A 72089-nucleotide genomic window follows, 5' to 3' on the forward strand; every position below is an offset into this window, starting at 1 on the left:
TGGGCTGTGCTGGAGTCCTGCTGACTTTAGAGGGACTCTGTGATGGCTGAGGGAAGAACGGCCATACTGTGGGTGGGGAGAGAGGACTCCCCTTAGCCCCGGGGCTGTGGCAGGGAGAGAGGCAGGATCTGCATTAATTACGCCTCGGTTTTTTGTTTCTATTGGTGGCACACATCCGCACATCACCTTGATATTGGTGCTGCACATGACAAAATTCATTCTGCACCTGGATGGAAAAAATGAGCAGGAAATGTGTCATGGAAAGCAAAAAACTTAAGATGCTGAATTCACTCCCCTTGTGCCCCGAAAATTTGAGGCACTACATTCCCACTTCTGCTTGGGATTGCTTGTTCTCAGGGCCAGTCACAGCACCAGTCATGGTGAATATGGTTCTCTGAGTTGGGGAAAAGAGGAGGGAATTTCTCAGGTGCCCTATACTACTAGAATCATGCAATGTCACTGAACACTGGCACCATTTTCCACAGGCGGTGGTGATTTTGGCTGATATCTCACACCTGAGAACAACAGAGGCAGACCTGCTGCTGGTGTCCCAAAGCTGCCTGGCTCCATATGCTGGTAGCCAGTGTAATGCAATGGTTCCTGCTGAAGTTACCGCTGAGGGTGTGGGAAAATGTCCTACCGTGGCAGAAGAAAAAAGGTTGCTATCCCTAGAAACCTTCAGCAGAGCACCTTCTTGAAAGTTTCATCAAGATCTCCCCAGAGGCTTCACGGGATATCCCACTGCACATAAACAATCTGCTCCTTGTGCCCCACCTACTCAAGAGAGGAGTAAAGAGCAGATAGCAATTCTACCTCCCCTGGTTGTACCACTACCTCTTCTAACACAAGTAAATTAATAAGTCCAAAGATGTCTCTTGCTACTGTCAGGGGCCATCCCTGATACTGAAAATTAAACTACACATTTACCCGAGAATCGAGATTCCTTCCCCTGCAGTGGGCTTCTCTGGCCTTCTGGTTTGCCTGCTGCAGCTCCTTGGCTTTCTCGTGGCACTGCTGCTGGTCCCTGTCATAGCCCTTCTCCTGCATCCCCTGAGCAATCCGCTTGTAGTTGTCCACCTTTCTATAGCTGGATCGGAGCTTTGTCTGTAGAGCCTCTTCTCCACACAAGCCCAGGAGATCTAACATCTCCTGTCTACTCCAGGCAAGAGCAGGTCTGCAGCTTACGGTCACCTGGACAGTTGCACTGAACAACGGATGGCTACTAGGCATGCTCACCAAGCCAGGAAAACGGATTTCAAAAATTCACAAGGCTTTAAAGGGGGGGCAGAATTCCCTGGGCAGTGGAGTTCACAATGGTGACCAGATTTGTCAGTTTGGAGCACTGTGGGACAGCTGCTGGAGGACAGCAAGGGCTGATGTAAGTAAAGCTGTGTCTAAACTGCATCAGCCTAAGTACATCAACCTTGGCTCTATGCCACTCGAGGAGGTGGTGTTAAATGGACATAACAGGACACATATGTCAGCAAGAGCCAAATGTAAGTGAAGACACATGCACAATTAGGTTGCTGCCTAACTCTGTAGAGTAGACCAGGCCGAACACAGTGAAGAGGGCCTGAAGGAACAATAAACATCCATTTATAAGCGGAAACAGAACAGCAGATGGCACCCAATTGAAGCCAGCATTATAATCTGCTCCAGGGGCTCTCTGTAATTCACTGATAGGCCAGATATGCATGCCGTGAGCAGGGTTACGGACAGGAGCAAACCCAAACAGTGAAATGCATATTCTTTCTGGGCTGCCCTCTGGGGAAAGAGACTTAAATTTTTCTCTATCAGAATATTTGAGAGGTAACATGAGCTTTGTTCTCCCGTCATATATCTGGGTGGGATCAAATGGGGTCTTGGAAGGGACTGTTGTCATGCAAATGTAAATGTGTTTCTCTTGGAGAAGCTGAGCTTTCCCAGCTCTGTGACTCATCACTTTCTCCCACACTTCTGCTGCTGCTGCTGGCTTGTCTGCACCTGCACTTTCCAAACTACGCAGTGGGTTTTGTCTTGTATCATGACTGAGAAAGGAAAGTTTACAAGACAGACAGAGATCATGTGATTTCCAGAATTGCTTCTTTTCCTGTACATTTCATGTCATAGGTGCTGACTCTGTTGGGTGTTCCGGGGCTGGAGCACTCATGGGGAAAAATTAGTGGGTGCTCTGCACCCACCGGCAGCCAAGCTCCCCCCACCCCCGCCTCCACCTCCTCCCCTGAGCGCGCTGTGTTCCCATTCCTCTGCCGACCTCCCAGTGCTTGCTGCCACCAAACAGCTGTTTGTGGCATAGCAAGCTCTGGGAGGGAGGGAGAGGAACGGGAATGTGGTGCGCTCAGGGGAGGAGGCAGGGAAGAGGTGGGGCCAGGCTGGGGATTTGGGGAAGGAGTCAGAATAGGGGCAGGGAGGGGATAGAGTCACCTGTTTGACAGAGTGACTTTTTTGGCACTTTTGACCAATCTCTGCTCAGCACTGAGGTTACGTTAACAGATTCAAAGAGGATAATGCCAGCAGGGGCCACCGTGATCTCCCAGTCTGACCTACTATATAACACAGGCCACAGGACTTCCCTGAAGCTCAACTCGCAGACTTCAGGGATTGCTGCTGCTGGACGTGGACACTCACAGAAACAAGACAGTCAGAACCCCTGTTTTTAGCAAGGTCACTTTCAGGCTATCACATCATCTGCTGTTTCCTTATTGCCTCTTTATTATTATAGTAAATTCTAGTATCTAGTCAGCCCAAAGCATGCACCCTTTGGAGACTAGGAGTTGTAATAAATGGAATCACAACCTGCTAATCCTCTCTCCTGCCCTCCCCAGCTCCACTAGATGGCAGCAATTGTGTATCTTTTCCACTTCTTTTTATTGCTCCCATCGCAATATAACACAGGAATGCAGGGGCAAGATTAGAAAGGCAGAGGCACAAAATGAGCTCAAACTAGCTATGGGAATAAAGGGAAACAAGACGACTTTTTATCAATACATTAGAAGCAAGAGGAAGACCAAGGACAGGGTAGGCCCACTGCTCAGTGAGGAAGGAGAAACAGTAACAGGAAACTTGGAAATGGCAGAGATGCTTAATGACTTCTTTGTTTCGGTCTTCACTGAGAAGTCTGAAGGAATGTCTAACAAAGTGAATGCTCATGGGAAGGGGGTAGGTTTAGAAAATAAAATTAAAAAAGAGCAAGTTAAAAATCACTTAGAAAAGTTAGATGCCTTCAAGTCACCAGGGCCTGATGAAATGCATCCTAGAATACTCAAGGAGTTAATAGAGGAGGTATCTGAGCCTCTAGCTATTATCTTTGGAAAGTCATGGGAGACGGGAGAGATTCCAGAAGACTGGAAAAGGGAAAATATAGTGCCCATCTATAAATAGGGAAATAAAAACAACCCAGGAAACTACAGACCAGTTAGTTTAACTTCTGTGCCAGGGAAGATAATGGAGCAAGTAATTAAAGAAATCATCTGCAAACACTTGGAAGGTGGTAAGGTGGTAGGGAATAGCCAGCATGGATTTGTAAAAAACAAATCGTGTCAAACCAATCTGATAGCTTTCTTTGATAGGATGATGAGTCTTGTGGATAAAGGAGAAGCGGTGGATGTGGTATATCTAGACTTTAGTAAGGCATTTGATATGGTCTCGCATGATATTCTTATAGATAAACTAGGAAAGTACAATTTAGATGGGGCTACTATAAGATGGGTGCATAACTGGCTGGATAACCGTACTCAGAGAGTAGTTATTAATGGCTCCTAATCCTGCTGGAAAGGTATAACAAGTGGGGTTCTGCAGGGGTCTGTTTTGGGACCGGCTCTGTTCAATATCTTCTTCAACGACTTAGATGTTGGCATAGAAAGTACGCTTATTAAATTTGCAGACGATACCAAACTGGGAGGGATTGCAACTGCTTTGGAGGACAGGGTCAAAATTCAAAATGATCTGGACAAATTGGAGAAATGGTCTGAGGTAAACCGGATGAAGTTCAATAAAGACAAATGCAAAGTGCTCCACTTAGGAAGGAACAATCAGTTTCACACATACAGAATGGGGAGAGACTGTCTAGGAAGGAGTATGGCAGAAAGAGATCTAGGGGTCATAGTGGACCACAAGCTAAATATGAGTCAACAGTGTGATACTGTTGCAAAAAAAGCAAACGTGATTCTGGGATGCATTAACAGGTGTGTTGTAAACAAGACACGAGAAGTCATTCTTCCGCTCTACTCTGCGCTGGTTAGGCCTCAGCTGGAGTATTGTGTCCAGTTCTGGGCACCGTATTTCAAGAAAGATGTGGAGAAATTGGAGAGGATCCAGAGAAGAGCAACAAGAATGATTAAAAGTCTTGAGAACATGACCTATGAAGGAAGGCTGAAAGAATTGGGTTTATTTAGTTTGGAAAAGAGAAGACTGAGAGGGGACATGATAGCAGTTTTCAGGTATCTAAAAGGGTGTCATCAGGAGGAGGGAGAAAACTTGTTCACCTTAGCCTCTAATGATAGAACAAGAGGCAATGGGCTTAAACTGCAGCAAGGGAGATTTAAGTTGGACATTAGGAAAAAGTTCCTGTCAGGGTGGTTGACCCACTGGAATAAATTGCCTAGGGAAGTTGTGGAATCTCCATCTCTGGAGATATTTAAGAGTAGGTTAGATAAATGTCTATCAGGGATGGTCTAGACGGTATTTGGTCCTGCCATGAGGGCAGGGGACTGGACTCGATGACCTCTCAGGGTCCCTTCCAGTCCTAGAGTCTATGAATCTATGAATTGCACTTTTGTAAGACACACACTAAATCAGGGGTAGGCAACCTATAGCACACGTGCCGAAGGTGGCACATGAGCTGATTTTCAGTTGCTCTCACACTGCCTGGGTCCTGGCCACCAGTTCGGGGGGCTCTGCATTTTAATTTAATTTTAAATGAAGCTTCTTAAACATTTTTAAAACCTTATTTACTTTACATACAGAAGTTTTGTTACATTCTAACATTTCTGTAAGTCTATAATATATATGACTGGCATGCAAAACCTTAAATTAGAGTGAATAAATGAAGACTCTGCACACCGCTTCTGAAAGGTTGCCGACTCCTGCACTAAGCTTTAAGGCAGCCTTTAAGCTGTCTTTTGGGCTGTAGAGTGTCCTTCCCCTCCTGGTAAATAGTTGTCTTTATCACAATTTCTAATCAAAGGGCTCGCTCTTATACTCTGCTACTTCTGGAATCTACCCTACAATGATGTCCTGGGGCCACAGCTCCCCACAATTTCCAGTTCCTCCTCCTTTGACCATATTAATCAAGCTGTGACACTCTGGGGACCTTTCCCAGACCTTGTCTATGTCGCTTGAAAGCTTGTCTCTCTCACCAGCAGAAGCTGGTCCAATAGCAGATATTACCTCACCCACCTCGTCTTTCATATTAATCAAGTGTTTTGTAGAGTGTTTAACATTACTAACTTCTATGGATGTTTGTTGTAATAAAGATTAGTTGACTTTGTACTCTTAAGTGTTGTAATAATAATAATAATTAATAATTAATAATAATAATGTGAGTGTATCATCCAATCTGGCCTTTCACTGTCTTGTCTGTCCTGAGTGTTTACAATTCTCCCCTGTCAGGAGACTGATGACTAGGCTGGGGTTTTCTGTTCTCAGCTGTAACCTGATCTGCAAAGTCACAGCTAAAGAGAAAATCTGAAAGAAATTTCCACACACAAGTTAGTCAGGCCCATGTGGTGACAGACATGTGTCATGATGTTTGATTCACTAGCTCCCTGGATTCTCCCTTTTGGGATGGGGGGGAAATCACAAATTAGTATAGTAATAATACCTACCTCTTATAGAGTCCTTGTCAACAGTAAATCTTAAAGCACTTTATAAAGGAGGTCAGTATCATTACCCCTATTTTACAGATGGAAAAACTGAGGCACAGAGCACACAGGTGACTTGCTAAGGTCACTCAGCAGCAATAGAACCCAGATCTCCTGCACGCAGGCCAGTTTCCTATCCACAAGGCCACACCGCCAAGGGAATTGTTCCTAAAGAGGTACAACTGCTGTGGGTCTTTTTTTCTTCCCCCAGAGGATGTCATATGGCTGATGAAACTGAAAGGCTGACACACACTTGCCTTAAGCACTATATTCTTCTTCCCCATACATCTTACTGCCTTGGCAAAGCTATTGAATAAAGCCATGATGTGCATATGGCTCTGAGCATCTCACTAAGCCTCTGTTGAGAGCCTCTGCCTCTAACTTATATCTAGAAGGTGCACTAGTGCTTGCAGTGCAATTGAGGGGAGTTAGGGTATGTCTACACTATGGGAGTATTCCAATTTTACATAAACCAGTTTTGTAAAACAGATTGTATAAAGTCGAGTGCATGCGGCCACACTAAGCACATTAATTCGGCGGTGTGCATCCATGTACAGAGGCTAGCATAGATTTCTGGAGCGTTGCTCTGTGGGTAGCTATCCCGTAGCTATCCCATAGTTCCCGCAGTCTCCGCCGCCCATTGGAATTCTGGGTTGAGATCCCAATGCATGATGGGGCAAAAACAGTGTCGCAGGTGATTCTGGGTAAATGTCATCACTCAGTCCTTCCTCTGTGAAAGCAACGGTAGACAATCATTTCACGCCCTTTTTCCCTGGATTGCCCTGGCAGATGCCATAGCATGGCAACCATGGAGCCCGTTTTGCCTTTTGTCACTGTCACCATATGTGTACTGGATGCTGCTGACAGAGGCGGTACTGCAGCGCTACATAGCAGCATTAATTTGCCTTTGCAAGGTAGCAGAGATGGTTACCATTCCTATTGCACTGTCTGCTATTGTAAATTGGCAATGAGATGACAGTTATCAATCATTTTGTACCATTTGCAATGGGAAATTGGTGATGATGGTTATCAATCATTTTGTACCGTCTGCTGCTGTCATGGGTGCTCCTGGCTGGCCTCGCTGAGGTCAGCTGGGGGCGCATGGACAAAAATGGGAATGACTCCCAGCGTCATTCCCTTCTTTATGTTTTGTCTGAAAATAGAGTCAGTCCTGCCTAGAATATGGGGCAAGTCTACTAGAGAGCACAGCCGCTCCGGGTCAAAGCCCTAGAGATCCCACAGAAATGATGAGCTGCATACCATTCTATGGAGTGCCCCTGCAACAACTCCACCTGTTGCTTCCCTCTTCCCACACCGCTCCTGGGTTACTGTGGCAGTGTCCCCCCATTTGTGTGATGAAGTAATAAAGAATGCAGGAATAAGAAACACTGACTTTTTAGAGAGATAAAATGAGGGGGAGGCAGCCTCCAGCTGCTATGATAGTCCAGGCAGGACATTAAAGGGTAGGGGGGAGAGGAGCACAGCCTCCCACTGCTATGATAGTCCAGGGAATACAGAATCTTTTCTTTAGACATGAAAGGGGGTGGGGGGGCTGATGAAGCTCAGGCTCCAGCTGCTATGATGAGGATGGTTGCCCAGCATTTTGCACCATCTGCCAGGAATGACAGAGAGTCATTCCCATTTTTACCCAGGCGCCCCCAGCCAACCTCACTGAGGCCAGCCAGGAGCACTCACGGGATGATGACAGCTTTCCACCATTTTGTACCATCTGTCATCAGGGAAGGGAAGGGAGGGGATGCTGCCGTTCAGCACCGCAGCAGCGCATCTACCAGCAGCATGCAGTAGACATACGGTGACATTGAAAAATGGCAAGAAACGATTTTTTTTGCTTTTCTTTCACGGAGGGGAGGGGTGGTAAATTGACGAGATATACCCTGAACCACCCGGGACAATGTTTTTTGACCCTACAGGCATTGGGAGCTCAGCCAAGAATGCAAATACTTTTCGGAGACTGCGGGGACTGTGGGATAGCTGGAGTCCTCAGTCCCCCCTCCCTCCCTCCATGAGCGTCCATTTGATACTTTGGCTTTCCGTTACGCTTATCACGCAGAACTCTGCTGAGTCCCTGCTGTGGCCTCAGTCTATCATAGCCTGGAGATTTTTTCAAATGCTTTGTCATTTCGTCTTCCGTAACGGAGCTTTGATAGAACAGATTTGTCTCCCCATACAGCGATCAAATCCAGTATCTCCTGTACGGTCCATGCTGGAGCTCATTTTGGATTTGGGACTGCATGGCCATCCGTGCTGATCAGAGCTCCACGCTGGGCAAACAGGAAATGAAATTCAAAAGTTCGCGGGGCTTTTCCTGTCTACCTGGTCAGTGCATCTGAGTTCAGATCACTTTCCAGAGCGGTCACAGTGGTGCACTGTGGGATACCGCCCGGAGGCCAATACCATCGATTTGCGGCCACACTAACCCTAATCTGACATGGCAATACCGATTTCAGCGCAACTCCGCTCTTCGGGGAGGAATACAGAAACAGGTTTAAAGAGCCCTTTATATCGATATAATGGGCCTCGTTGTGTGGATGGGTGCAGGGTTAAATAGGTTTAACGCTGCTAAATTCGGTATAAACACGTAGAGTAGACTAGGCCTCAGTTTCATGGCTTCTCAACTCTCTTGTGAGCCAAAGATAAATCCTTTCAGGTGGCCACTGTAGCTCATCTGACTAACCTGGGGGGTCAGAAGTCACTTGGAAATACAATGTTATTCATAATTACACTACATCACCCCCACTGATAATTAAACGGAGCCCCTACAGTAGCTGTAATAGGGTTATCTGCCAAGCTATTCTGGGAACAGACGAAACTAGAGCTGGTCTCAAGGCACAAAATTCAGATCCAGCTCCCAGCAGCCCTATATAAGCTTGCAGGCTGTGTCTGTAGAAAGCCCCTCCCAGGTGGGGAAGGTAGGCAAATGGTAACAGTGAGTCAGCAAAACCCACTAACCCTTTCCCTTCACTGAGGACCCAAACCTGTTAGCTGGGCGAGTGGTTTCAGATTAACATTGTCAGCCTGTCACTAGGCTGTTTCACAGGCCTTCCTCAGCAGTTCTTAATAGACGCTCCCTCAGCATCCCACGGGATTTGTATCTCTATGAATGATATGGGGTGGAATTGTGCTCACCCACACAGAGCTTAAGTATATGTGAAATGTACAGATGACCTACAGGAGTTTGAAGCCCTCTAGCCCTTTAAGTAGTGAACAGAGAAGGTGCACAGCTGGGCTGTGTCTGCAATGTACACCACCTTCACTGGGATGGGAACCAGTTGATCAGCACAGTTCACTGCCACTGCCCTTTCCCATCCCCAGCCTGTCCCCTGTCCCAGAGCCCCTCCCTACTGCCATAGAAAGATATCGTGGCAATGCTCCATGGTACACAGGGGCACAGGTTCCCCTCCTTTGGGGCCTCCTGCCAGGGTTTGTTTGTCACACAAGCAGTGCAGGAAGCCATTCAATTGCTTTGGCAAACACAACCCTGGTTTACTCTAAAAATCCCCCCCCCACATGCCCCTCACCAAAAAACTCCTGTCTCAATGCTGTGCTCTAGTTCCAGAACCATGAATTACCGAGATGGTTCCAAAAAGTCTGTCACAGCAGAACATGAGGGGCTCCACCTCCAGCCAAACAGCAGCCATGGAACACACACGATGCATCGTCTTCTAGCAATCAGTGATTCTATTCTGTGCAAGTCACAAGAGGAAATGAGAAGAAAGGATCTCTCAGAAAAGCTGAGATGATTAAACCTGTTTAAATCCTAGGAACCGATGTTATCTCCCTTTTAAAGTCCTGGTGCCAGTGATCTCATGAGGTGACTTTAATGGGAGCAGAACCTCTGTGCCTGGTGCAGGGAGGGGCTGACCATCCTCTGTTCCCATTGACTGGGGCGAATTGAGGGGAGGAATTCCTCATCCACTGCACACCTATATCCCACGCAAGCATCATAAGCCCCGCAACTAGTGTATCAGGGGAGTGGAGGCAGTTCATTGTCGGGGGAGTCTGGAGTGCTGAGAGCTACAGAGATTCTATGCTGCTATAGACCATGGTGCAGCCCACTGGCAGCTCCGAGTTGCTCTAATTTAGCTCTAAGGTACAGAACGTCCTGGCTGCTTTAAAATTTATCAGCAAGACAAGATGGGGGAGGTAATATCTTTTTGTGGGACTTTCTTCAGATCTGGGAAACTAATTCAGAGTGTCACAGCTAAGCACAAGAGGGAACACGTTGTTTAGCACAGTCAGTTAATACATATTGCAAGGGGCCATTCCAGGGGAAGTGGCCTGTTAATACTCCAGTCATAGGAAGGGAAGGGGGGAAGGGCAGCTGAAGGGGGTTGTTTAGTGGATTGTGAATTGTAATAAGCCATAAATCCAGTGTCTCTACTATTCAGTCCATAATTTTAAGTGTCTAGCAAAGTTATGAATATAAACTCCCAGGCTCATCATTTGAACGTGTTGTGCAGGTTTCCTTTGAGGATGAGGACTGGGAGGTCAGATACAGCGTGACCACTTTGTGAACAGTTTTCACCCACAGATGATAGGGTGTTTTTGTCTTTTATCATTTTTCTATGCGAGTTCATCTGAGTGCATAGCGAGTATCTCATTTCAGCCACTTAGTTGCTATTGGGGCATTTAGTGCACTGGATGAGGTACACCACATCTTGTGACAGGCATGTATAGGATCCAGGGATCTTGAAAGGTGGATTGTGGGGAGTGTTGATCATTGTAGAAGCAGAGATATGTTTCCAGGTTTTGCATCTTTTGTTGTGGCAGGGCCTGGTGCTGCTTTGAGTAGGTGTGTCCTGGTGTGTGGGGAGCTTGTTTCTGATGATGAGCTTGGAGAAGTTGGGGGGGTTGTTTGAAGACTAGAAGAGAGGTTCAGGAAAGATTTCTTTCAGGATGGGGTCCTCATCAAGTATGGGTTATAATTTTTTGATGATACCCTGTATGGGTTTCATTGTGGGGTGGTAGGTGACAACTAGGGGTGTATGGTCAGAGGCGGGGGGGGGGTTATATCTCTATTGAAGTATGTTTTCTCAGGTTTTTTGTGTGGCCTGTTCCATGATGTGATCTTCTTCTCTGGTGGAGTGTCCTTTGGTGCTTGCACTGGCCCCTACACAGTCCAGAAATAACGGTAAAGCAGGGCAGTTAAAGCCACTCTTGTCCTCTATTCTCCTGGAAGCACAGCACAGATGGGTTTATATATGTCACAGGATTATGTCTAGAAAGTCCATAGGATTGAGATCTTTATCAGATCAGGGCAGATTCACCTCCAAACTCTGCAGTCCAATATGTGGCGAATAAGTCTAAGCGTGCATTTTTCTTCATTTAAGTTTTATTTGAATATTTTATGGCTCCATTGCAAAATGAGAAGAGAAATTTACAATGAAGAAATATTAGTTAAAATAAATATATTTCATATGCAGCTATATATTACAGAACACATTGTATATACATACACAGACAGGACTTACATTACATTGTGTTCCAATACACGCCAGTTTCCAATTTACATGTATTTATTTAGTAAACATAAAACCCTTCTCTGAATGTGACTATCAGATAGAGTAGAAGCAACTAATTATCAATATTTATTTGGAAGAAATCTTTCCAGTGCTGTGGAATGTATTTTTAGACCAACTATAATCAGGTTGTCCAAGGGTTTTGTGTGTTTTTATTTATTTTCTCTGTAATTCTTGTTGATTTAAATATCAATAAACATGGGCTCACTATAACCCTATCTCCAAGAAACTATAAATATAATGTATTTCTCGCCCCTGGAAATAAATCCGTAAATCATAGCACAGAAGGATGACTACTGTGACTGGCTTGATATACCCAGCACAATTCAGAGCCCAGCCCTGTATGTTTTGACAAATGTCTATATTTCTTTGTGTGGCAAGAAGTTTGAGGCTGGATGAGCTGGGTGCAACATGCAGACTGTGTTGTCTTCCAACCTGTGCAAAATGGCAGTGAATTTTAATTGCTTTCCTGAGTGGCTTATAAGCCAATTAAATGTTTAGCTGGACTAAAAATTGCACATTTCTCTAATACCGGGACCATCTTGAACTTTAGAAACTCTGTTTTCAAACAGAGGAGTCAGCTGTCTTGGAAGAGTAGCCAGATTATTGACTTTTGTTAGAATGCTCTTCCTAATCTTTTAATAGCTGAAATTGACTTTTATGATTTTGAAGTTCTCACAATTCATTCAAAGCAATGAAGAGTCTATTGGGGATTACATCATTTGGTCAGTGGGAATCGAAGTCGTGCTCAGTATCGTACAAGACAAAAATTATATTAATACTCCCCCTCCCCTATTTCCTGTCCCTGTGAGGCTCACAAAGTAAAGGCACCATTCTGCAAAACCTTACAACCCAAAGAGGTGCTTACTACTCACCCCTGTAGTAGGTAATTGCATGATTGGGTCCTAGAACACAGACATAGATCAGGACCAATTACCTCCACCAAAGTTCCCCTCCCATCTACTCTTGACAATTAGCAATATGGGAAGGACACGGTGGTTGTGAGCCCCTGAAACCTGTTTGCAATCCCCAAAGAAAGATAAGGGTTTTTTTTCCCCTTCATCTAATTGTTTAATGTTGGGCTGCGAAAGGTATTTTGTCTTTACAGGCCTCAGAGAAGAACAGGTCTTTAGGAGGAGGTTAAAAAGGGAAAGGAAGGGCCAGCTGCCCTTGCATTGGCCATGGAGGAAGGCGTGAAGATGTGCCTGGAGAAATAAACTCAGAAGGCTGTGAGTGGAGCTGTGCGAATAATGGATTTTCTGGTTCGTTGGCCATTCTGGAAAATTAAAAACACCAAACCGCTTGGGTTGAACTGAAACTGTTCAAAATTTTTGGAAAAACAAAAAAATTTGGGAAAAAAATATAGTGGCAGGTCAAACAAAATGTTTGTTTCACTGCTGACCACGTCTGACTGTTTTCCACATTTTCAAAACAGTCATTTTGAGCTGAAAAATCAAAATGTTTCATCTTTTTTGAAAGGAAACATTTTGATTTTCTCTGAGTCCTTCTTAAGGGATTTTGTTTCCTTTTCTCACCAATTTGACCAAACCAACACAAATTCACAAAATGTTTTTGTGTCCCTGAAGAGGCGGGGCACATTGGCCGACTGACATGGAAAGGACATGGGCCATGTTAACAGATCAGAACCAAGGCATAGGCCAGGGCAGAGCTGCACAGGGAAAGGTTAATTAAGAGTTCAAGCTGAGATGGCAAAGGGAGAGCAACTTTTTTGGTATGATGTTGTGCCACCTGTAGACTAGTTAATGAACAATCTCTGTAACTCAGCTGATGTTTGTTGGTCCTTGAAAGGTCACTTAAACAGATTACATGGTAATTCTAAAGTTGTTTGACTTGTTTTTTAAAAACCACATATTTGCTGTGTCACCTTACTTGGAACAGGTCTATTGGAACTACTTGTAGAGTGAGGTACCATTCACCAGGAGTAAGGAAGTAGAATCTGGCCTTTAAAAGCTAGTTTATTGAAAAAATGAGTTTTCCGACTCAGCAAAGAGCACAGATGAGAGTTTATAGTTCTGTGGTGTGACACCTTTTAAAATTTCATTTGGATTTAGGGGACTTTCCCCCAAACATCTCACAGGGCAGCTTGATTACAAGTTTTTCATACACACAAAAACCAACCAACTTGCTTCTCTTGTTCCGCTGATAATTAATCATGAGTACACTGAACTGCCAACAAAACAGAGGTGAAAGGCCATGTTTGAGGAAGCTGTCACTGCTGCAGAATGGCTGTCTATGAGAGTTGAAGGGTGTCTGATATAGCAGTTCTTTTCTGCAAGGCTAATTTGTTTACACTTGTCAGAGAGCACCAGAATGGCAGTGACCTATATTAACACAATAGCAAATGAAGCCTTGAACCAAATCCAGCTCTGAGATTATGACCAGCCTATACGTGGGCAAAAAGAAGGGCTATTATTTTCCCATACTGTGCTTCTTGTCTATTCACATCTGAAAGCAGTTCACACTGACCCAGAGGATTAGCGGAAACAGCTATTTTAATTGTCCGCTGCACATGAGATTTCCACAGCAAAAATTCCCACATTAAAGAAATTAGAGCTTTACAGCAGGGGAAATTTTCAGTAAACTGAGTTATACGGATGGAAAGCCAAACTTAGCTCTGAAGCCAGTTATAAAAACAAAGATACTAATTACACTATGTCCACAATCCATTGCAATGGGCTACTAGGGACTGAGGTAAGTTCTGTGCTATTAGTATGGCTTTCCATTTAGGCAACTGAATGAGACACAAAAGCTAAGTGCCACATCCTGCTTCCCCTCTGTGGGCGCACAAGGCCCCAACTGCTGTGGAAATGCTGGCTGAGCAGGATGCTAGTTGGCAACCATGTGCCAGAAGGGTTCTGCAGCTCTCTGCATGCCGCAGAACATGCTACATAGTGGCTCTCTGTGCAGGACTGTGGAAAGGAGCATTGTGGGAAGAGTGGGGAAATGGCAGGGGCTTACTGACCCAATCACCTACCAAAGCAAGATGTGGCTCTGTCCAGTGCTTCTCTCCCTAGCAGCCATAGCCCAGCTAAGCAAGAATCTAGCTGCAGGTTTCAGGGAGGATTCTACCCCACTAACCATGTGCATTCCTCCTTTCAGTTGGACTTTGTGCAGTGAACCACAGTTTGGGTTTATGTGATCTTCTTGTCATGAACACTCTGGCACATGTTCTCCCATGGCCTACGGGCTGTTTTCAGCAGACAAATACTGTTTGCTATTTCTCGTAACTTTCAAGTAGCTGTGATCTCAGATGTTGCCTGATGATGATGATGGAGCCTTTGTGACCCAGGCAAGGAGGGTGGCTTCTGACTTTCCAATATTAGACCTGAGTAAAAGAAAGGAAATGTTTGTGAAACTGAAATAAAACAGTGTGTGTGTGTGAGTGTGTGTGTGTGTGTGAATGCACTCTCAGTACAGAGCGAGGAGATAAACCTACCTGGGGAGAGGGCTCTAAGCAGCAGCCAAAGATTTAACAAGATCCTATGGCGTGAAGCTGAAGCTAGACAAATTCAGACTAGAAATAAGATGTAAATTATTCCAAGTGAGGGTAACCAACCATTGGACTGAGTAGGCATTGGCCATCACTTGAAATCTTTAAATCAAGGCTGGATATCTTTTTAGAAGATATGCACTAGTTCTTCCAGAAGTTATGGGCTTGAATGCAGGAATCATGGTGAAACTATCTGGCCAATGTTAAGGAGGAAGTCAGATTAGATGACCATAAAGGTTCCTAATGGCCTTACAATCTATGAATCTGTGAATTCTGTTGAAATGCATTGGACTAGGGGAGATTTATGGAGGGACCAAATGGAAAAACATTAAGTATTTGTTTAAAAAGAATAGGGATTGTCACTCCTAAGCACGGCTGGTTGGACTGTCCGACCAGGCCCTGTGCTCTGTGATCACTCTGCTGTCTCCAAACAGGAAGAGAAAATTAGACAAGGAGCCAAGAGTTCTGGGTTCTATTCCCAGCTCTTCCACTGACCTGCTGTAACTTGACCAAACCACTTAAGCACTCTGTACTGCAGCAGCGCTATCTGCAAAATGATACTTAAAGACACTCACAGATCTACAGGTGGAAAATGCTATACAAGAGTTAGTAATGCAGATTTGTATTAGAAATCTAAAAAAGTGGCATTACAGTCACAGCAATTATTACATTATCTAGCTATAAATCTATTTACACACACCTATATGCATATGTACTCACACACACTCACCTTTACTAATAGCAGAAGCAGCAGCCACAGATGTCATATTTTCCAGTCTTTATTTCTATCGCTTCAAAAAATGAATTGGGTCCTCTTTCAACTCCCACACAATTATCATAAACCACCTCCAACATAGCATTTCTGTCTGTCCCACTGAGAGATCCCTTGATGTCCAAGAGTATATTCAGATGTTCTTTCCTTTGCAAAAGTACCAGGAATCAGATCAGTAAAACAGAGGAGACAAATATGTTTGTTTGATAAGACCCAGTTACACAGGGCCAAGACCAGAGTCTTGGAAACTGTTAAACTCCAACTGCTGATAAACTGGTTTCTAACACCAATGGCCACCTAGCATGTTATACCTGTATTTAAAATTATGATCTCACCTTGCCAAAGCTGCTCCTGACCCAGTTCTCTGCTAAGAGCAGAGCAGGACTGTTTGATTGTTTGGCAGGTTGGTTTTTATGGTGACTCCACATTTTATTTTTAAGAGCATGTTTTTTACCCTTTCTGCAAAGAGATGGTGACCTCCTGGTCACCTGGAAGATGTTTTTTTCCCTTGTGCGGTAGTTGCTTGGCTGAATGGGACTGTCACTTATCACCCAAGTCAGATGTGAGGTAAGCAGGTGTGATGACATTGAAGTCAATGACATTGAACCAGCTCTAACTTTGGCACTGAGACTACAATCAGAATGGGTATTTTTCCAAGTATTGTCTGTGCATATAAGTTAACTTGGAAAAAGACAGTTACTAGAACAGGACATCAGAAAAATGTTGGAAGGAATTGAAGGGAAAAAAAACAGAACAGTTTGATAAACTGAGATTAGCTACCATTTCATTTTAGGAACTAAAATTAGCTACCATTTCATTTTAGTTCCTACTGTCAGTTTCCTGTGTGAAATGTAAGTGCTGAATGCATGCTAGATAATGTAGAATTAATGACACATAAAAACACTAAGTTTACAGAATGTTAAGGTTGCCAAGTTAAACATTCAAAAGTTAAGAAGTGACTGAATTAAGGTTGTTCGTGCAATGCTAATTTGCCCTCCCTCCCGTGCTGTGCATAATGATGTAGTCTTTAATTACATGATCACATACAACTTCTTTCCTCTGGACCCCTGCCTCCTTCAGTGCACAGAATGGGAAATTTCAACCCAAATGGTCAATGTTTGATAGTTATAAGCAACCGAAAACAGGATCTAATAATGGAGGTGTCAGGGAGCCTTAATTATAGATATTGGTACCAGCTTTGACTATAATAATCCCAAAGCACAGCCAAGAAGGTGCACAGGTAGTGTATTGGAAAACAAATATTGTTACAGGATTTATGGCTGTAAATAATCAGCTAAGCAGCCTGAATAACTATAATCCATGCAGTGCCTTACCTTATATCTGGAAACTTGTGGAGAAGAAGCACAAGCTGTATTTTCATTGCTTCGATGTCAGTAAGAAGAATGAATTCTAGGATACCTTCAATAGGGTCATCCGGTGAAGCAGTTCTAGGGCCCTAGGGATATAAGAACATATGCATTCAACTGGAGTGGCAGAGGAAGCAGAGTGCAATGTGAAGATCTGGCTTTAGGATCAGATTTGGGTTACCTACCTGTGGACAGGAAAGAGCTATGAGCATTGCAGGGATTGTGTGGTATTTCTCACCCCTGATGAAGGAATAAAGTGGAATCTAACCATGCAACTGCATTAGCAACCCCTACTGGCCAATACATGCAACTGCATTATGGCTGGCTTTAAAAAAGCCCACCAAAAGAGTGAGGCTATTTGATTGGGAAAATGTATCAGGAAGTCAAGAATTACAGTATTTTTAATTATAATACATTACTAAGCCCTCACCCATCTCTCTACATGTGCTTTACAAACCTTCATGTTAATCTTGATCCTTCTGCGATAAGTAAAAGAGATACAGCAATCCCTTTACTCACCCCTGAAATGCAGTAACTTCTGTAGTGGAACACAGAAGCGTCCAACAATCTGTCACAGCAGAAAGTGAGAAGGATACCGTATCCCACTGAAACTATACTACAGCAGACCTTTGAGTAGAGTGTAGGTTCTATAGGACTCTGCATTGCCCAGCTGGCAAGAGCTGCATGGTAGAGCAGCATGGACAACATCACCTATTCTACTGAGGCAATTGCCCCATGAAGTGCAACAGGCCTAGCTGGTGTAATTAAAGCCCCCCAATTTTGAGTCTCTCACTGTTTCCTGTTGCAAGGGAAAGAGTAGAAAGCTTGGGGTCCCCCTACATTCCAAAGCTACAAACTAACAATATTTTGCACCACTGATAGCAGATTTGAACTGCCAACATGACGTCTTGAAGCACGACTGATGTTTATGTATAGAGAGCTGGGTATCAGTTTGTTAAGTGCTCCTGTTTCATTCAGAAATGTGCCGCTCATTGTCAAGGTTCTTGTACTCGGTGGTGGAAAGAGTAAACATAACACTGCAAAGCCAAATCAAAGACTTACGAAGCATTCTTCAAAGAGCGTTCGAATTGCCCGGTGATCCACTTCAATTTTGTTGGCAATTTTCCTCCGCTTTGCAGAAGATGACTTCCCTGAAGCAGTTAGGAGAGCCTGAACATACTCAGTGACAATGATGTGATGGACAGTCTGGATGAGGGTCTGTTCCAGACAAAGAAACAAAGATTAGCCTCTTTGTGCTGAGTGTGGCTATGAGTAGAGGCCAGATTCTGGCTAGAAAGACACTGGCCACTTTGATTTCACTCAGAAGCTGACCCCAATCTTCCCCTTCGGAACCCTTTTAAAGAGTCTAGCAGTGCTAATCTAACACATGGATGTACTAAGGTTGGCACAATCTGCTTAGAGACTATGGGTAATGAGGGCCATGTAAGTACTTAAAGGGAGTGAGAGAGATCTAGCCCTCAGTAAAAGACAGTTCATTGGACAAAACTACAGTTTATTAGCAATTTAAATCAGGTCAGTTTTAGGCTGCAGTCAAAGCATATAGGAAATCTCTAGCCCCGCTCTCAAACAAACTTGGCAACACAGAGTCAGTTCTAAAGAGCAAACAGAATAGCTCCAAAATTCTATGTTGCAATGCGTTTTCTAGCTTTGAACTGAAATTAGTGGTGGTGAAAGGTGCCATGTTTACAGACGTGGAATTTGAAGTCTTGTTTTCAACCATAGGACACACATAGCATAGGCAGCAGCAATGCAAACTTCCCCCATAATGAAAGAGAGGCTAGCCTAGTGTTTAAGGAACTAGCTTTCTACATGGGAGACCCAAATTCAAATCCCTGCTGTGCCACAGACTTTCTGTGAGACCTCAGGGAAGTTGTTTAGTTTCTCTTGGCCTTTGTTCTTCACCAGTAAAATAAGGATAATAGCAAGTCTCTACTTCATAGGGATGTTCTGAGGATAAATGCATTAAAGATTATGAGGGTTCAGATACTACTGTAATGGGGGCCTTATAAGTGCTTAGCTAGACAGATTGCTACAGCCATGACCGTGAGGGGCACCTTTTAAGGTAGTCCAACCTCCTCTCCCCCCCATTTCCATGCCCATTCATTTCCTGGCTTCTCTGCTAAGATCACAAGAGTTGCAATCTTAATAGTGGTTTTTGTGATGTTGACACTTGTCTGTTAGGAACTGGACTGAGACCATCAGGTCTTCTTCTAAACCATTTGGAGCTAAATGGGAGTTTGGGTTAACTTTGAAATACTTAACAATCCCAACATCCAATGGTGTGGTTTGTGGTGGTTTTTCTTAGTAATATCTTGCTTATTTCTTACCTCATAGGTCTCTGTATTTTTCATCTCAAACCTTGAAAATCTTGACCGTAAACAGTCTAGAAATTCGTCAAAATCACTATTATCTTTTCTGAAGTGATCCTTCAATGCTCCCTGAGGAATAGGAAATAACTGAGGTCAATGCTGAGCCATTTAGAAACATCACAGAGGCATCATTTCTCTTTGCCCCATCCCCTTTTAGAGGTGGAGTCATTCAAGTGCTGCAGCATCTTCTTTTCATTCCTTTGTTTCAACTGATAAGCAAAACAATGAAAGCAAGAAACAATTAAAACCCAAAATGGACTAAATTAACATGTTGAGCCCCAACACTGGAAGACTCAGGCTGTGGAAGAGACAAGGTGGGTGAGATAATATCTTTTATTGAACCAACTTCTGTTGGTGAGAGCAACAAGCTTTTGAGCTTACACAGAGCTCTTCTTCAGGTCTGGGAAACGTACTCAGAGTGTCACAGCTAAATACAAGATGGAACAGATTGTTTAGCATAAAGAGTTAACACATATTTCAAGGGGCCATTTAAGGTAAAGTGACCCATTAACACCCCTCCAATCATAGAGAGGAATGGGTGAGAAGGAAGTGGGGGGTTGAGAATGGGTTATAGATTTTTTTGTAATAAGCCATAAATCCAGGTCTCTATTCAGTCCTTGCTTTTTAGTGTCTAGCAAAATTATGAATTTAAGCTCCCAGAGTCATCTTTTGAAAGTGTTGTGCAGGTTTCCTTTGAGGATGAGGACTGATAGGCCAAATATAGCATAATTGCTTTGTGAAAAGTGTTCACCGACAGATGAAAGGCTGTTTTTGTCTTTTATCATTTTCCTGGGTGAATGCATGCAAGACTGTAGTAACTGTCTGCTTTCACCCACATAGTTGCTACTGGAGCATTTAGTGCACTGAATGAAGTACACCACCTGCTGCGATAGGCATGTGTAGGATACATGGATCCTGAAAGATGTGTTGTAGGGTGTGTTGATCATTACAGCAATGGAGATATGTCTGCAGGTTTTGTATCTCTTGTTCTGACAGGGTCTGGTTCTGCTTTAAGTTGGTGTGTCCTGGTCTGTGGGGAGCTGCAGAATACCTGAGTAAGCGCCAAAGCTTGTTTCTCTCACCAACAGAAGTTGGTCCAATAAAAGATATTACCTCACTCACACTTGTCTCTCTAATATCCTGGGACCAACACGGCTACAACAACATTGTGTGCAATAATGGAAGATACCTAATTTTGCCATCTGAAATGGAAACTCCGCAACAAAGAAAACGAAAGCAAAACTTACCACAACATCTACTTCCTGAACAAATACAAGAAACAAAACATTATCCCCAGAGGTCTCATCATCTAACACACTCTGACCACTACATACAATTCCAAATATGCTGAACAGCTCAGCAGATGGACTTCAGAAAAACTGAGGAACCACTTACTGCACCTCACATGCTCCAGGAGGAACCACCTCAAACAAGAAATCATCACATACTCACACACTAAAGGAAAAAAAAATAAGGAAAATTACCTGGAAATCATGCAAGAAATTCAAAGCCACTATCAATAAAACCTGATGACAACCATCTAACACAGAAACAAAAAGTGGAACCAACTACAACTACTCCACAACATCACCATCTCCAGGAGAAACCTAAGCACTAGAACCCATGGAAACTACATGACATCCAAACATCAATTTATCAAGACTACCCCTAAATGGAGCTGAATTATATGTACTCTCTCAGGGACTAAACTTCCGCCTCACCACAGAATCTAATTGTGACTTTGCACTCAATATGATTTTATGAAAGTATGCTGATGAGTGTGAATATAATGTAACTAAAATATGCTTCACGCAAAAGGTATCCTGTAAGGTATCATTACAAAGCTTATAATCCCCCACAAGTGCAACCCAGGGGCTTTCTAAATGCATCCCAAGATACACAAACAAGGGAACCTAGGCAGACCCATCATATCTGGCAATGGCACTGAAGAAATATCAGGACTCATAGGGCATGTCTACACTTACCTCCAGAGCAATCACTCCAGCAGGGGTCGATTTATCATGTATAGTGAAGATGCGATAACTCGATCACTGAGCACTCTCCTATCAACTCCAGTACTCCACTGGAGTGAAGACACCACGGTAAGTATATCTAAGTATGTCAACTTCAGCTACATAATTCATGTAGCTGAAGTTGCGTAACTTAGATCGATTCCTCCCCTGCCCTGGTGTAAACCAGGCCATAGAAACCACCCTCAAACCACTCACCTTACAAAGGGCCAGCTTTCTCCATGACACAATCGACTTTCTCCACAAACCCCGCAACATTAACAAGCTCCCTCAGAACACCATTCTTGCCACCATAGATTTCACCTCCCTGTACACCAACATCCCTCACAAAGATTGCATAGCTGCCTGACTCAAATATTTACAAGACAATGGACAACCCTCAGATATCCACCCCAACACACATCACCAAATTCATCCATTACACCCATTCTCACTGTAGAAGGGCTCGTCCGAGGCTTGTCCCTCCATGGGGCTGTGGGGTATCCCACCGCCTCTCAATAGTTCAATAGAAGCCCAGGCCCTGGGTCAATGTGGGGCAACAAACACACAAACAGGAGCTCAGGCCCTTAGGCAGGGGCTGAGCCAATAGTTCAGTATAAGCCCAGGCCTTGGGTCAGGGCAGGGCAGCAAACACACAGCCAGGAGCTCAGGACCTTAGGCAGGGGCTGAGCCAATAGTTCAGTATAAACCCAGGACCTAGGTCAGGGCGGAGCAACAAAAACACAGTCAGGAGCTCAGGCTTCTGAGTGTCTGGTGCGAGGGAGAGTCTGCCACCCATGAGTGGGGTGGCAGGGAGGACGCAGGCCCACCCACTTCACTGCATCCCAGCCCGGGGCCCTAGCAGCGGCAGGAGACTTGCTGCTGTGTCAGTGAGGATCCTGATCACAATACACTGACCTGGGTTCGGGCTGGCCTGCAGCCAGACCAGGGTCGACTGCCCCTGGGCTACTTCCAGACTCCCCCTCATAGGGTACCTGGGTTAAGGCGGTGTCCTTGGAGGTTTCCATTGGTCCCTCGAGGTAGGGGGCAAGGGGTAGGCTCAGCTGCTCCTCGGGGTTGCTGGCCAGGGGTAGGCCGGGCTGCTCCTCGGGGTTGCTGGCCAGGGGTAGGCCGGGCTGCTCTACAGGGTAGCTGGCCAGGGGTAGGCTCAGCTGCTCCTCGGGGTTGCTGGCCAGGGGTAGGCCGGGCTGCTCCTCGGGGTTGCTGGCCAGGGGTAGGCCGGGCTGCTCCTCGGGGTTGCTGGCCAGGGGTAGGCCGGGCTGCTCTACAGGGTAGCTGGCCAGGGGTAGGCCGGGCTGCTCCTCGGGGTAGCTGGCCAGGGGTAGGTTGGGCTAGCCTGGCCAGTCCTCGTGTTGGCCACAGCCTGCCGGCATGTCCCAACCCGGAGCTAGGCCACAGGCATCAGGCCTCTCCGGCGACTGGCTTCCAAATGAGCTCTGCAGCTGCTCTTTTCTACTTCCTGTCCTGTGCTCTGCCCTCTGGGGGGCAGGCTCAGGACACCCTGGCTCCGCCCACGTTGGTGCTAGGGGAGGCTCGTCACTCCGCGGGGCTGTGGGGGATCCCCCCACCTTGCTACACTCACCCATAACAATTTATCATTAAACAACAAACACTTTGTCCAAACCATGGGAACAGCCAGGGGTACTAGGATGGCTCCCCAATATGCCAACCACTTCATAGCCAACCTTGAAGGAGAATTTCTGGACAAATGCACCATGAAACCAATGATACACCTGAGATATATCAATGATATTTTCATCCTCTGGAAAGACGACCTACGTGCCTCGTAGATTTCCACCACAACTTCAACAACCACCACCTGTCCATTAAACTGTCTCTGGAACACTTCCACACCAGCATCAACTTCCTGCACACCACAATCAGCTTCAACAATGGAACCCCACTGACAACTATATACAAGAAACCCTTAGAACACTACACCGACCTTCATAGATCCAGTCATCATCCCAATCACACCAAGAAATCTGTAATCACTCAGGCCATGTCTATACTTACAAGCTTACAACTGTACAGCTGTACCAATACTGCTGTATGGCTGTAAGATCAATGGTGTAGCCATATTATGCCAATGGGAGAGATCTCTCCCATCAACATAATAAAACCAGCTCAACAAGCAGCTGTAGCACTGTGCACATAGCACAGACATAGCATTGTGAACATGAGCACTTATGCCAGCAAAACTTATGTCACTCAGAGGGGTGTTTTTTCATATTCCTGAGTGACAAAAGTTTTGCCGACATAAGTGCTAGTGTAGACATAGCTTCAGATACCACAGAATATACTCAGAGAAAAGAGTCTAGGATATACATCTTAACACACACTGAAAACCACCTTCACCAAACAAGGACACTGCACCAGAAATGCAGATCGCATCATGGAATGGGCCACCCAAATATCCCAAGAGAACCTGCTCCAATACAGAAATAAAACTCCTTCTAACCACATATCCCTAGTTATTATCCACCACCCCACACTGGAACCCATATGGAGTATAAACAAATAACTACAATGCATACTCAATGGGGGACCCTGTCCTGAAAACAAATCTTTCCTGAACCCTTTCTTCTGGCCTTCAAACAGCAGTGTGCCCTTGTTGCCAAGAAGGCTAATGGCATATTGGGCTGTATTAGTAGGAGCATTACCAGCAGATAGAGGGAAGTGATTATTCCTCTGTCTTTGGCACTGGTGAGGCCACATCTAGAGTATTGCATCCAATTTTGGGCCCCCCACTACAGAAAGGATGTGGATGAAATGAGATAGTCCAGTGGAGGGCACCAAAAATGATTAGGTGGCTGGGGCACACGACTTACGAGGAAAGGCTGAGGGAACTGGGCTTATTTAGTCTGCAGAAGAGAAAAGTCAGGAGGGATTTGATAGCAGCCTTCAACTACCTGAAGGGGGGTTCCAAAGTGGATGGAGTTAGGCTGTTTTCAGTGGTGGCAGATGACATAACAAGAAGCAATGGTCTCAAGTTGAAGTGAGGGAGGTCTATGATGGATATTAGGATATTTTACTAGGCAGGTGGTCAAGCACTGGAATGAGTTACCTAGGGAGGTGGTGGAATTTCCATCCTTAGAGATTTTTAAGGCACAGCTTGACAAAGCCCTGGCTGGGATGATATAGTTGGTGTTGGTCCTGCTTTGAGCATTGGGTGGGACTAGATGACCTCCTGAGGTCTCTTCCAACCCTAATCTTCTATGATTCTATGACCTCTCAGTCCTCATCCTCAAAGGAAACCTGCACAACACTTTCAAAAGACGAGTCTGGGATCTTAAATTCATAAGACACTAGACACTAAAAATCATGGATTGAATAGAAACACCGCATTTATCGCTTACTAGACCAATCTGTAAACCACTAATAATGCCCCCTTCCCCCAGCTGCTTCCTTTCCTCTCTCTGAGTGGAGGGGTGTTAACGGGCCACCTTCACCTTCAATGGTACTTTGAAATATGTGTTAACAATTAAACTAAACAATCTGTTCCATCTTGTATTTAGCTGTGACATTCACTCTGGGGGCTCATCTACACGTACCACACTCCAGCTGTAGCACTTTAGTGAAGATGCTACTGCTCTGATGGGACAGCTTCTCCTGTCAGGGCAGTTAATCCACCTCCATGAGAAGCAGTAGCTATGTTAACTGGAAAAGCTCTCCCGTCAGCATGGTGCTGTCTATACAGGGGTTAGGTCGGCATAACTATGTCGCTTTGGGGTATGAATTTTTCACATACCTGAGCAACGTAGTTATACCGATGTAAGTTCAGGGGTGATGAAACAATTTGTATAGTGGGGGTGCTGAGAGCCATTGAACCAACCTGTAAACTCTGTATATGAGGGAAACCACTTCAAGCCAGGGGATGCAGCACCATCCACCCCCCACCCCCGCGCACCCTTAGTTCCAGAGCCTATGTGTAAGTTCATAGTGTTGACCTGGCCTGAAAAAGTTTCTCAGTCCAGAAAAAGAGCTCTGTGTGAGCTTGACATTTTGTCTCTCACCAACAGAAGCTGGTCCAAGAAAAGATATTACCTCACCCACATTGTCTCTCTGATATCCTGGGACCAGCATGGCTATAACAACACTTCATAAGACTGTGGAAGGCAGACAGCCTCTTAGTGGAGCGATAGCTATATCAGTGAGGCTATGCAGAATGTGCTCACACAGATTAGGATCACAGGAACTGCCAAACTGGATCAACCCTGTGGTTCATCTAGTCCAGCATCCTATTTCCAACAATAGTCAGCATCAGATGCTTCAGAGGAAGGCACAAGAACCCTGCAGCAGGTATATGTGAAATAGTCTGCCCTTCATATTAAGTGTCATTCTGATCTCTAACAGTCAGAGACTGACTTAAGGCCTGAAGCATGAGGTTTAAAATCCCTTTCCAAATTTTGTTTCCGTCAGCTATAATAACTCTGGAAATTCTTGATCTCCAGATAAGTATCCAGGTGCTTTCTGAATCTTGCTAAATTCTTGGCTTTAATGACTTACTGTGGCAATGAGTTCCACAGTCTAACTGTGCACCATGTAGAAAAATATTTCTTTTATCAGCTTTGAATTTGCCACCTTTCAGTGTCACCAAATGTCCCCTTATTCTTGAGTTATGAGATATGGAGAACAGAAGCTCTTGATCTACCTTCTCTGTACCTAGATTAACCAAGGCGTGTGCGCGCGCACACACACACACACACACATACACACACAGGCTTGGACAGCCATCTGATATGTTTGCAGTGGTCTTCATCTTTGTGAAGAAGTGAACAATACACCAGAGATAAATGGCATCACATTATTTAACTTTGTTAATTGAGAAATTCATAGCCATTAGAAATTAATATTTTTCGCTTCAACTCTTGGGATCTGAATACAGGTGGGCAGCCGTTGGTGCACCTTTAGTAACAGCAGAAAAGATTATGGCTCCAAAAGCAGAGTATTAGAATCCTGAATGATTAAATAGACAGAAACTCCAAGGTACAGATCTAAAATATATCAATTCATCAGTCCTGCAGACAAAGTCATACATCATCCCCAGAATCAGAATAGGAAGATCTGCTTGACAGCATGAAAACATCATTAAATGTTAACACTGGTCTCAGATACCTTGACTTTAGAAGTAATTGCCTGCAGAAGAAGTTCTCTGCTCTGTTCTTCTGTACTGTCTATAAATTCCTTCACCTTAGCATCAGTGTCAGCACTAGCACTGTAGATGTATGTTAGCTTATGCCAAGCAGCTCTGTCAAACAAAAACAAAAAAAAAAAAAAAAAAAAAAAGAAGTCACATAGGGCCATATTTTCAGTTCATGGTCTCTTTTAAGGCCTGATCCAACTCCCATCTGAGTCAAAGGGGTTTTTTCAAACGGTTAAAGGTTTTTACATGCTTAACTGCATCACTGGATGAGGGCCTAAGTGGACAATCACTTGTGCATATATTACACAAACAAATGCCTCTTGTACATGCAAATCAAACATAAATAGATTTTGCAAATGCAAATTCTGTCATTTTCCCAAATGAGAGGACACAAAAAATAGCACACAAACAGGATTTGCACATGGAAGACAGCTTGCAGAAAAATGGAGACTGGGTCAGGAATCCTTTATACGTTTGGCACATAACAAATGCAAATTGAATAGCACTGTACACTAAAAAGGCCAACGTTTACAAGCAAAAAATGCAGACATATATAATCGGAGCATTCTTCAAATCTACATAACCATGCAAGTCCTAGGTTAATGTGTTCACAAATCAGAAATCATGATTTTTATTTTCTGGAAAAGGTTACTGCGTAATTTTTATTTTCACATTTTAAAAGAATATAAATATTTTCTACTCAGTGGAGCCAACATAAATCTTTAGTTTAGGATTCACAGTGTTAGCAACATATCATGGGACTCTTGCCTTCACTGTAAGCAACATATTACAGCGCATATATTATAAAAGAAAAAATGACTTGTGCATGACTGACTCCAAAATTAAAGTAAACACTATGGCTATTTTGGAGGGGTTTGGGTTTTTTGGCTGACTCCAGCAGATCCCCAGGTAATCTTACACAGAAAAACCACTGGTGAGCCCGTTTTCACCACTGTCACAAGCACTACTGAATTGAGCATTTTGGTGTCTAGAACCTCCTCTCTCCTTTTATGCTTTGTTGCTTCCTGTTCCTTTTAAGAAAAAGAGGTAAGATGTAGGGTTCATATAGGGCTTGATCCAGCAAAGCACTTAAGCTCTTGCTTAACTTTAAGCACTCAGGTAGTCTTATTGACTTCAGTGGGAGCTAGATGAGGCCCATAAAGCAAAAAATCCACTTCACTTCACATGTCAGGCTAGTGTGTTTTCTCACCTGAAAATGCAGCAGGTCTCAAGTATTTGCAAATTGCTGTAGGGCTCAGAAAAGTTGTCAAGTTGGAGAAGGCTTCTTACTTCATGTTTATAGCTAGGTAAAACAAAGCAACAAAGACATGTTTAAATAGCAAGATCTGCCAAAATTACAGAATCGGATAGCCTGGCAGCAAGCAGACTAAATATTCCATTATTACTTTGATTCTTAGCATGCACAGTTTTACTCTTCTAGATGCTTTCTAGAATAGGAAAAAGATCCTGTCCCTGCCCTAAGTAGCTGGGAGGGATAGAGAAGTGTTAAAGTAATAATACTGGGAAGTTACTTAGCTTAGGCATGTGTCGTAATGGTTCTGGGGGTTCTGTGTGTTAATTTTTTAAAATACTTGCTCCTTGTAAGCGACAAAGTAAGAAGGACTTGCCCGAAACCTCATGCGCTTCTAGAAGACTCAATGTGCACGAGTGATCAGTGAAATCTGGTGAGAGCTTGAGTCCCTAAAGGCCTCAGATTTATAGCATTGCCGGGCAACTCACTCTTGAACGTAATGCCTTTCCTCTGTTAATTTAAAGGGACAGTGAACTTTAAAAGAAAAAAAAATCACACTCCTTTCAGAAAATATATTGCCTACAAGTAGTAGTACAGGACTCTCTGCTGGATGGGATACAGTGAGAGACCCATACTGAAAAAAGAAGAGAAGGAAGGAGCCAGAAAAAATAAGTCCCCATCCCTGTTGTAGAGAATGGCAGGTGGGAATACAGAGGCAGAGCACTCGTCCTCCTCCAAGAAACAAGAGGAGGGACCAGAGCTCTGTCCTCTGAGCAGCTAGAAATGAGAAGAGAAATACGGGAGATTGTTATTATGGAAAAATTAACCCACCAACTACATACCCAGCAAAATAGACATAGGACAATAAATACTTAGCTATTTGGTTATCATTTATTCAGTATTCAGACAAAGCACTTTAGTCAGCAAAAGAAAGAGGAAAAAAAGCACACCTGAGAACATAAAAAAGGCCATACTGGATCAGATGAAAGGTCCGTCTAGCCCAGTATCTTGTATTCCAACAGTGGCCTATGCCAGGTACTTCAGAGGGAATGAACAGAACAGGTAATCATCAAGTGATCCATCCCCTGTCATCCATTCCCAGCTTCTGGCAAAGAGAAACTACAGACACCTGTCCAATTTTTTGAAATATTAACATTTGTTATAAATGTCTTGTTCGATAAATGTGTAATCAGAAGTGTCACTCAGTTTAATAAAACCACCAGAAACAATACACACTGTGCAGTGTGATAAAAGCCTGTTAAATAGAGAGACCTGGTTATTATATTAATGTAGAATGTTTCTCTAAACAAAATCTCACTGTTGTACTGATTATTGCGTTGTCTCTGATACTTACATGGTAAGGATTTGTAGACCTATAGAAAGAAAGAAAGAAAGAAAGAAAGAAAGACACATACATACATACATACATGAGGGTGCAGTATTTTATTCAAGTGGGTAAGGGTTAGGAGGAGGTAGTGTCCTCTGCTTTTAGTAACTAAGACTGGGAAAAGAGTCTTCTCTCCGAATAGTTAGGAAAGAGAGTTAAAAAAAACCAAGCTTACTGGTAATTTAGTGAGAGCCTTATTCTGGGCCTGATCCCAAACCCATTAAAATCAATGAGAGTCTTTCCATTGACTTCAGCGGTCACTGGATGAGGCCCTCAGACCCCAGAATGTGCATGGCACTGGTACATTACAGTTACACACACAACACACCTGACCTGGTACAGTAATTCCTCACTTAAAGTCGTCCTGGTTAACATTGTTCCATTGTTACGTTGCTGATCAATTAGGGAACATGCTCGTTTAAAGTTGCGCAATGCTCCCTTCTAACGTTGTTTGGCAGCCCCCTGCTTTGTCCACAGCTTGCAGGAAGAGCAGCCCGTTGCAGCTAGCTGGTCAGGGCTTGTCACCAGGGTGGACTGGCAGCCCCCCCATCCGCTCCCCCTATCAGCTCCCCTAAGTTCCCTGTGCTGCAGCCGCCCAGCAGGCTAGCAATTGCAGGCTAGCAATCGGCAGTTCAGCTGTCCCGCTCCCCACTGCCATGTGCTGCTTCTGTCCTCTGCCTTGGAGCTGCTCCCAGAGACTCCTGCTTGCTGTGCAGGAGGGGAAGAGGGGGGGCTAATGTCAGGGTGTCCCCTTTCCCCCTGCTCCTGCACCCCACTTACCCCTTCTCCATATAGAGCAGAGGGGACACCGATGGAGAGAGACAGAGAGAGCTTGGAGCAGCAGCTGCTTTCTCAGCTTCCTGATCCACTTAAAAAGACAATGCACTTAAGAGTGGGTCAGCTTACTTAAAGGAGCAGTGTGCTTCTCTCTCTCTCTCCCACACACAAGGTGTGTGTCTCTGTCTGCTATGCGGTCTCCCCTCCCTCCTGTTCGTGCTGCTTTGCATGAGAGGCTACATTAACAACAATGTGTTAACCCTTGAGGGCTCAGCTCAGTGCTAGTTCATCATTTAGCAGTAAGGCATTCCCTGGGAAATATCCCTACCTCTTCCACCCTCTAACTTCACCACCTCAACCAAGCTCCACAATCAGCATAGCTGTGAAAAGTATGAAACTGTTTGTTTAAAACGTATACTGTGTGTATATCTATATAATATATAGTATTTTGTCTGGTGAAAAAAATTCCCCCCCCCCATTTACACTAATTCTTATGGGGAAATTGGATTCACTTAACATCGTTTCACTTAAAGTCGCATTTTTCAAGAACATAACTACAACGTTAAGTGAAGGAGTTACTGTACTGACAGGGTGTGAAATGTCCATTTCTATTGTTTCCCAGAATAAATGTTGACTCAAGTACTTAAGAAAACCAAATAAGTCCCGGGGAATAAAAGGTGATGAAACTTGAGTCTGGCAGCTTGATGAGAACTTGCTGTAAAATGGGAAAATAAATGGGGAAGTGGGAAATAAAAATAGGTTCAGACAAACAAAAAGTCAACAATAAATCTGCTACCATTTCTTCTTTCTTTTACTGATGATGGGTTAATGTAGAAAAAGATGGGCCTCTTACCTATGCAGAAAATGCAGAAGTTCTTCCAAACATACAGCTTCCACCTTGTCTTTTATGGTATCACTGATATGCTGGACTGCCTGTGCCCTCCCTGTTAATACCTGTCGATTTAAGTAATGATAGAACATTCTGAAATTATTCAAATGCCATTAGGTGCACATGATTTCTCATGCCTCCTTCACCTTTGAAAGTCCCTCCGTCTTCTTAGGGAATGATTTAGTACCTCGTTTTAAAAATCCTCTTGTGATTAAAAATCCTCCCTAGGGTCTAGATTTGGATACCCAGACTCACAGTGAATAGTATCTTACTCTACAAATGCTTCTGCTGAAGTCGGTAGGACTTCCTGTGCAGTAAGGTGCCACTCAGTGCGAACAAGAGTGGAAGAATCTGGCCACATGTTTGGGCATTACTAGTAATACTCAGCTGCAGGGCCCAATTCATACAATATTTGCCATCTTCATTGCTGAGGGGTTTGCCAACAACTTTAGCAGGACCTTGTATTTGAATAGATATGACTATATAGAGAAATGCCATCTTTGACCATAAAAAGATGCTTATATAAAAACATACACAGACAGTATTCCTGGGGTGAGATTCTTCTTCTACCAGACAGCAGCAAGGAATAGGTGGGCTCCGTTTCATGGCATAAGACAATAAATAGGGTCCTGGCAATTTGCTCATGCTAATTCCCCCTGACGCCACCTTACACTTTCAAACAGTAAGCCAAGCGGAGCACTTAGTTTTTTACTGCTAGAAGGATGAAAATCAGTCTCTGTTTAGATTGATTTGAACAGGTGTTAACTTAACACTACTAGCTACTCTCTTGAAATGGAGCCTTGCAGTAGGAAAGGCCCAGCTGGAAAAAGGAGACAGACAGAATAATATATTCTGTGTTCAGGCCATGATCTGCATAGTGTCAGAGAGACAAATGGTGACACAGAGAGAGAGTGGGATTTTCCATGCACTAGCCACAATAAATATATCAGTTCAGCAAAAAAGGAGGAAGAAAACACAGTCCCCTAATCTGAGCACAAGACATGTATTGTGAAAATATTGATGATCGGTTTCATCTTTAGACATAAAGAAAACAAAATTGCAGAAGTACTATTTTCATGATCTTACACAATGCGTAATATTACATAGTAATATTATGCACCATCATCATATCTATATACCTAAGTGCCGCAGTGAAGGATCAGGTCCCTGTTGTGCTAGGCACTGTACAAAACACAGAACAAAAAGAAAGTAAATAATATTTTCAGGATCTTACATGCATACAGCACTTTGCATTACAAAAAAACATCCCAAAGCCCTCTCCAAACAGCATCAACTACATACATCACTGAAATGCAGCCAGATCTAGCAGTTGTTCATCAGGGTACAGCAATCCTATGCATCAGTTTAGGACAGAGAGTGAAGAATGCTGTATTGAGTTGACATGTACAGAATGGTAGCTGGGTAATCACATTGCACCTGAGTCAGGAACTTAAGCGGGACATCAAGTCGAACAATAGTGTCTCTTGGGGAAAGTGGTACACAGCATTCAAACGGCAGCCTTAGGCCTGCTCTGCAGTTAAATTTTGCTAGCATTGTTACTTCAGTTAGGAGTATGGGGGGAAAAAATCACACTTGTAGCTGACATAACTATGCTGGCAAAAGCCTTAGTGCAGATGCAGTCATACTGGCAAAAAAAAAAGTGCTTTTGCCCGTATGGCTTATTTCGTTTGGGGAACTGGTATAAAATATACTAGCAAAATAACTCTTTGGCCAGCATAAGCTGTGTCTCCATTAGAAGGCTTTGCCAGTATAGATATTATAGATCAGGGGTCGGCAACCTTTCAGAAGTGGTGTGCTGAGTCTTCATTTATTCACTCTAATTTAAGGTTTTGCATGCTAGTAATACATTTTAACATTTTTAGAAGGTCTCTTTCTATAAGTCTATAATATATAACTAAACTATTGTTGTCTGTAAAGTACAAGGTTTTTAAATGTTTAAGAGACTTCACTTAAAATTCCTTTAAAATGCAGAGCCCCCCGGATCGGTGGCCAGGACCTGAGCAGTGTGAGTGCCACAGAAAATCAGCTCGCGTGCCGAAGGGGGCACGTGTGCCATAGGTTGTCTACCCCTGTTATAGACAGTATAGATAGATATAGATAGCTAATCTAATATGCCTATGTGCCATGTTAAAAACAACATTTCCCACCTTGCCTTAACCAGGCCTGTGCAGTCATTTGTGGCCACACTGACTTGGACGGCTAAATACCTGATGGAGCCACAAAGCAGGTACTTAAACCTCTGATCAAATTTCAGACATAATTTGTGCCTGAAGAGAAATTGAGGCCACCATCTGAAAATTTGTGTCTAAATATTTATTTCATGTAGGCATTGGACTGAACTGGAACCTCAAGTCTGAATCTACAATCAGATTTGGGAGACAAGGTTGATTTGAATCTGAATTGGGTCTGAACCTTCCTATAAGCAAGTGGCTTTCTTACTGGCCCAGGGAAGAACCAGGATCATGCCATGCCTAGGGGCCTCGGCCAATCTGGGGGCCCCAGAAAAATCTGCCCGCACCAGGGCCCCAGGGCTGGAGGAGGTCTCTCTCCCAGCTGCAGAGCTTTTCCGATCTCAGGGCCCCAGCGGGGTGTGTGTGAAAGGAGCAAGCAAGCAGAGGACAGGGCCTCAGGGGAAGAGGCCGAGTGGGGAAGGAACATGGGTGGGGCTGTGGGGGAAGGGGCAGAATGGGGTGGGGCCATGGATGGGGCTGTGGGCGAAAAGGGCGGAACAGGGGACAGGCTCCTAGCTCAGAGCTCCAGCAAGGGCCAAGAGTTCTGCCGTGGTCCCAGCTGGGGTTGAGAGCTTGACTCCAGCCAGGGCTGAGCTCTAAGCCAACTCCCCCTCCCTGTGACCCGACCAAGTTCTCAGCTGCCCTCCCCCCCCACCTGGGGCCACAGGGGAGCTGAGAGCAGGGAGCAGGGGATGGCCTTGCCCAGAAGAGGTGGGGCATTGGCCAGAAGAGGCAGGGCAAAGGGCTAGCCTCCCCAAGGGGAAGTTTCACAGGGCACACTTTCACAGACACAAACTCAGGAAGTTAACAAAACAAAGTGATTTCCCTGACCAAAGCAGGCTGCAATCCCCAGAGGTTTTTCCCCTGCCTCTCCTTAAATCCCCTGCACAGTCATGCGCCAGGCAGGTAGCCCTTAATCCTTTCTTGGATGTTTCATCTTGTCTCACTGCCCCTCTGGGACTGGTTCTGGATGCAGCCCCTGCTGGTGGAAATCTCATGAAAACCCTTGGGAGATTTCATAGATTCATAGAGTTTAAGGCCATTAGGGACCATTAGGTCATCTAATCTGACTGTCTGTAGATTCCAGGCCAGTACATTTCACCCAGTTGCCCATGCACTGAGCCTAATAACTTGTAATTTCAGTCCCATCAAATCCAAACTCCAGTGCTGTTATACTCAGATCTGCCTGCAGGCCAATATGAGTATTTTATGACTAGAGGCAGGCCATCTGTGCAGAAGACTGACAAAATAAAAGAAAAAAAACTTCAGCTCCCAGTAAATAAAGACTTTGATTGGAACATGTGTTAGTGTTTCTATCTTTTAACAAAGTTTATAAATCAACATTATTACCTGCAGTGCTTAATTTATAATGAAAGAGATGCTGGAGCTCAGCCCAGCACAAATTGAGCACTAGCTGGGAAGCTGAATAGCGGCAGCTGCTGGCCGGGCACCCAGCTCTGAAGGCAGAGCCACCAGCAGCAGCAGTGGAGAAGTAAGGGTGGCATGGTATGGTGTATATTGCCACCCTTACTTCTGTGCTGCTGCTGACAGCAGTGCTGCCTTTAGAGCTGGGCCCCCGGCCAGCAGTCACCACTCTCCAGCTGCTCAGACAGAGCTTAACTGGCAGACCACAGAGGAAACCTTGGTGGGCCAAATTTCAAAGGATCCTCAACTTGGCCTCTGTATGTGCCCATACAAATTTCCTTTATTAGCTATTTTTGCAAACTATCACTTGCATATTCCAAGGTAGGTTTGACATGATTTTTTCTTGACAAATCCATGTTGACTATTACTTAGCAACGTATTGTCTTCTGGGTGTTCGCAAATTGATTGCTTGTTTATTTGCTCCATTATCTTTCCAGGTACTGAAGTTAAGATGACTGGACTGTAATTCTCCAGGTTTTCCTAATTTCCCTTTTTTATATATGGGCACTACCTTTGCTCTTTTCCAGTCCTCTGGAATCTCTTTCATCTTTCATGAGTTTTCAAAGATAATCACTAATGGCTCCGTATCTCCTCAGTCAGCTCCTTGAATATTCTAGGATGCATTTCATCAGGCCCTGCCGACTTGAAGGCATCTAACTTGTCTAAGTAATTTTGAAGTTGTTCTTTCCCGGTTTTAGCCTCAGATCCTACCTCATTTTCACTGGCATTCACTATGGTAGACCTCTAACCTTTTTGGTGAAAACAGAAATAAAAAAGGCATTTAGCACTTCGGACATTTCCATGTTTTCTGTTATTATCTCTCCCCCTCCTCCCTGCATTGAGTAATGAGCCTATCCTGTCCTTGGTCATGTTAGGAAAATCTGGACCAATGCCTCTACACCACCACCGTAGACATATTGAAGTTTCATGCGAACATGCATGCAGCACTTCAAGCATGAGCCTGCCCACAATGAAGTTAATGGCAAAACTCTCACCATCTTTAGTGGGAGCAGGATCAGGCTATTGCTGAGGATATAGAGAAACATGGGAAAGTTCATTATTTTTCTTTTATACAAAAGAGGAAAAACTCTGCTCTCAGTGACACAGCTACAGCTGAAGTCAATAGGATTGCAGGTGTGCAACACAACAGACTTGAGCCTAGATCTGTAAAATTAGAGCATATTAGCAAATGCTGAAGATTTTGCGTGTAATGACTTGCATGCTACAAAGAACATCAGCTGTGGTTTACCTGAATGATTGTAGTGTCTGTACAGGGTTTTTCCCCCACGGTAATTGCTTGTCTGAGTGCTTCTCTCACTTCCTTCTGAATATAACAAAGTTAAAATACAAACATTTACAATACGACCCAATTTGTTATCTGTTAGGCTTCCCTATCTCACCCCGCACCTGTGCATTTGAAGTTCTTCTACCTTTGTGTTATGCTCATAGTCCAGCCCCGTTTAACCCAAGTGGACATCATGTAGCTGCCCTATGGGAAGCTGGCCAAGGACTTTTGGATACACCATAAACACAAAATCTGAAAACAAACCTGACACTGTAGAGAAAAGTTTCATTGCTTAAATGATAACAGCAAAGGATTTTTTTTATAAATTGGGCTTGTGCCCTTTTTTGCTTCTTATGCTAAACAGAGAAGACCTGATATTGTTTAGCATTTTTTATGTTTTTAGATTGTGGACAGTTTTTTTGTTTGTTTGGCTTAGAAATATCAAGAATGCAATATCTGACCATCCCTGTTTTTGTGGGCAGACCTCGGAATTTATAGTGGGCCCTTAACTTGATTGAAAGGATGAGAGTGCTGAATCTTTAACAAAGTATTAATTCATTATTACACAGTCGTTCAAACATTTTAACCAAAACCAAATAAACAGTCTGAAGAAAAATCCGTCTCACTCTTAGTAGCTAAACTTTCATGTTTAGCTCTTGTGATGTTGCTAGTTCTCCAGTCACTGTAGAGTCTTCCAGAGTCTTCTAGAGAGGATCTGAACTTCCCATGTAAAAAACAAGCAGGAACCAAACTTCCCCCTCCACCCCATGACTTTCAGGCCTTCTTCTTTCAGCATTAAAAATAGAGAGGGAAAGATGCATGCTCCATTTTTTCCCCTTTGTGGGTCACTTTGAACTTGGGCCTCCTGCCAAGTTTACATCCAGCTGTGCATACTCTCGCCCTGCCGTGTCCTCAATGAAAAGGATGGATCAGCCATTAAATGACAATCCACAATACTATGGAAAGGAGTTTTGAAAATTGGCCCCAAGTGGGGATCAAATTCCCCACCATTGTATGTCAGCACTTCAGGATGAATCCCTGACATCTGCACCAAAGAAATGCTGATAACTTGATAAATCTGCCCTCCAAAACAGCTAACCCACAGGGGCAGAAAGCACCATTCATACTAGTTATGAGAGTACTTAGGCTGAAGACCAAAGTAGGCTGAATAGGGCAAAACAGGGTTTGGGCAAAACCCTGTATTCAAATTCTGAATGTCCATTTGATTTGATTGTATCCCTTGTTATTTTCTGTGTCTGAATGGCTGTGAAAACAGCCTCCAAATATTTGGCCAATACTCCTATCAGAAAACAAAGCAGGACGTCAATGAAAAAAATTAGACAAGTCATTATGCATTCTTTCAGACACCCGTGCAAGGAGCAAAAACAATACCATGTGACTTACATGATCAGTCAGACACCAGGAATGTCATCTATTCAAAGACACCAGCTCATGAATAACCCATGGGCTGACATTTTTTCATGTCTTGATTATCATATAGTTATTTCACAAAAGAAATAAAAGGGGTGAAATTCACAATCAAAATTATTCAGGATGGATAATTGCATGAGGCCTGCCAACGATGCAGATGCATTCTTGGAGCTGGTCTTACAGTGTCTATCATGATTATAGTCACATCCTCATCTGAAACGCATGCTGAAGAGAGACATTAAGAGCATGAGGTCTTCCCTATAGTCCTGACTCAGGAAAGCACTTAAGCACGTGCTTAACTTTAAGCATAAACAATCCGACTTAAGCACATGCTTAGATGCTTTCCTCAGTGGTTGCCTATATGAGTATGTGCATAACTAAATAGGCCTTTTCCTTCAGAAATCATTCCTGGGCTACTGCTGAGGAAAGTGGTATGCTCCAGAATATTTCCTGAACTGATTCAACACGTTGTGGTTTCCCGCTCCCTCACTAGCTGGGTTGCAGGTGGATGTTGTCTGAGAGAGGCTGGGAAAATGGAAAGAGATAATGTTACAGGGCCCAGTGTCAGCTAACTGCAGCCAGTGCTAGGGGAAGTGGGCCCTGCCATGCTTGCGTTCTAGCTACATTAAAAAACACTGCAACGCGGTCTCACCTCCTTCATTTGGCTACCCCTGGCATTGCAATGTATACCCTGTCAGAAGCTCTTCTCTTTCCTTTGGAGCCCACACCACATTCCAACAAAGCAGCCTTCTAAGGGGGGTTAATTAAAAAAATACTGTCCTGGAGGCCTTGGGAGCTGGAGTCATGTATTGATTGTAAGACCTTCTTCCCCATTCAAGCACCACTAAGGGTATGTCTACACTGAATGTAAGCCAGGAGTTAGTGGCACTCAAGCCAGCTGAGCCATGTTAGGGAACCCTGGGCTTGAGCATCTGCATTGTATTTAAACCCTATGTTAAGACTTTTCTAACCGATGCTTAACCCTCGGGCTCTGGCATAGCACACTGCAGTACACAGACCCAAGTCAAAGTTACCGTATCCCAGAGTCCCTCCGAAATGTGGCCACTTCTCTAGCCGTAAGACCATGATGCACTGTAGGAAAACTTTACTGCCTGCCCTGCACATTACCAGGAAGCAGCTCACTTTGCAAAAGGCTTGATCAGTTTGTTCTCCAGGGCAAACCCAAGAGGGTTTGCAGATCAGAAGGGAATGAGTTAACGTTGACCTGAGCTGCTGAGGACTAAGGAAGTTGTCCCATCAAATTGTGGGATACTTCCAGCTGACACCCGGGACCCAAGTCAAGCAGGGCTGCATCTATACTGCAAAACAATAGGGCTTGGACCCTGGGTCCTGGCTTAACTTGAGCTCAGACAATGCAGGGTCCTAGGACCCTGCATCTGAGCCCTGGGCTAGCACAATCACTGTATCAGGGCTGCCCAGGGGGGGGAAGTGGAGCAATTTGCTCCAGGCCCCAGGCCCTGCAGGGACCCCCACGAGAATATAGTATTCTATAGTATTGCAACTTTTTTTATGGAAGGGGCCCCCGAAATTGATTTGCCCCAGGCCCCCTGAATCCTCTGGGCAGCCCTGCACAGTACAGACGCAAGGGGGATTAGGTCTGAGCCCAGGCCCAAGCACGGGCTTATGTTGCAGTGTAGACATGCCCTTAGAGGCTTTGTGGGGTATCTGCCAGCTGAGTGCTCCTGTATGCTTTGCCAAGGAAACTGTATCTATGGCAGCCCCACAAAGGTTAGCATGGAAGGCCACTTTGGGGACAGGCTGGGGGTGACCAAAGATCCATATTACACAGATCCAGAGGTCCCAATATCCTGCATGACTGGTGCAAAGGGTCTGTGACCCTTAGTCCAAACTACAGGCTGATTAGCATCCATAGGGAAAGGGGTACGTAATCCCATGAAACAGCCCTGGGTTAGTTGGGGGGTGGATTTCACCTCCACGGCCTCCCTGTACTCCACCTGGATAGAGCCCAAATACTCTGATCTTGTGTGTGTGTGGAATGAGTCCCCCCATAGTGCAGGTATAGTAATAGCATGAAAAGAAGCAGCGAAAAGTTCCCAGCAGCCTCTGGCCAAAGTGCTTGAATAAAGCACCATCTATCAGTGAGGAATGCAGATGGCTGTTCGTTGACCTTCAGTTCTTGGCTTCTTCACTGAAACTACCAACAAATTGGGATGGGGGCTGTTTGTGATGTAGGCACATGTCTGCTAGGAACCACACTGAAACCACCACCTCATTTAATAACATTCTGTGTGTGGTATGCAGGGGCAGCTCTAAGGATTGTGCCCCAAGCACAGCAGGCAGGCTGCCTCCGGCAGTTTGCCTGTGGGAAGTACACCGAAGCCGCAGGACCAGCGGACCCTCTGCAGACAAACCACCGGAGGCAGCCTGCCTGCCACCCTCGCAGCGCTGGCAGAGCGCCCCCCACGGCTTGCCTCTTCAAGCACGCGCTTGGCGTGCTAGGGCCTGGAGCCAGCCCTGGTCGTATGTTTTCATTCCCCTACTAAATAAACAGATCAAGGAGTAGGGCCAGGGGGTAGCCAGCTGGGCAGGAATATTTGACCTTTTCTGTGCATGAGCCAAAATAACAAGGAAATGTATTGTTAAAAAGAGAATGATTTGGGGTGACAACCAGGTTCACTAAAACTCCATGTTCTTACCTGGGTGACTGTGAGCAGCTTTTCCTCCATATTTGAAAAAATCCACTTGAGAACATGTGCATCAGCTAAGAGCCTCTGCTGTGGAGTCCAGTGGGGCATCAGCAGCTTCTCACTGTCATTGCACACAGAAAACAAAATCGCAGTAAGAGCTGCAGCTTTCCAGTAGTTTTGTGGCTCTTCCAATCCCAGTACTGAGAGTCTGTGCTTGGCTATGGCCATATTTGTGATGTGTAGCTCACCTGGCTAACTGCATGCACAAAGCAGCATTCAGCTCTCATCTAAGGAACGTTTACGACTAGGTAAAATATTTTCTCGATCCTCCCCAGCCCCATTCTTTTTTGATTCTTCTCTTTTTGGCCCATTTTGTGGCCCCATTCTCCAATTACTCTCTGATTCCCTCTCCTCTGTCCCCCTGCTGGAGGGCTGGTTACAGCACCCCAATTCTTTGTTCAGCTCTTCCCTAACATGGTTAAAATACCATCTGCCAGATAAAGACAGATGGAGCACCATACAATCCAGCCACACCTCTTCCCTGTGCTCTGAGCCAGGGCTGCAGCAGGGCTAATGCAGGAACCAACCGTGCTATCCCTACCACCACTGGGAACTCCCCAACACCAGGGGAATCCCTAGGTGAGATGCAGGTGATTTCCAATCTATGTAGCACAATGTGAGCAGAACAGGGAAGTCAATCTGTCTCATAATGCCTATTCTTTAGACTGTCTCTCTCATCAGTTCTGGGTGAAGTTCAAGGTTGTGCTCTACAGAGCCCTAGATGATCAGGGATTCAGCTACCATGATACCACTTATAAATTGGTAGGTATCTGAGGGCTTGTCTTCATGTACAGTGCTATGTACAGCTGTCTTCATGTACAGCTGCACTGCTGTAGCACTTTAGTGAAGATGCTCCTATGCCGACATAGCACTGTCTACACAGGGGGTTAGGTCGGTATAACTATGTCGCTCAGGGATGTGGATTTTTTCATGCCCTTGAGTAACATAGTTATTCTGATATAGGTCTGTAGCGTAGACATGGTCTAGGTCTGAAAAGGAAATCCATTCACTAAGAACAAGCAAAATCAAACTCATAGAAAAGACATTGTTATGCAGGAGGCTGGGTGGCTCTCATTAAGTGTGTCTTTGGCCTATGGGCAGTGCTGGTAGGCATTATAGCTGCCTTCCATTAGATTAAGCTAAATGAGGGAGTAGTTAAATGCCCCTTTCATGAGTAGAAGCCACCACCCAAAATAACAGACCAGCATGTCAAGGCTGGAGTAGGAGTTGAGCCATGCGGTCTAAGGAATTTTTCCTGGGGCCTGAATACAAACGCAGGGAGGTGGGGCATTGTTTGGTAGAGCTGAGCATGTCTGTGGCCTGGTCTACACTGGGCTGGGGTAGGGGTGAGATATAAGATACGCAACTTCAGCTACGGGAATAGTGTCGCTGAAGTCAACGTATCTTATTTCAATTACCTCCCGTCCTCATGGCATGGGATGGACAGCCGCAGCTCCCCCGTCAACTCCGCTACCGCTGCTCACCCTGGTGGAGTTCCAGAGTCGACGGGAGCGCGTTCGGGGATTGATATATCACGTCTAGATCAGACACGATATATTGATCCCCCATAAATCGATCGCTACCCACCAATCTGGCGGGTAGTGTAGACATACCCTGTGAGCCAGAAGAAGTCAGAAGCAGATAGAAAGCAGCAAGAAATCCAAGGAGACAGTAAGAGAAGTGCTAGTAGTGAGACCATGAGAGAAAGCGAAAGAGAGAGCTTTTGGGGCAGTGCGCTGACTGGGAAAGAGCTTGGAACTATGAGCAAAGAAAATGCCTCCTGTTGTTTGGTTCCTACTGTGCTTATGGAAACAGAACTTTGTGTCCATTCTTTGTAAATAAACAGGATTGCACCAAAGAGATACCTATCATCAATTTCTCCTCCTAACCCACAAGGGCCTGAATATTGGCTAACCTTTCCCTTTATGTTCCTTCAGCATCACTGCCTTGAAGCTCAGGAAAGACCATGCTCAGAACTAAGAGGGAAACTGAAAGGTATAAAGAAAAAGAGGAAATACCCAGAACATACCTTCTGTACATATTAAAGCCCCATTCATATATGAGAAGACATTTGCTGAAGCTCATATCACCGTCTATAAGTGTGGAAAGATGAGAAGACAAACAGGCATTACAACATTTTGTATAGGTAGTGAGCAATCCTGCTTCTTTGAAGACATCTCTTTTATATCTCAGGTTGGGAAGAATTGTGGTTTCCAACTGACTCAGATGATCTTTTAATGCAGACTCATCTGTGTTGCTAGCAGACATAAAGGAGGGAATCTGTGTTGCCATGCACACCATTAGCAGTTTCTCCAGATCTTTATTCCAGTATTTTGGGCTCCAGGTTGAAACGGAGTCCATGTCTTTGACACTGTCAAACCATTCTTTTTCTTTCTCTTTCTCCCATTTCAATGATGCACCTACTGATTTCAGTGGCTCCAGTAACATACTATCACCTCCACTGATTTCTTCTTGCACAACTGACCACATTCTTTCTGCTACTTTTTTGTAAAGTGAGTCAATCTTTATTTCACTCTTATGCTCAGATTGTTCCAGATCATAAATGTGATTACAAGCTTCAAGAAATTTTGCTTGATCTATCAATTCACAAATGGCTCGATCTGAAACAGTAAAAACACAACCAGAAGTTTATTGACTTATCTATAGACTTTTCTATGGCAATCATCATAGTAATTACTGAGCAACTCACAGATAAGAAGAATGTTTTCTCATAACAGCCTTGTGAGGTAGGGTATCATTCCCATTTTACAGGTGGGTAGACTGAGGCCAGATGCAGTTAAGTGGGTTTCCCACAGTCATCTATAGTTAGGCTTGGCAGAATTATATCTTTATATATATATAAGTTTGACAAATAGTATTGATTTTTTTTCAGCACTTTTCAACATTGTTATCCATTTAAATTTTCACAGTTGCACAAAATTATGGGGTTTAATCTTTTTAAAATTTTTTATTGATTTAAACTTTCTCAGTTCTGGGAAATGGGGCGAGTCAGACAATAATTATTTAATGGCAGTAGATGCTGCAATTCAAAAAGTTAAAGCTTTATAACCCTTAAAACACAATTGTCAACATCACAAGTCAAAATATACAAAGTGAATAGCCTTAAATCAAACTCTAATAAGTTCTCAAGCAGCAGTTTTCTTACTCTGCCTATCTGTACATTTTCATTATTAGTGATGGAAATATTTTTTGTCAGTTACTGTGCACACAGGGAAAACAATCTTTGCTGACATTTACCAATAAAAATCTAACTCTTCCAAACCTAGCTACAGCAGAGCCAGGAAGGGAACCTGGCTCTCATGGGCGCCAATGCTGAACAGGCTAGTGTGATTGGTGATTGGTCACACCTTGGAAACAAATTTCAAATACATCTCTGAAGAATGAGGGAGCTGTGTATTATTTCTAAACATATCATGTGCACCTCAGTATACTTGTGCAGGGCTGGCTTTAGGCCAATTCAACCAATTCCCCTGAATTGGGCCCTGCACCTAAGAGGCCCCAAGCCCAAGCCCTGATACAGCGTACCGGCAAGAGCCGGTGCGCTGTGCCGGGGTGGCCTGGCTTCCCCAGGGGGCAATTTAAAGGGCCTGGGGCTCCCAGAAGGGGTTGGAGCCCCAGGCCCTTTAATTGCCACCAGAACCCCACTGCTGGAGCCCTGGGGGTAGGGCTGCAGGTCTCTGGGAGCTATTTAAAAAGTCCGGGGCTCCCTGCCTCTACCACTCTGGCCCTTTAAATAGCCACTGGAGCCCTGCCGCTTCACCAGGGCTCCCGCGGCTATTTAAAGGGCTGGGGCAGTAGAAGCAGGTGGGGCAGGGAGCAGCTGGGACCGAGACATGTGCACACCACTAGGGTGACCAAACAGTAAGTGTGAAAAAACAGGACAGGGAGTGGGAGGTAATAGGATCCTATATAAGAAAAAGATTCCAAAATCGGGACTGTCCCTATAAAATCAGGACCTCTGGTCACCCTAGCACACCCCCAGGGAGTGACGGGGACCCACACATGTGAAACAGAGCTCATTAATAACCGATCAACAGCATATATGACGCAATGTACATAATATATAATTTTATTATTTATATAGTTATGGAAAGTAAATAATACATGGAAGAAAAGAAAAGCTTTTTTTTACATTTTTTTTTGTTAGTCATCCCTGCTGGGGCCCCGCCAAAAATGTTTGAACTGGGCCCTGCACTTCCTAAAGCTGGCCCTGCTTGTGCCTGATTACATAGAGTGAAGGGGGAATCCAACAGGAAATGAAACAATGGCAAAGATAAGGTACATTCCATAGAATACAAAGCATCTCTAAGGAGACAAACAAGGAGCCATTGATTGGGGAATACTCAATGCCTGGGTCCAGCTACTCTAGCAAGGTGCACTCTTCCCAGACCTAAGCTGGGATCAAAGGGGATGCTAAAACCTTAAAGATGTTGGCCTAGGAAAGAAGGGAGTTGAGTGGGTTGTCATGATGGGGACAGACACACATTGGGAGAGGGAGTCACAGAGCATGCTGCAGAATGCAGTGTCACTCCTCTGACCAGAGATGGGATTAACTGTGTTGAGTGGAGTTTATCAAAGCTTCCAAGGAAAGATTAAGGTGTAGGCTAGGGGGAATATGCACACAGGCATTTTTCCTGGGTACCTTTGCTCTGCATGCTTTGTACCTTTGAGTGAATAACCAATGCTTTGTTTTGAAGAAGCTGTTTCTGTGTCTCTGCAAATCCATTTTGTCACAGGGTCCCAGAGGAAAAGGACCTACAGGTGCCAAACCCAGTTGGGTCTGTCAGGTTAGCCAGAGGGTGCATCCTGAGATTTAGTGTAAGGGTGGTACAGCCACATGGTTCCAACCTGGGAAGTGTTTTAGGCAGCCAGGTCTGTCACCTGAGGGGTGCACTCAAGAGGGATTAAGGGTATGTCTACACTGCACATTAAGTCTGGGCACTGACTCAGGTTTGAGCCCAAGACCCACTTCCATCCACACACAAATCAGTCTGACTCAGGTCAGCAATCACTTAGGACCAGAATCCCAGAACCCTGCTTGGGGGTGGGTCAGAGCATGAGACCCGCTGTGACTCAGATCCAAGCCCTGTCATTTTGCAGCATGGATGCAGGTAAAGCTGCAGACCTGTGACAAAAGGTCTGCATAGTGCAGTCTGGATGTGTTAGCAAGGCTGTGAAACCCAGGTTTACAATGCAGTTTGTGGACGTGCAAGCATGGGTTTGGAAACACCAAGTCACCAAGTACAAGTCCCACAAACCTGAGCTTGAGGGCATTGTAGACACACCTTAAAAGGGGTCTAAAGCCCAGCTCGTCCTGTAACTGTGTCTATAACTTTACTGTTTGTCATTAGAGTCGGGATCTAGGAGGGCATTGCAGGAGGGGATTCACATGGGAAAATATTTCCCAGAATCTAGCTTCCTAGTTAAAAAATGTGCTTTTAACTCTCTGATTCTTGCAACAATCACTAAATATCAATTGCCTGCTGCAACAGATTTTTTTGCTATTGACATTTAAGGGCCCAGCACCTGCCCATAGATGTAGCGTGGAGAGGGAGCTATGTTGGCATAGGTTACCTATGCATGCTCCCGTGCACATTACTGGAAGACTAGACCACCATATGAACACTCTTACAACCAAACTCTGCTTTGTATCACATATTTCTTGAAAACTAACCCAAGGCGCTTTGCAGGGATGGATAATACAGTTGCAAAGTGAAATACAAATAAGCAACAGAAAGGAGAGTAAAATTAAAGAACATAGGCAAGGAGAAATATACATTTCAGAAAGGATTTGAAACAAGAGGTGAATCCAGAAGGAGGAGAGAGAGAGGAAGCCTATTCCAAATAGCAGGGGCTGATGAAAACAGTCTCCATGGTGAGAAGAAACAGAGGAGGCAAGTGGGGAGGACAGACTAGCAGAGAGTACCTGAGAGATACTGCCTCCCACTAGACTCTTTGTCCACAGGCTTCTCTTCAGTTTCCTCCTTCACAGAGGACAAATTCTTCAGCAATTTGCTTGCCATATTTTTCACTCTCTTTATCTTCTTTGATTTCTGCTTGTCTCTCTCCTTTTGAGCCTCTTTGGGAAGCATTGATGTATTTTCACCAGAAGATGCTCCCTGCAGCTTTCTCCTTCCAAAGAATCGGCAGCAGGCATGCTTCATTTTCCTCATACTCCCAGCAACAGCCAAGTGTTTGCTATCAGGTTGGGAGGGTAACTGGAAAATCTTGGCACCACGGTAACTCAATGTGATTTTACAGTCTCAGCCTTAAGAATTCCTTTCCGTGAGATGTCTGTCCCCAGATTCAGTATCAGCGATACTTTCTGCTTTAACTGACTTCCAGAACTCTCAGCCAACTTCATATCACAGGTTAGTCCAGTAGTTTTTATAAGCTACCAGCTCTATTATGTAAATGATCCCCTGTAGCATTACAGCAGCAAATGTTTAATACATAACCTAACCACAAGTGCTGGAGGAAAGCCAGTGGAATTTTCAGCAGTTTCTAAATGACTAAAATTCCCCTGGATGCTGCCAACTACTTTAGATTCAGAGTCCTCTCAGTCCAAGAGATGTTGTTGTTAATAGTGTCCATGAATACACACAGAAGCTCAACATCAATGCACATGAATTTCTACTGACTCTGTGTTATTTCTCAGCACCAAGATCATCGCTTGTTTTAGACCCAAATTTGCCTCCATCTTCAAGAAAATCAAATATTCTGCTCATGGATGTGCACACCCCAAAAGGACTGGCATTGGTTTTCATTATTCATTCATATGAGGTTCTTATGTGATGAGAGTGACCTGCCTGGGCCTGCCCTCCAGCAGTTATACACAACCCAGCATTTTTAAATTAAGATAATGAAAATTTTAAAGTTATGGGGGAACTATCCCCTTGGTTATCTACCAACAAGCCTCTCTCATCTCTGTCTGTGTATGGTATCCTACATAATTAGGGCCTTTCTTTTCATATTTGCAAGTACAGTAACTCCCATTGTTATTCATGAGGATGGCTGTAAGTGTGGAAAGAGGAACAGACACATGAAAATGTATTTTTAAATGTATCCATTGTATTACTAAAAGTCTATTGATCTATTGATATTTTACACCAGCTGAGAACCCTGCCCTGAATATTTAAAGGGCAAGGCAACTTGTGCCCCTATAAATGCTGATAATCCCCAACTTTCTTCCACTGCTATTATGACCCACTAGAGCAGAGCAAAGAATCTGGAATTAATAATTTTTTCAATTCATCAAATTTTGTCGTGTGTGTGTGTGTGTGTGTGTGTGTGTGTGTGTGTGTGTGTGTGTGAGAGAGAGAGAGAGAGAGAGAGAGAGAAATGTACATAAACAGATTGTGATTTTCTTGTAATTCAAGTGAATTCATTAATTGCATTTCTGCTAATAACTCTTGGGTTGCAGATAATTCACACATCGTGAATTTTAGCAATTTGTGCTATATAGCCGGCTTCTAGAAATCACACAATATTGCTTTTCCCTCCTGACTGGCAGTAGGTAACCACAGAGTGTGAATTACAAAGCTGAGAATTCTATAACCGAATATGCAATTTGAGATTTGCTTTTGGAAAACACTAGAGAATCCAAGCAAGCTAAGTTCAAGAACTCAGATATTTGCAGCAAACCAAATCCTGCTCTCACTCACTTCCATGATACTACAGGAGTAAAATGATCAGGACTTGGATGGACCCACTTATATGCAGAGAAAAACATGTCTGTCCTCATCATAAAGGGGAAAATGTTTTCCCTCCCTCTCGAACAGAACAGAAACAGTGAAGTTCAAATGCACTGTGGGTGGTGGTAAAATTCATGAAGCCCAGAAAAGAGTCTTCAATATGGTGAGCCACAGGGCTGTTCTTCATGACGTGTCCTTTACCTCAGCTAACAAAAGATCCAGTGGGAGGCTAACGTAGGTATAATGAGGAGCAGAATCCGATGCATATGCAACTATGTATATCTGCTAGTCAAATTCCACACTGGGGGCAGAGGAAAATTCTGCCCCCTCAACACCTACAGACATTTTCTTGGGCCCAGATCTAGGAAGAGGTTCTGTACCATGTTTACCAGACTGAATTCATACACAGTAAATCTAATTTAATGCATCAAATTTCAAAAAAGTATATTCATGTTTTAAAAGTCTCTCTATAAACTAATAAGAAAAAGACAATTGAGGAACTAAAGGAGCACTCAGGGAAGATAAAGCCATTGCGGAGAAGCTAAATGAATCCTTTGCATCAGTCTTCACTGCAAAGAATATGAAGAAGGTTTCCATACCTGAGCCATTCTTTTTAGGTGAAATTCTGAGGAACTGGCCCTAACTGAGGTGTCACTAGAGGAAGTTTGGGAACAAATTGACAAATTAAACAGTAATAAGACCCCAGGACCAGATGGTATTCACCCAAGAGTTCTGAAGGAACTCAAATATGAAATTGCAGAACTACTAACTATGGTATGTAACCTATTGCTTAAGTCAGCCCCTGTGCCAAATGACTTACTCCTGGGGGAATTCTGTGTTACTGTGCATGCACAGAATTCATGTCCCCCGCAGATTTCTTTCCTTCCCCGCAGAAAAATGACTTCTGACAGAGAAGCAAAGGGAAGCCTCAAAACCAGTCATATGCCCCTCCCCAGCAGCTCAGGCAGGTCGGTTTTGGTGCCTGGAGCCGCCAGCACAAATGTAAGGTGGTAAGGTGATAGAGAATAGCCAGCATGGATTTGTAAAGAACAAATAGGGTCAAACCAATCTGATAGCGTTCTTTGATAGGATAACGAGTCTTATAGATAAGGGAGAAGTGGTGGATGTGGTATACCTAGACTTTAGTAAGGCATTTGATATGGTCTTGCATGATATCCTTATCGATAAACTAGGCAAATACAATTTAGATGGGGCTACTATAAGGTGGGTGCATAACTGGCTGAATAACCATACTCAGAAAGTAGTTATTAATGGCTCCCAATCCTGCTGGAAAGGTATAATGAGTGGGGTTCCGCAGGGGTCTGTTTTGGGACCGGCTCTGTTCAATATCTTCATCAATGACTTAGATATTGGCATAGAAAGTACGCTTATTAAGTTTGCAGATGATACCAAACTGGGAGGGATTGCAACTGCTTTGGAGGACAGGGTCAAAATTCAAAATGATCTGGACAAATTGGAGAAATGGTCTGAGGTAAACCGGATGAAGTTCAATAAAGACAAATGCAAAGTGCTCCACTTAGGAAGGAACAATCAGTTTCACACATACAGAATGGGGAGAGACTGTCTAGGAAGGAGTATGGCAGAAAGAGATCTAGGAGTCATAGTGACCACAAACTAAATATGAGTCAACAGTGTGATACTGTTGCAAAAAAAGCAAACGTGATTCTGGGATGCATTAACAGGTGTGTTGTAAACAAGACACAAGAAGTCATTCTTCTGCTCTACTCTGCGCTGGTTAGGCCTCAACTGGAGTATTGTGTCCAGTCCTGGGCACCGCATTTCAAGAAAGATGTGGAGAAATTGGAGAGGGTCCAGAGAAGAGCAACAAGAATGATTAAAAGTCTTGAGAACATGACCTATGAAGGAAGGCTGAAAGAATTGGGTTTGTTTAGTTTGGAAAAGAGAAGACTGAGAAGGGACATGATAGCAGTTTTCAGGTATCTAAAAGGGTGTCATCAGGAGGAGGGAGAAAACTTAGAGGCTTAGCCTCTAATGATAGAACAAGAGGTAATGGGCTTAAACTGCAGCAAAGGAGATTTCGGTTGGACATTAGGAAAAAGTTCCTAACTGTCAGAGTGGTTGAACACTGGAATAAATTGCCTAGGGAGGTTGTGGAATCTCCATCTCTTGAGATATTTAAGAGTAGGTTAGATAAATGTCTATCAGGGATGGTCTAGACGGTATTTGTCCTGCCATGAGGGCAGGGAACTGGACTCGATGACCTCTCGAGGTCCCTTCCAGTCCTAGAGTCTATGAATCTATGAATCTATAAATCACCGCCGGGAGGGCGGTGGGGTTCTGGGCACTCATGCATCTGAGAGAGAAAGACATTATGTCCCTCTTGCATGCTATTGCGACATGCTTGGCATGGAGGGGCAGAGCTTTGGGGGGTTTCTGAGCAGGTAGGCGTGGGGAAGGCTCTGTCCCCTCAGACAGAGCAGAATGTAGCAGCGTGCATGCTTAGTCAATTGTTCCCATTCTCTCTGTGAATTACCCAGGAGTATAAAACTGTTAAGGCTCCTTTACATTGCCAGAGTGGTGTAAAGGACCCTTATTGTAAGGACAGTATGGCTTATGGTACTTTAGTGATTAGAACTGGTCTAAATGTTTGGACTGAAAACATTTCCTATGAAAATATGCTCCATGAACTGTTTGCTACTGAGCTTTCTGGAGATGGTAAATAGCCAATATAAATTGTGAGTTTGATTCATCAGCCTTCACTTCCTCTTCAGTTGCCTATGATGTAACACTGAGCATATGGTTGCATATATTTGTTGATTAATAACTTGAAATAAAGGGTCAAACTTACCTACATTACTATTTGACAAAGGTTTGGAGATTTCCTCTAATGCTACCCACTCCCATTCTCCATCCATTGTACTATAGTTTAAATAAATTATCAAAATAATTGAAACCAGGATGATTGTATTGTTTTAATTTTACAAATAAAATAGGCAGAATTTTAAAATATTGTGTGCAGAATTTTTTATTATTTGGAGCAGAATTTTTAATTTTTTGGCATAGAATTCCCCAGGAGTAATGACTGGAGGATAGCTAATGTAATGCTTATTTTTAAAGAGGCAATGCTGGCAATGAAAGGTCAGTAAGCCTAATTTCAGTACCAGACAAAATGGTGGAAACTATAGTAAAAAACAGAATTATCAGACCCATGGATGAACTTGATTTGTTGGGGAAGAGTCAACACAGAATTTGTAAAGGAAATCACACCTTCCCAATCTATTAGAATTCTTTGAGGGGGGTCAACAAATATGTGGACAGGGTAATCCAGTGCATATCGTTTACTTGGACTTTCAGAAAGCCTTTGCCAAGGTCCCTCACCAAAGGCTCTCAAGAAATGTAGGCAGTTTTGGGTAAGAGGGAAGGACCTTTCATTGATCAGTAACGGGTTGTAAAATAGGAAACAAAAGGTAGGAATAAATGGTCAGTTTTCAGAATGGAGAGCAATAAATAGTGGTGTCCTCCAGGAATCTGTACTGGGTTCAGTGCTGTTTGACGTATTCATAAATGATCTGTAAAAAAGGGTAAACAGTGAACTGGCAAACTTTGCAAATGACACAAAATTACTCAGGATAGCTATGTCCAAAGCAGACTGTGAAGAGTTACAAAGGGATCTCACAAACCTGGGTGACTGGGCAACAAAATGGCAGATGAAATTCAATGTTGATAAATGCAAAGTAATGCACACTAGAAAACATAATCCCAACTGTACATACAAAATGGTGGGATTTAAGTTAGCTGTTACCAAGATCTCAAGAAAGAGATCTTGAAGTAATCGCGGATAGTTATCTGGAAATATCTGCTCAGTGTGGAGGTGGCAGTCAAAAAAGCCAACAGGGTATTAAGAACCATTAGGAAAGGAATAGATAATAAAACAGAAAATATCGTAATGCCACTATATAAATCCAAAGTATGCCCGCACCTTGAATACTTCATGCATTTCTGGTCACCCCATCTGGAAAAAAAAATATTAGAATTGGAAAAGATACAGAGAAGGGCAATAAAAAATGATTCTATATGAGGAAAGATTAAAAAGACTGACACTTTTCAGCTTGGAAAAAAGACAACTGGGGGGGATATGATAGAGGTCTATAAAATCATGATTGTGTGGGGATAGTGAATAAGGAAATGTTATTTACTCCTTCATATAATGTAAGAACCAGGGGTCACCCAAAGAAATAAATAGGCAGCAGGTTTAAAACAAATTAAAGGAAGTACTGTACTTCTTCACACAACACACTGCCAACCTGTACAACTTGTTGTCAACAGATGTTGTGAATGCCAAAAGTATAACTGGCTTCAAAAATGAGTTAGATACGTTCATGGAGGATAGGTCCATCAATGGCTATTAACCAACATGGTCAGGGATGCAACCCCATGCTCTAGGTGTCCCTAGCCTCTGACTCCCAGAAGGTGGAAGCCGATGACAGGAGATGGATCACTTTATGACTACCTGTTCTGTTCATTCCCTTTGAAGCATCTGGCATTGGTCACTGTCGGAAGACAGGATACTGGGCTAGATGGATCACTGGTCTGACCCAGTTTGTCTGTTCTTATGATAACACACTCAGAGCTAAGCTGAAATTCCACTCTTAACTTGCTCTGTTTTGTTTTAATAATTGCAATTTGTTTTCTTTTTCCCTCATTACTGTTAATAAGGGAGTCAAGGAGCTACACCAATTTCCAGCAGCTGAGTATCTGGTCCCATTAATTATTAAAGCCATAATTGTTACAAACCATATATCATTAAGAAATGGTTTCACTAGGGATCAGAACTTAAGGGGTAAATTTTCCATGCAGCGTTTAGAATGAATGGGATACATGCAGTTAAATCTCTGGGTATGGCATCCAGAATTTACCCCCAGGGTGTCCCTACATTTCTATGCCAGGGAAATCCTGCTAGTTTCTATTTTGAAACCGTGTACATTTTATCCTGCTTTTCATCGACATTTTCTATTTTTATCTCGGTGTCTCAAGTTTCTGGGCTCTTCCCTACAGTGCAAACCATCAGATAACAGTTACATTCCTTAGCAACAAGAAGAGGGAAGCAGGAAACAAAAACTTGTAAATACGTTTGATAGAATAAACATAAAAGAGCTCGTCAAAATCTGAAATTTCCATCACCTGAGAAATTCTGATTGTGACATAGCCAGGTACAATCTAGACTGGTAAGTAGCTGTGCAACCCCGACCTTCTAATCTGGGGTGTCCTTTAGACTGCTGTGCTGCTGTAGCCTCCAGTCAGGACTGCTCACTGTGGCATTATGCCCCATATTCTTCATAGTAATATTATCATGATATGAGTATGGCATAATTATGATATATTTTGGGCAAGATAAGGCAAGTGAGATACCATTGAAAAGGTTATGATTTACTGAATATGATTATCCTACTTGTATGCATGTATCATTCTGGTATCTGAAGTTAGGAATATTGTCTATGCATCTATCACAAATGTGTTTACACCTGGGAAATGCCCAGAGCTGGGTGCACAGGTGGTAGGGTGACCAGAATGCAAGTGTGAAAAACTGGGACAGGGGGTGGGGGTAATAGGAGCCTATATAAGAAAAAAACCCAAAAATCGGGACTGTCTCTATAAAATCGGGACATTTGGTCACCCTAGCCAGGGGGCCCCCAGTCAGAGCTTCCATTGCCCTCTGCAAGGTCAGATGCTGAGCCCCACTTGCCCCAGAGCCTCTCAGGCTGGAGACAGGAGTTGGATTGTGAAGGGGCTTTGGGAATGGGAGCTGCTTTGGGTCTGCCGGCCCTGGGGGAAAACCTGAGGCATGGCAGGGGGGGAAGCGTGGTCTCCCCAATCTCTTGTGTTTTCCCAGGCTGCTGGCTCATGCCACTTGCAGATGCTGGAAAGGGAACAGGGCTGAGGGAATTGCTATCCCAGCGGCAGGAGTCAGAGCTGGACTCTCCAGAGCCAGCGTCACCCGAAGTCTTGCCAGGGCAGCTTGCCTCTGCTCTGAGTCCCAGGTACCAGCTCTGCCTGCTGACAGGACTGTGAAGCCTGGGGTGGCTCAGCAAGCCACGCTTTGAGCAAAGTGGCTAGTAATTTGTCTGGGGACAGGTGGAGCTGGGAGGGCTACCTTCCCTGTAACTGAAGCTGGCAGACCTCCCCATGGAGCCTGCCTGGGGTTGGGGAGGCTGCAGATTTCCCTACATAAACAGCCCTGGAAGGTGGGGAGCAAGGGGCAGTGGGGGTGGACTTTCTTTCCCCCTCCCTTTCTTTTCCCTTCCACCCACGCCTTTAGGGAAGCAAAGGGCAGCTGCTTTTCCCACTTCTGGCACCTTTTCTGGAGCCAAGTGCAGAACCTGGGCCAGTCTCGGCCAGTAGGGCAGGGAAGTGGGGGGTGGGCTGTAGGCGGGGGGGGAGGGGACACTGAAGATGCTGTGCCTAGGAGTGCATAAGGTGTAAATACGACCCTGATTAGAACTGGGAAAAGTACAGAGAAGGGCAACAAAAATGATTACAGGTATGGAACTGTTTTCATATAAGGAGAAATTAACAAGACTGAAGAAAAGAGAAGGCTAAGAGGGGATATGATAGACTGCTATAAAATAATGAATGATGTGGAGAAAGTGACTAAGGAAGTATTATTTACCTTTTCACATAACACAAGAACCAGGGGTCACCCAATGAAATGAATAGGCAGCAGGTTTAAAACAAAGACAAGGAAGTACTTCACATAACACACAGTCCATCTATGGAACTCACTGCCAGGGGATGTTATGGAGGCTAAAAGTATAACTAGGTTCAAAGAAGAATTAGATAAGTTCATGAACGATAGACCCATCCATGGCTATTAGCCAAGGTGATCAGGGACGCAATCCTATGCTCCAGGTGTTCTAAACCTCTAGCTGCCAGAAGCAGAATTGAACGATGGAGGATGGATCATTCAACTGTTGCCCTGTTCTGTTCATTCCCTCTGAAGCCTCTTGCACTGGCCACTGTTGGAAAACATGAAACCATAGACCATTAGTCTGTCCCAGTATCGCCATTCTTATGTTAACTGGTAACACACTAGTCACTAATATTATTGTGTGATGTATATATGGATGATATAGGAAAAGTTATAAATGTGTGCTGAAAATATGTGCTAAAATGTGTTTGGCACAAAGGTTTAAATCACCCTGCCCTAGATAAAGGTGTGTGGTCCCACCTGGTTGAATGTTTCTCCAATATAAGGAGAGAAAATGGAAGTATATTTATATAAAAGATAAACCAAGCCATCAAACTAGTGAATGGGAGAGATAGCTAGTTAACTCTATCACAATGGAAGAGGAAACTGCAAAAACTAGCATGAGATCAGCTCCCTGGTGGAGACAGCTCCCAGGAGGGCTTCCTGACTTTGAAAACAAAGGAACACTTTGAGGTTATAACAGGGCCGCCCGGGGGGGGGGCGCAAGTGGGACAATTTGCCCCAGGCCCCGGGCCTCATAGGGACCCCCACGAGAGTTTTTCGGGGCCCCTGAAGAGGGGTCCTTCACTCGCTCTGGGGGCCCCGGAAAACTCTTGCGGGGCCTGGGACCCCAGAGCATCTTCTGTGGCAATTTGGCGGTGGGGCAGGGGTCCTTCCCCTCCAGGACCCGCTGCCGAGGTGCCCCAAAGACCCACTGTGGCAGGTCCCGGGGAGGAAGGACCTCCCCACCACAGTGCCGGGTCTTCAGCGGCAATTCGGCAGTGGGTGGGGTCCTTCAACCCCAGGACCTGCCACTGAAGTGCCGGGTCTTCGGCGGCAATTCGGCGGTGAGGGCCCCCGCCGCCAAAGACACCAGGCCCCCTGAATCCTCTGGGTGGCCCTGGGTTATAAACAGAGAGAGGAAGGGTATGGCTACACCTAAAACTTCAAAGCGCTGCCGCGGCAGCGCTGCTGAGGCAGCGTTTTGAAGTGCAAGTGTGGTCGCAGCGCCAGCGCTGGGAGAGAGCTCTCCCAGCACTGCACGTACTCCACATCCTGATGGGGTTTAGCTTGCAGCACTGGGAGCCGCGCTCCCAGCACTGCGGCACTGTTTACACTGGTGCTTTACAGCGCTGTATCTTGCAGCGCTCAGGGGGGTGTTTTTTTCACACCCCTGAACGAGAAAGTTGCAGAGCTGTAAAGCGCCAGTGTAGCCAAGGCCGAAGTCATTTTGGAGTCCTTCACCTGAGGAGAAAAGGAAACCAAGCACTTTGGGCTCTGTGTTGGATCCTGGTCAGGACCTGGCTAGCCATGGTGGAAGAACGACTGTAGTGAGAAAAATAGTCTGAACAAAAAGCCCTACTGTGTGAACTTAGGTTTTAGTCTTAGAAGCATATTGTTACTTTTGTTTGTGTGTAACCATTTCAATCCCAATTCCTTCTGCTTGGTATCATTTAAATAGCTGCTCTTTGTTAAAAAACTTAACCTTGTTTTATTACACACCCATCTCAGTGCAGCATTTCAAACTGAAGAGTACAATCTTCAGCAAAACTAATGGGCTGGTGATGCATACTGTCTCTTTAAAGGAACAGCCCGCTTGAGATGGTGTTGTGAGTACTAGAGTGCGAAGAACTGGACACTGCAGGGGAGATGGTTTTGAAGAAACTCAGTACTGGAAGGGCTGTTGGCATCATGCTGCAAGGAGCAACCAGACTGGTGAACGCCAGGGTGAAGCCATTACACTGTAGCAGACTGCTGGTGTCAGAGCTCTGAGCCAAAGCAGCACAGCACAGAAGCACCCAGGGTTACAGGGCAGGTGGTGACATGACCTCTTACTGATCTGGGTGAACCCCCAAAGGGGCACAGCTGGATGTGTTGATGAAAACCTTTTACTGCATTCCCTGCTTCCCACCTTCCACAGCCATCAGAGCCTGTTGTCACAAAAGATTGACCATAGCAGTGGATACAATGACAGTAGAAAACTGATCAGAAGAAAATACTTAATAAATGTAATTCTGTTTCTGTACAGCCTCCTTGATCTCATGTGCCAAATGAGCACCTTCTTCCTCCTCAAAGCTCACTTCTTCCAGGCTGCAGCCTGGCCTACCAACTCTAATCCTTCACTGTACTGGAACTCATTGCTTCAGACATCTGATCAGATCTCTAGCACTATTTTATCCATAGTGCAATATTCTCTCTACCAAATGGGTGGGGGGCAACTTTCCATTCTGCCCTGGCCCCTTTACACGATTCTGGACACTGAAAAAAGCAAATCTCCTCAGCATAAAGGGGTTCCCTGCATGATGTAGCACTGCAGCAACAGCCCCATGCTGCTGGGATGTGGCCAAGACTCGGTACCCTTGCCATTTTTCAACAGTGTATAACCGCTTTGTCTTTAGGGGTATTTTTTAAACAAAATATTTCAAATAAATTCCCTGCGGAGTTCCTCTAGTCATCTTAAACATTACTTTACTATCTAGCAGTTTCCTGTTTTCTGCCTGTGTACAAAAACAACTTTTTATAATAAATGGATTGTATGGCTAACTTGACCAATAATTTAGTCATTGGGTTTAGATACTAATCAGAGGAAGTCAGACTATCTGCACGTCTCTTACAATGCAATGCCTTTGTAAGACTCCAACTGCAACAATTAATATTCCAGCTGCAGCAATTTAATGGTGCCTCACCTCATTTTGTAGAGACTGAAGACGGGGATCTGTCATGTAAAGACACAATGATGAATGTACAATAGACATTGTTCAATAGAAGCTGCTGTATAGCTTGTACATGAATGCTGCCAGGGTAGCTGGATTCAAGATATCCAGAGAGGGATATCTGGCCCCTTTTGCTTGATTTCAAAACAATCTGACATCACCACCACTTTGAACAGAATGCACAAATACGTGACAGAAAAAATATTAATTGTGGTGACAAAACATTCGGGAGACAATATAGCAAATGATGCAGTAAGTTAGAATGTAAACTAATGCACAAGCACTTTTCAAAACTACACCATGTACTAACAGAAAAGTGTCATTTCACTCATAAGTAGAAAGGTCAATGATCAAAGAAATAATTATGCAAATCATTAGTGAGGCATACTTCTCTTCAGATTTGTACTTCTTGCTTTAGTTCTACAGCACAAGTAGAATTACTAGGTTTTGTGATGTTCCTACACAAGAGTTTATTTTGTTAGTTATGCAGTACTCATCATGTACAATGCTATGTGAAGTAGAGTATTGTTTTGTACTATCCCGTTGGGTTATTTAACTTCTTTAAATAAAGGAATGCAAATATTGATCCAAAAAAGTGTCATTGACCTGACCTCTCCACTTTCTCCTATCCCTCAACAGATGGTTGCCAGGATCTGGTGGGGCTGGAGTTCTATGTTAGCACTGAAATCGCACCAAGGTGAATGATGGAATGTCACAGAGGAAGCAAAGCAGCTAAAGCTGGTTGGGAATTTCTCAATTAAATTTTTTTTTCCATGGAAAAATGCAGAGTCTTCAAAACTGAAACTTTGTGAGAAAGGGTCAGTGTGACCCAGGGACCTCTTTGTGCCAACTGGCAGAGGGCACAGGGGTGAATAAAGGTTACAGAGATCCTCCGAGTCTGGGATCTACAAAGTAGTTTCACCAAAGGTCATGTATGCTCTCTAATGAAAGCCTGTGTCACATTGGTTATCACAATCATTGTGAAATGTATGTGAAGATAATGTGTAAGGAGTGACTGTGTGTGTGTGTAAATATATATTTATATAATATAATGTTCTTCAAATCTGAGAGTTAAGGCAGGTCACCAAAAGGTGGTGTCAGGCAGGAGAAAGGGACGCTTATCTCTCTCTGGCAGGTCATGTGCAAATTAAGTATTGTATAGTTCACAATAGTTGACCGTTTACAGTCTGAGCAAAATGCTAATCAACAGATTATGGTGACTGCAGAAAAAATCTAAAACAGCAGGAGTCATTTCAGGAGAAAAGTCAATGAACTTTGGAAACTCTATCTGGGGTATAGCTGAACACCAAGCATCTCTCCTTGAGGAAATAAAATGACAGTGGATTTTGCTTCATGAAAAAGAGATATTAGACAGGCTTGGCTGAAAATGCTGGAAAGAACTTTGGGTAAGATAAACTTCTTTAGATGGGAGCATACTTTGTGAGTTAAGTTTAGGCTCAGGCAAGCATGTTATGATTTTGTTTTATATATAACCATTTGTTTCCATCACTCCCACTTGTTTCTTCTTGGATTTCTGTTCTTTTTAAAATAAATTTCATTTTCTTCTCCTATAATCAAATTCAAGTGCTGTGTGAGAGACATGGATACACTGTTTCTCTGGGGACAGAGGAGCTGGGATTTCTGTGGGTATCCAGTGATTGAGGCTGGACACCACAGAGGGTCACTCTGAAGCCACACAGGGGCTGTGGTGTGTTTTTTGTCAACCTGCAAGGTAAAGGCAGGGCTAGTATAGCCCAGAGGAGAGTCCTGGACCTGCTGGCAGGCTAGTTGTGTTGGAGGGGGGCTAACACTTAGCTGGCACAGACAACACTCCCTCATGCTGGAGGCAAGTGGAAACAAGGTGACTCACAGCCCTGGGTGCCCTGAGAAACATCCCAGTTGGGTTTGATAAATTTCCTGACTTGCAAAAATGTTGGGGTGGGGAGAGAATCCACTTTTAAAATTATCAAAATGGGACAATTGAACATTTTCAAAATGAAAAGTTTTCATTTTTTTTCTTTGAAACGACTTTTCATTTTGAAATTTAACTTCGTTTGTACTAAAAAAGGTTAAAAAATGAAATGGAAACATTTCAATTTTGACTGGACCCAATCAGGGAGACAGCTGGGGCTAGAAAGGCAGCAGGTCCAACCCCCTTGCCAATGATGAATGGCCATACAGAATGCAGTTTGCCCCAGAGAAAGGGGGTTAGATGATGACTGGCAGTAGCCACTGAGGCAAGGTGGGCATAGGGGACATGCATCCGACGGAGTGGGTATTCACCCACGAAAGCTCATGCTCCAAATCATCTGTTAGTCTATAAGGTGCCACAGGATTATTTGCTGCTTTCACAGATCCAGACTAACACGGCTACCCCTCTGATACATAGGGGGCAAGGGTTCCCCTGGGAGGGGAGACCCAGAGTGTGGGGACACTGCTGTGCGGCAGAACTCCAAGGTAAAGTGCAGTGGTGGAGATCAGGAAAAAGCAGGTACTGGGAGGGAGACACCAGCCAGCAGGAGGCGCTCTGAGGCTGGATGAGCTAATTCCTGGGCTGACCAGCAGGAGGTGTTGTGGTGGTGACTGCCCACCATGCTACAGCAGGCAATTCACATAGTCCATATTTTCTTCTTTTTTTATGAGGAAATGACTTCAAACTGACATCAATTTTCATTTAATTAGTAACCTAGTTTATTGTTCCTTTGAAAATATTTTAGTTGTTTCATTCTGTATTTGTCTAGAAGAAACAAGATCTTTAGTGTTTAAGTTCCCCCTTTAAAAACAAAGAATAAAAAACACCTAGGTTACAAAGAGGTATGAAATAGGGCCTGAGCCAGGACTTTTAGAAGTTGTAATGGAAATATCAGTATCTTGCCCTCTCACTAATTCAAACATAATGGATTCATTGTAGAGGTTTTAGTTATCTCAAGAAGTAAACAAAGATACGGAATCAGAAATACCCTTTCACTGATCTCACACAGCAGGTCTCCAGTATTAACAAAAGAATATTGAAGCAATTTCAGCTTCCTCCTATTTTTCAGGGCAACATCAGGGCAAGAGAAAGATTTATCTGAGCAAGAATTCATGAAAACAAAGGGGTGTCATACATACACCATAGCTAAGGAACTTAACATGTTTCCTTAGAGAGCACACACTGAATGCTTGGCCTAAGTCAATGCTTTTTTTTTAATGAAATATTTCAAAGTAAATGAATCAGGTTAAATCTCTCTGAAGGTCATGTTAGGGGAGCTAGATTGTGTTTAGCTCTGCACAGGTGCAGAAGTGCCACAGAAGCCAGATGTGGTCTTGGTCCTTACACCACTGGTGGGCACTAAGAGTGGCATTAAAAACCACTTATGGGTTGGGGGTGGGTGGAATAAAAGGCAGAACCGTGGTCCCACGGGCATATCACACTGGCCAGCAGAACTGGGTCAGGGCAGGAAAAGTACACAGCGCACCCTGTTAAAGGACGTAAGAGATGCCATTATTTTGCACATTCTCCCAGCACTCAGGAGGCATTGTGTCTACCTCTGCTAAAATCCCCCTGGGAGCTGCTGCTGCCTGAGCACAACCACTACCTTTAATGCATGTAGTGACTTAAAGATTCAGTTTAGCCCTAGCAATATAAATAGTGGTCCCTGAAATAACAAGAAGGCACAAAGTCACCTTGGATTCTCCCTATCATTGATACACTCCTCCCATGGTGCTCTCAGATGCCAGCACATCTCCTGAAGTGAATTACAACCTTGAAAGCACTCCAGCACATTTGATATAAAGTAAACATGGTCTTTGCAATGATGTGGTATGCTAGGAACTCAGGAGCACAAGACAGACACCAGAGGGGAGGGTTTTTCTGAGCTGTAGTAAGGAAATGACATTTCTGTGTTCCAGATGCATCATCTGGATGGGAGGGCCCAAATCAATGAATTCCTCAAAATGGTGCAGTTTAGCAAAAGCCTCAAACTAGATTCTAATGCCCAGCACAGTTAGAAATATAGGCTGTTTAAAGGAGAATGAATATTTCATTCCTTAGGTGCACAAGAGCCTTCACAAATGAGGAGTGATCAGGGAGATGAATGGACATGGAAAATGTAACGGTTGCAAAGCATGTTCTGCTAACGATAGGCCCGATCTTCTGGAGGATGTGCTTCCCCAATATCTCCACAATTGTGGGTGGGCACCATGTGACAAGATTCATGGATTATTTACCAAACACTTAGTTCATGGCAAATTGAGATGTAAATCTATTCTGAGCTAGCCTGCTGCCAAGCACATATCTGTGTGGACCCTGCTGTTGTGCACTAAAAGTTCCCTAGTGTGCTTTAATCTACTCCTGTTTCAAAGCATAGTAGGTCAAAGTGCACTATGGAATTTTAGGGTCCACCTGGATAGCGAGGGGTAGATTTACACCCTAGTTTGCTGCAAACTTCGTGTCAATGTAGCCAAACCCAAGGTCTAACCTTGCTCCACACTATATATGCCTCCAGCCAAACCAAAAGACAATGTATCCACACTACACTTACCAGTGTACAAGAGGTTCAGAAGACTCCTCTCCCAGGGAAAAGAATAGCCTACTGGGCCAGGCTAAAAAGGGAGCAGGAAAGCAGATCCTGAGGAAGGAGATATCATGAAAGTGAGCTTTTCACCCCCTGTATCCTGCTATTTCCTGCACTCATTCAGCATCACCTCTACCTCTTTCTAGAGTTCATATGGGCTCCTTCAGCAGAAAGGAAGGGGGCAAATCTCAGCTGGCCTCAGAATGCCACTAGGAGCATCTGATGAAGTGGGTATTCACCCACGAAAGCTCATGCTCCAAAACGTCTGTTAGTCTATAAGGTGCTACAGGATTCTTTGCTGCTTTTTTAGGAGCATATGTTGCTGGAATATAACCGAGAGCAGCCTTTATGCTGCATCCCCAGCAGCCTACGGCAGTGTCAGTCTGGATAGCATCCCTGCAGGGCAAGCAACCCAGAGCAAATTAACTTTGCGAAGAGGTTAACAAGGCTTCTAGCTTCCATCTTAGTAAGTGTTAGGACTGTTATTGTTAGAGTCATCCTAATGAGAGCTCTATCTGTAGATGTACATGTCCCTTGTAATGTAAATGATGGGTACCATTTGTTAAAGATATTAATAACATTTTAACTCTCTCACTGTTTCTCCTTTTAATGGCTCAGTGAACTACCCTGCACTTTTTAAAATAAAGCATGTTTTAATAGTGTACAGTGTCCATTTGTGCCCAATATAACCTGTCTTTTTAGCCCTGTTTGGATAGCTAGAACTCCTCTTGCACATTTTTCATATGCCACCTAGTGCAATAAATAATTCAGGTTTGATTTTGCAAGCCCTGTAATAAACTTCTTGAATATCAAAGCTGTAGCTCAATATGGCCAATATATAGTCAGGACTGACAACTCACATTATGGTTTCCAAAACTGTTTGCGTGTTTTCTTCTGCTGCCACAAGGGGCCAGTGCTTCTTTAATTTTTAATCACCAAAATTTCTTTGGCACTGCACTGCTCTCTCTTCACAGGCACAGCTGCTAAGAACCACCTGGAGGCTACAAGTCATAACTACAAATTGGTTTTCAGGCTAGCATACAGGAGCGCTACCCAACTAAGCATTAACTCAGGATCAGAACTCATCCATTTCTAGCCCTTGGGAACAGTCAGAGTTTAAAGCTGTCATGAGTGCAAAGTAAAATCAGGTATCTCAGAAATCAACGGGGCTGGGAAATAGGAGCTTTAGGAAACAGACAATCCTATCTTTCCAATGGGACCAATATATATTTGGTGGGCCAGATTTTCCATGGTGAGCACCCACAATTGTGGCCAGGTCGGAAAAGAGAGCTCAGCTCCCACTTAGAGACCTCTATAAGAGCCAGATTTTCAGAAACACTCAGCAGCTCCCAGTGTGACACTCCTGGCCAGATTTTAAGAAGAGCTATACACCTACCATGCTGATCTCTTTTGAAAATCTGGACCCAATTGTGGGTGCTGGTTAATTCTGAAAATCTGACCCCTACACCTGGAAGATCCTAGGATATCAGATTTGAAATTATGATGTTATGTAGAGAAAAGTTATTTTAGGTTCATTTTCAAAGTCATTGCAATTATCTCCCTCTCTGAGCCCTCATATAGTTGTACTCGAGCTAACTAAGACGTGTGGCTTTCCATGCAAGAGAGGCTGAACTGAAGCCCCTTTATACATCACACTCCTAAATATAACCAAATGAATTAGACCCGGTGCCGCACATTACAGTATTTCCCTGCTTAAAATGAACATGCTGACTTTGCTATGAAAGTATAAATCCACAGTTAACATTGCATCATATCACTGATTTTTTGTTGTGGTGCATCAAGTCTGCAATGCGTAAGTCCATCCTGTTCATAGAAAGCAATAGCTGCATGCCACAAATTAGATGTCAAATTTATGAGCTCATAATGAGCAAAACAAAACAAAAATCCCACAGTGTGCCCAAGACCTGTACATTTTGTTCAATGTTCTGTTCCTATGAGCAGCTGACCTAGATTCTCTCCCTGAATGAAAATGTTTCCCAGCAATTAAGGCTGTTCAGAGAATCAGGAATTCAAGTATTGCCTGAAAGCTTATCGTAGAAAGAAAATGAGGCTATCGTTTTAAGAGAAGCAACAATATTCATTAGTCATGTAACAGATTCTCAAATATCCACACGAAGTGCAACACTCACTGCACTAGCTTTCACTGCAGAGTCTGACAAAGCCTGTATTTGCAATGTGTCCCCACTAGGCAAACAAGGTAGTTTCCAGCACTATGCCTCCTTGGAATAAACATGGTGTGAAAAACTTTACCATATGGCAAATTGGATTTTCTGTAAGTGGTCTGGCAGTTGACTAGGAGTCAGGACTCCGTGGCTCTCTTGCTGTTTCTACCGCTGACTCATTCTATGGTCCTGGGCAAATCAGTTCCCCTTTGTGCTTCAGTTCACCCATCTGTAAGATGAGTACTATAACCATTTCTCATTAACCAGTAATACTTAACTCTCATGCATGTGGGTTGTGAGGCTTAATTCATATATATAAAGCACTTTGATTTCCCGAAATGAAAGGCACTATAGAATAGGAAAGTTCTTCTGTTCTTACTCTGTGTACCGCACGCTTTTTTAATGTTGTGACTACCCATTTTAAAGTAAAATGACGCTGATGGAATAAGATTTCTTACTTTAACAGGAACTGTAGCCTCCACTACACCAGCAGTTTCCTCCCTAAGGGCTAGATTCTGGATCTATTTGAGAGGACTCTGGCCATGGCAGACCCCCACTGATTTCAGGACACAAGCTGCACTTGTACATACAAATGATCAGGGTCAGTGATAAGTCACATACCCAGTGTGTTCAGTTGGAAAGACATTTTTCTTCACAGTTTCATCACTGAGCTTTACCTGCCACTCTGCTTTGCTAAAACTTCCAGTGAGGCATCGGTGGTATTAAAATCCAATTAGCTGCTTTGAAACTCAGATTTGGTTGACTGGATTCAAACACCACATCAGACAAATGGGTTTTCCCTCACAAGCTCCTTTCTTGTGTGTGGGTAGCACACAAACTAGGTCTTTCATTTTTCTGTTAAAACACTTGCCACAGCTGTTATTTTTAGAAAGCTGTGTGCTGGTCTGACTTTTGTTTATGAGCACAAAAAGTGAATGCTGAATATTTTACCATCTGTGTTGTTTGTGTTTTTCAGTTTCACATTTGATTACTGAGACCCCTTACTCTTCTGCCAGGAGCCTGAATGAAGAAACCTTGCTGACAAGACGTGTTGGCCCTCTGACAAAGCAGAGTACAGCTGCAGGTGAGCAAATAAGACTAAACAGGGACACTGACAGGAAGTAAAAAGGCAGGCGTATGGATGTAGGTGGTGAGGAACCAGGAAGCAGCATGTGATAGAAGGATCTATGACAAAAATATACCAGAGGAAACTCTGAGACTGCAGAACCCACACTCGGATCTTCTAGACCTGCTGCACAAGGCAAAAGCTGGGTCTCTGCAGCTGAATGAAACTCAGCAGGAGTTCCAAGTTTAGCAACAAAAACCCTGTTTATGGTTTCAGGTTTATTTTCAGAAGGTTTTGGTTTTTGTCCCCTGCAACCAAAATAACACAAGGCAGTACAATCTCTATGTTCCCATCAAGCAGCTTAGCACTCTAAATTCCAAATGATAAAAAACCAAACAAGATATGAACGAGACCCCTTTTTCCCTCATCAGAGTTTCTTGTCCTGGCTTTTTAAGGTACTGAGCCTAACCAGGATCAGCTGCACCTGATGCCTTCAGCTGTTAGCAGGAAGTTGGAAGGAAGTCCCCATGCAGGTGTCTTGTTTGTAGGGCCTCACTCTCAGGCACTATTACCAGGGCTGCTGGAACAATGTTTATAGTGGTGGTGCTGATGATGGAAACCATGTATCTGGTGTTTGTTATTACTACTTCAAGCCAGAGGTTGCAGCATCACTCCCAGTACCTCTAGTTCCAGCACCACTGACTACCATCATCGGGTGCCTCATGGTTGCAGGGTCCCCTATAAAGAGACATCATGACCTCTGTATGCTCATCACAACTGAAAAAAGCTATGTGAGGGGAAGTCATAGAAGTCAAAATGTGGCTTTTACCATTGTAGCATCTGAACAATGCAATTTTCTTTCAGGCTGCATAACTGATGTTTAAAGCAAATATACGATCTCAAATAGAAATTGTATTAAAAAAAACAATGAAAAGATACTCTGCACCCAACATTTTGACCTGAAAACTCAGCGCACCTTCACAGCAAGTTAATGAGTATTGCTGGTCAAGTGTATTGTAGAAAGAGATGCCAGGCCAAAGTAGCATCAAGATACCAGTAGTACTATTATTTACTATCTGTTGAGACCCAATTGCCTAATCAGCCCTGTACAGATCAAAGAAGAGTCAAGAGCTCTTGATATTTTCCTGCCATTGTGTTCTTCCAAGCAACCCCAATCATCACCCTTCCCCCATGTCCTCTGTATCCTTCTAGCAAGCTCATCCCTTTCTCTTCCATTTCTCTTGTCCTAGCTCTGAGCAGTCAAGAAAACGTCAAGCTGCTGGAATGAGCTGTGTCCTTTTTGGGAGAAAAATGATTGATCTCAGTGGCCTAATTGTATTTGCAATTTAGTTCCTGCTCACCCTGAACAAAGATGAATACAACTGCATTCATTAGCAGCATTCCACACTGCAGAATAGGCAGCCTAGGTCCTGCAATGGCAGGTAATAGATGTGTGCAGTAGGTACAGCTATGCAAGCTGTGTGCCGGGCTCAGGGCAAGCACTTATAATCCTGTAAGAGGAGGCTTAAAAGGAGCAGGAAGATACAGTGATATGGTCTGTCAAGTTGAACACATAGCAAAATGGTTTCAGAAACCAGCTGTATGTGTTAGGTGGCTGGTGAGCAAGAAGCCACATGCAGGATAGCTTTGGGGTGTAGCAGGGTGCTGGGACATGTCCACCAAGCTTGCTGAAATGTGTGCTGTTCCACACAATCTGGGACCATTGAGAGATACAAAAACTGGGTAAACTAAGCCGTGCTACGCTACTGCCTACATAGTTAATGGTACAATATTATAACATTGATCTCAAGAAAATAAAGTACATCTACACTAGCCAGAGAATCCATACTGGGGCAAAGCTAGTGTTAATGGTATGAGACAAACATGAATTGTACTGTAGCCATTTTCTTTGGAGTAAACACATGTAAAAAACAAAACAAAACAATTATTGTGGGAGTCACATTGATGAAGGTATTTACCAACTTGCCATTAAAAACAACAATTTGATACTTCAAAGATAACTGAAAACAACAAGCGAGGATTACACACATTGATGCCAAACCACAAGAACATAAGGATGGCTATGCTGGGTCAGACCAGTGGTCCACCTAGCCCATTATCCTGTCTTCTGACAGTGGCTGGTGCCAGATGCTTCAGAGGGAAGGACCAGAACAGGGCAATTATTCAGTGATCCATGCCCTTTTATTCAGTCCCAGCATCTGGCAGTCAGAGGTATAGAGACTTCAAGAGCATGGGATCATGTCTCTGACCATCTTGGCTAAGAGCCATCGATGGACCTATCCTCCATGAACTTATCTAATTCTTTTTTGAATCTGGTTATACTTTTGGCCTTCACAGCATCCACTGGCAGCGAGTTCCACAGGTTGACTGTGCATTGTTTGAAGAAGTTCTTCCTTATCTTTGTTTGAAACCTGCTACCTGTTCATTTCATTGGGTGACCGCTGGTTTTTGTGTTATGTGAAGTGGTAAATCACACTTTCTTAATCATTTTCTCCATGCTATTTGTGATTTTATAGACCTCTCTCAAACCCCTCCTTAGTTGTCTCTTTTCTAAGCTGAACAGTCTGTCTTTTTAACCTCTCCTGATATGGAAGTTGTTCCATATCCCTAAGTATTTTTGTTGCCATTCTCTGTACTTTTTCCAATTTTAATATCTCTTTTTTGAGGAGTGGGTGACCAGAAATGCATGCAGTATTCAAGGTGTGGTGTACCTTGGATTTAATACAGTGGCATTATGATATTTTTTGTCTTATTATCTATCCCTTTCTTAATGTTTCCTAAACTTCTGTTTAGCTTTTTTGACTGCCACTGCACATTGAGCAGATGTTTTCAGAGAACTATCCACAGTGACTCCAAGGTCTCTTTCTTGAGTGATAACAGCTAATTTAGATCCCATCACTTTGTATGTATAGTTGGGATTATGTTTTCCAATGTGCATTACTTCACATTTATCAATATTGAATTTCATTTGCCATTTTTGTTGCCTAGTCACCCAGTTTTGTGAGATCCCTTTGTAACTCTTTGCAGCCAGCTTTGGACTTAACCATCTTGGGTAACTTAGTAAAATCTGCAAACTTTGTCACCTCACTGTTTCCCCTCTTTTCCAGATCATTTATGAATATGTTGAACATCACTGGTCCCAGTACGTATCCTTGTGGGCCGCTGCTATTTACCTCTTTCCATTGTGAAAACTGACCATTTATTCTTATTCTTTGTTTCCTATATTTTAAACAGTTACTGATCCATGGGAGGACCTTCCCTCTTAACACATGGCTGCTTACTTTGTTTAAGAGCCTTTTGTGCGGGACCTTGTCAGAGGCTTTCTGAAAGGATCACCCTTGTCTAACAAATTGGTGAGGTGTGATTTCCTTTTACAAAAGCCAGGTTGCCTCTGCCCCAACATATCGTGTTCATCTATATGTCTGATAATTCTGTGCTTTGCTATAGTTCCAGCCTATTTGTCAGGTACTGAAATTAGGCCTACAATTGCCAGCGTCACTTCTGGAGTCTTTTTTAAAAATCAAGATTACATTAGCTGTCCTCCAGTCCTTTGGCACATAGACTTATTTACGCAATAGGTGACATACCAATTTCAAATCTGAGTTTCTTCAGAACTTTTGGGTAAATACCATCTGGTCTTGGGGACTTATTACTGTTTAATTCATCAATTTTTTCCAAAACCTCTTCCATGGAAACCTCAATCTGGGGCAGTTCCTCAGATGTGTCACCTAAAAAGAATGGTTCGGGTGTGGGAATCTCCCTCCCTCACATCCTCTGCAGTGACAACTGATGCAAAGAATTAATTGAACTTCTCCACAATGGCCTTGTCTTTGAATTCCTTACTACATCACACTGTATGGGACCTTCCCAGGCCATTGGGAAATTTCAGAATATGCCAGGTTTCAGGAACCATAAGGAAACTCAGAAGCAGAAGTGTAATGTGAGCCAAATTACCAGCAGTACCACAAAAAGGTCTACTCTGATTCTGCTCTCACATCAGGAGTAACTATACTGAAGTTCGTGAAGTTACCCCCAGAGGTTCATGTACGAGAGGAAGAGGGGAATGCACTGCTCCTTCTCTAAGAATGGGGTGCTTCTCCTTCTCACCCTGGCTTGAGAAAGCAATGGTCCCTCCACAGGCACACCTGCTCCTCAGCTGGTACACTGAGGGTTCCCCAGCCTGTTTCCAATCTACTGTAATCACTGGTCATACTAGTGTAAAACGGGTGTAAGTGAGAGCAGATTCAGGTCCAGATATCCTACATGGTAGGATTGAAACAGATCAGGCTGATTCTGCATTCCTTACATGCTCTAAACACTCATTTGTTTTCTTGTCCTTGGCATGAAATTAAGATCCAGTGCCCTTTTCAGTGGGGCTAATGTTTTATTTAACAAGACACTCTAGTAACATGAAATTTACATGATGTAAGTTATATCCCATAACAACCGCAAACCCTTCATTGGTACTCAGCAAGGATCTGATCCCGCAGATATTTATTCCCAGACACAGTACTTCCTACCAGGAGTACTCCCATGGGGCCTCATTCATGTTCACCTGCAGCACCTTCAGAGAACACTCCCTGCACAGAAGGCCCTCCTCACCAGGTGAACAGCCAACTCTGCTTCCATCATGAGGATCCTATAGTGCAGGGTACGTTGCAGGGGTGGGCAGAGAGCATTCCAACATGAAGTCTAGGGATGCAGTCCTGGGTATTTTCCAGCTGCTGCAAGCCCCATACACGTTGTGGGCAAGGATACGATTCTGTCATGGAGGTCACAGAGGTCATGGATTCCGTGACTTTTCAGGACCTCTATGACTTCTTCTGGGGCAGGACTGGAGCAACTTTCAGCCTAGGGCTGCTGGATCAGTGGTCCTGGAACAGCTGACTGGTGACCAGCCACAGGCCCACCGGAGCAGTGGTGACCAGCCACTGGAGTAGTGCGTGGGGTAGGATCAGTCCCCTTGGGGCTGGAGCAGCTGCAAGCTCCGGCAGCACTCTTTTTCCCCTTCCCTCCCACCCCAGGTATTTTTAGTAAAAGTCAGGCACAGGTCACAGGCTTCCATGAATTTTTATTTATTGCCTGCAGCCTGTCCCTGACTTTTACTAAAAATATCCGTGACAGAATCTTAATCAGAATCAGGCACAAGTTAGGGCAATACTCTGGAGCAGGGACTCTCTTTTTGCCCTGTTTGTACAGCACCTACCACAATGGGATCCTGGCTCAGGACTGGGGTTCCTAGGTGCTACCATAATCCAAATAATAAATAACAATGTTAACACTTTTGACCCCAGCAGGTCGCCAAATTTGGGGTGTTGCAAGTTGTTCCAGTTAGGAGAAGATACTGATAATCGCACCATGCGTTTTCCTTAATTCAATCTTGTCTGTTTACAAAGATTACACATAAAGTCCTATTTCTCTGAACATACTATGGATCAAATAGCAGGAGACAATTTCTTTGCAGGCATTTCCAAGTCTGCCTTTGCAACCAGCACCCTGTGCCCAAATTTCTCACAACCCTTACCCGAACAAAACCCAGACAACAGCCACCCGCATAGTTCAAAGTCCTGAGTGGCCTTGGATAGGCCTTTGTTTTGGCTGGAGATATGGGCCTGTGTTTGGGATGAATGCCATTTAACTGTTTCAGCCATGTGATTACAATGGTGTCTTTATGTTTATCCTGAATGGATGGTGATGGTTACACCTAACCCATAACAACAAAGTTTAATCCAACCTTTCACAAGGTTTAGCCTAACCCATTACAATAATAACACCACTATATTACCGAGGGCTAGTCTACACTAGAAGTGCTACAGTGGCACAGCTGCACTGATGCAGCTGCACCATTGTTGTGCACCTGGTGAAAACACTCTATGCAGACAAGAGCTCTCCTAAAACCACCTCCCCAAGAGGCAGTAGCTATGTTGATATTAGAAGCTCTCCCATCAATATAGCACTGTCCACACCAGTGCATAGGTCAGTGTAATTTACATCACTCATGGAGGTGGCTTATTCACCTCCCTGAGTGACATAAGTTATACCAATATAACCTGTAGTGTAGACAAGCCCCAAGACTCTTTAAAAGTTATTTATTCATATTTATTTGATCTGCTCACACAGGAAGGTACATTGGTAGGTATCTGGTATTGCACAGTAAACATCTGTAATTATGCATAAGCATATAGCTAAAGTATTGGATATTTGAAGGTATTGTACACAGAATATGATTCTGGAGTGTTACTAACATTCTTTCTCACACCCAAAAGTCAAAGAAATAGAAAAAATATCATAGGGAAAAAATCTGAAAGAAAAAAAATTGCATCTCTTGAATGTAAAAGTAATAATTCACTGCTCCCTAGGCCGTAGATACATGAGGTGAGCTGAGCATCTGCAACTCCCATTCAAGTTCTCATTTAACTCTTTATGTCTATTAACATTTTATGTATCTAGTTTTGGTTTTTGCTTCATTTCGCACATAACAGAATTCCATATGCAACCTTTGGTGGACTGGGGACTTATTTACATGCACCCAAAGTCAGAGACTTACCAGTTTATCATGAGCACATGCAGCCACACCCCCAGATCACACAACTCATTTTGCTGCCTCCTGAATGCTACGATAATACACTCACTCCAGTTACCAGAACATCAGACACAGCCTGTTAAACTGATAAGATATATGTGAGCTGTGCTCATGTTTGGAGAGCAAGACCAGAGAAATAAGTACAACTACCTAGTTTCCAAACAACACTTGTACTTATCTTAGGGAGGAGGAGGGGAAGCAGGAATGAGAAAAAGGAGATGACAGTATGATAGCAAGGGTAAAAAAGTAGAGCCTGAAGAG

The 72089-nt window shown here is 43.9% G+C and overlaps 1 protein-coding gene across 2 annotated transcripts; it reads right to left on the reverse strand.

Annotated features, from left to right (window-relative positions):
* Positions 1–11307: 11307 nt before the first annotated feature.
* LOC127051612 (exocyst complex component 3-like protein) lies at positions 11308–46802 on the reverse strand. Of its 2 annotated transcripts, none has more exons than XM_050954145.1 (12): positions 45992–46802; positions 42074–42665; positions 39994–40105; positions 35849–35923; positions 30887–30987; positions 27828–27920; positions 26590–26722; positions 19400–19510; positions 18114–18269; positions 17019–17140; positions 15643–15831; positions 11308–14747 (listed from the first exon to the last, which is right to left on the reverse strand). In XM_050954145.1, the coding sequence occupies exons 1-11, from the start codon at positions 46236–46238 to the stop codon at positions 15648–15650; spliced, it is 1926 nt and encodes a 641-aa protein (XP_050810102.1). In that variant the 5' UTR covers positions 46239–46802; the 3' UTR covers positions 11308–14747; positions 15643–15647. The 2 variants fall into 2 exon arrangements, with proteins under 2 accessions (XP_050810102.1, XP_050810103.1); XM_050954146.1 differs by having other exon boundaries at positions 15635–15831.
* Between the last annotated feature and the right edge of the window lie 25287 nt (positions 46803–72089).

This window comes from Gopherus flavomarginatus, chromosome 5 (assembly GCF_025201925.1).
Source record: "Gopherus flavomarginatus isolate rGopFla2 chromosome 5, rGopFla2.mat.asm, whole genome shotgun sequence".
Lineage (NCBI taxonomy): Eukaryota > Metazoa > Chordata > Testudines > Testudinidae > Gopherus > Gopherus flavomarginatus.

Excerpts from the sequence above, each read along its gene's own strand:
- LOC127051612 (XM_050954145.1), bottom strand. The coding sequence starts at position 46,238 with ATGAGGAAAATGAAGCATGCCTGCTGCCGATTCTTTGGAAGGAGAAAG. Across the intron at positions 42,666-45,991 it reads TGGGAGGCAGTATCTCTCAG|ATCGAGCCATTTGTGAATTG; the intron begins GTACTCTCTGCT and ends TTACTGTTTCAG. Across the intron at positions 15,832-17,018 it reads CACAAGTTTCCAGATATAAG|GAAAGAACATCTGAATATAC; the intron begins GTAAGGCACTGC and ends ACTTTTGCAAAG.